This window comes from Barbatula barbatula (genome assembly GCF_947034865.1).
Source record: "Barbatula barbatula genome assembly, chromosome: 1".
In the NCBI taxonomy this organism is placed as follows: domain Eukaryota; kingdom Metazoa; phylum Chordata; class Actinopteri; order Cypriniformes; family Nemacheilidae; genus Barbatula; species Barbatula barbatula.
The window spans coordinates 13,259,495-13,331,583 of NC_136766.1; the positions used below are offsets into that span (position 1 = coordinate 13,259,495).

The window sequence follows — 72,089 nt, forward strand, 5'->3', positions numbered from 1 at the left end:
ACCCTTGTCAATTATCCTCTGTTTGTTTCCCCTATAAAACATCCTCGTGTTCATTGTCCTGTGCTCGTTCATTGTATACTGTACCCTATAGTTTGTACCTTGTGCGTATATGCTGTGTCTAGTTAATGCCAAATATCTTGTTCTTGTTCATTGTAGTTTGGTGAGTCAGTCTAGTCTTGTCCTTAGTGTTTTATTTTCCTAGGTTAGTTAGTCCGTGTCCTGTTTGTAATTATTAGTTATCTTGTCTTGTTTTACCCCCTTGTGGGTTTTTGTTTTTAGTTATTAATAAATCTTTGTTAACCCCATCATCCCCGTGTTTTGCTGCCTGCAATTGGGTTCTCCTTCCACAACTCCTAACACGAAGCTTTCTACAACCACATTTGGAGAAGCACTGAGGGCAGGTATGGCAGAAGAAAGAGTGAGAGAGCACTTCTTTTTAATAATGCGAGAGTCACCTGTAGAATTTTGCCAACGTAACATTTTTTTTTATTGGGCAAAAAATATATTATGACATTGCAAGGTTATCTACAACTTGTACAAGCCTCAGACCTTCATAACGTCATCCTTCGGTATTTATTTCCTCCCACACAGTGCTTAGGACTGAGGTTTAACATCTCTTTACCTCCCTGTTTTCCTTAAACTGTGCCCCCTCACTAAATTGTTGGGCAAACATCGAATGAGTTCTGTGTCAAACAGAATAATCATGTTGTCTACTAGGATTTCTTTAGTTTGTTGATTTCTGTTCCAAACTCTTTCAAAGTAAGAGAGCAATTCATCATTGTATTTTGCGATGGAGCACCACCCTTCTCCGCCAATCATGCAGGGGACCAAGGGGTTCAACTTGACAGAATCAGATCTGACTTTTTCAAATCACATTCTGGATGTGCCTTCCTGTCACTGTTTATTTTGTTCAAATTGATGACGAGCTGGAACAGCTTTTCCAGAAGTATACTCTGCCTCTCAATTGCATGACAAATAGTCCCGTGTGAGTGGCGAACGCCTTGTTGCTGGATTGCCAGGCATTTGCAGAAGAGACCCCCAACTCTGTTGCTTAAGTGCATCGTTGCTTCTGATGGTTGGTGGTACAAAAGCACCAGCGGCCCAGTAGATCATCAATTGCAGCTGAACTTTCAGTCTGATATTTATTGGCATTGAAATCTTTTCTAGGCACTTTTCAGACAACTTGCATATAATTATCATTTCCTTCAAAATTCGTGAATGCATAGTAAAAAAGTTTTTTTCTGTTTTAAGCTCAACCTTTGCACAGTTTGTAGTTCATGTTTAAAACATCATATTTGTTCAATTAGCAATGTGCTCCCCAAGTTGAGAAAGCCTACTGCTACTTCACAACAAAGATAATAGATCCCATCAGATGCATTTGTTGATCCCAGTGGTGGGAATAAAAAGAGCTAAAAAAAACTGAGGAATGGGACGGAATGATGCTGTGAAAGAACTCCCAGTGGATGTGATGCGTTGGTGCCTGGTAAGGGGAGAAATGTTTCTTTTAACAACAAATAAAAAATGTGGAACAAGGAAACTGTGAGATATCCGGTGACAGGTCGCAAAAAGCCCACTGTTTTGCTTCACAAAGGGGACTGGGAACTCTATGTCTGAACGGTGAGCATGTAGTCTTAGATCAGAGGACAGCACTCTCAGGCCCTTTCCACTCTGTTGCTTGCAAAAACTGAGAAAATGTTCTGGGTGGGGCTGAGAAATCTAGTGTCCATCAGCACATGGTCCTTCCCAGACATCAAGGGGAAGTATATATTGATATATACAACTTTGCCTTTAAGTTCTAGCATCTGTATAAATTCTTTTTGATCCAAAGATGAGTACATTTTCGTTCCATTGTCCTTATTAGTGTCACATTTATAAAAAGTTGTGATAACATGGCCTGATGATCTGGGCTTGCTACGCACTTACAAGGCTCTTCAATGTCATGAATGACATCAGCAAATTTAGCCTAATGTTTACAGAACAGAGTCTAATTTTCTTTTTCACCTCTGAATTGCCAAGTATTGTCTTTTTGTAGACATAATAGGATATTTGATAAAATGTTTCCCTTTACTCTGTCTGCATTCAGATAGCCTGCATGAAAAAACACCCATGAATTATGAATACACTCATACATATGTAAGTATGTGGAAAGGTTTTTGTCTCTTTCTCCGAATTCCTTGTTCTATGGGAATGACTTTGAATTCAGACTCTAAAATTGAAGGCTGGCTTAGAGCAATGATTGTGTGATTTGCTAGTCTGCCATCTCAGAGGTGTTTATTTTAATAATGTCATAAAAGGGAGATACTGTGGAGAGTGCTGGTTATATGACAGTGGGGGGTCACAGGATGTAATCCAGCACATTAAAGTATATACTTTAGTTTCGATGCAGAGCCAGCTGCTAGTTAAATTTTGGAGTTTGAGTTCTCTTTTGAGACTGTATTTGTAACAGTATAGGAGCTTGTTTAAAAGGCGATTTTTTTGCATGTTTGGACAATATTAAATTACTTTGACCCATTCAGCTCAACTTAAGAATGAGGCTGTACAGTTTTTCCTCGTCTATTCTTATATCTGTGTTGTGGGGAGCAGAGAGCAAGCAGCAAATTTAAGCGAGGGCCGAGACCACATAAGGTATTCCCTGCAGCTGCACGCCCAGCGTGCTGCACCTTCTTTGGCTTCAGAAGCAATTGAATAATTTAAGGCAATTAACGCTGGCAGGGGTTAGGGCCTGCGGCGTCCATCTTTTTCTGAATCTGCTGCTGTGTGGGTCACAGGGGAATCTTTGTTGCCTCTGCTCTTGCAGCTGGCAGTGAGTGAGAGAACACTTTGATATCGCATCACGCTGGCAGAATGCCCACAGTCAACATTGTCAACTCCGTCGCCCACAGGTCTCCAGTGCTTTTTTGGTTAATAGTGAGTCTTTTGGCCATTACAATGGTACTAAAAAACAAAAAGGACCACTAGAGGTCAACGGCTCTTCTAAAAGGCTACACAGTTCATCCGTCTTGCTTTTTTGGCTATTTCCTTTATGTGTTATGGAGACGTAAATTCCATCATGACTTTAATGCCGAGTTCCCCCTCATGACACATAATCTGTTTTTATTTCATAGGTGGCAGTGTGGGGCCATCGACAGAGTCATTTCTCTGGATGCCTCATGTTGGGATTAAATGAGGATGAGTTTCAACTCAGACAGTAAAGATAACAAAAGAGTGTCAAATGAATCGATGTTTGAAGCTGACAGTGAAAGAGTGACATATATTTAACAGCCTCCATTTTACATCTGGACCCTCTCTCAAGTTGACTTGGGTTTAGAACGATGGCAGCCCGAAAGGTCAAACCTTACCAGATTGTAAGGCAACACTAATCATCTCGGCTAGCCCATTTCCCACACTGACACCTCCTAATTTGTTACCAGCCGATTCAAAGTGCTGCCAGCCACAAGCAATGTTTGGCTTCTCTTCCCTGCTAAATAAGAATTAGGCAGGGCAGCGTAGAGAGTTTCAGAGGAGGGGTAGAAATGCTTAATCAACAGCGTTGTCTCTCTCGGTAAGGACAAGAGCTTACTTTATGTAAAATTTATATGGTCTGTCTAGTAAGTGTCCTCTGGATGTGACATGTTTGCTCACTGCTTGATACCCATCGGCAAGACTAGACCTCGCTGTCTGACATGGGGCTCTCCTGTCTCTTATTGTGTTTGGGCACACACCCAGAGACATGGCCACTTCTTAACCCCACTTCCTCTTAGATGTGGCAGATCTTTCATAAGCAATAGCAGCCCACAATTTCATCTTTCTTGAGAGACGGCCAGCGCTGACAATGTTTCTGAATAACTGCAATATGACAGTGATAAATATGAACAGGATATTAAACAGAGTCTGGACACATAGCAACAAAACAGACAAGGTGCGTTTAACAACGAATTGATACTAGACGGACTGCTTTCCCAGACACAGATTAAACCTAATCGAGAGCTAAATGGGTCATTTGATGGAGAATCCACATTGACAATATAATTTTATCTCAGGGACAAAGTTGAATCTGTTCGCATAAAACGAGAAGAGTGTGTTCTATTGACAATGACATAAGTAACAAAATCAACAGCACAATATCATGAGAAAATATGTAGTACTATACTAAACAAATAATACAATTGCTTTTTATTTTCGTTCTTTTCTCATTTTCATTTCTCAATGCTGTCTGCCGTGGACCATTCTCCAATTCAGTTTCCTCGTAATAGTAAGTAGCCCTTATACCAGGCCTGGCTAACAAGGTAGAGATAATATACTGTTTAGAAGACAGTTGAGATTTTTATAAAAAAATCTGTCCACTTAACAAGGCATGCTAGAGAAAAAAGAGAGAAGATAATTATTCTTTGATTTAGACCAGGCTGAGGCAGAAATATAGATAATCGGGCTTTGAGTGGCTGCTGAATGAGAGTCCTCATTGAAGAATCTCCAAGAATGTGGTACTTACAATTAGATGATTTTGGCTGGACCCCTAGGCGATGTCCAGATTTTTCATTCGAACCAATAAGACATGCTTCCTCTCCACCCAGACGGTTGGACTCATCTTTGCTAACTGCTGTCTGCAGACTTTTAACTGAACAAGGCCACGATTCGAATGCCCATGTGTTGACAAGAACTAATATAAGCACATTTGGGGTATAAACAGTTGAATATTTTATTTGTGCTGTTACACAATATGGAATACATACTATCTGACCCTGCCTGTTCTGTTTGCATCTGGCAAAATTACAAGTTTCTTTTAAACTTCAAATTTGAGTTTTCCATTAAGCTAAATGCTTTGTTACCTGCACATATACACTAACTGTCTGAAATGGTTGTTTGTGTTGATAAGGCCTGAGATCAATTGTTAATTTAGCTTAGCCATGTGTATTTCAAGTCACCTGGTGCTTTATCCAGACAGAATTAAACACAGAGGCCACAAACAAGGTCTTGAGACCTTGATAGATTGGACCCATTTGAGTGTCCCTGAAAGTAATTAAATTATCCAATTATTTTGTTTTGGTTCCCTTGGAGAGTTCAGGCAAAAATTCAGCTCAGAAAGTCACAGTATTTGTGACACATGTGGCTTATGCCATTTCAATCAAGGTCAATGCATAACACAAAGAGTAGTTTTTAAACGCCTCGGCACTAAATAAAAAGTGTAGATTATTGACATGGAATACAAACTCCTTCTCTGTGGTTGATTTTGTCAGTTGTTTGGTAGATTGTGCCCATTACTGCTTCTCCACCAGTATAAAGCCTCCAGAGAACACAAAGCACTTGTGATGCTCTATTAAGAAGATCACTTCTAAACAAATAACTGAAGTGCGCTGACATCTGTGGCCATTTTTGAACTAGACCTTTAAGCTCTGAGCGTTCATTATTATCCACCATTGACATTCTGGTAACTTGGTTACTTAAATGGACTGGTCCCATATGACTCATCCATATGGGTCCTGTGTACCTTAACCATCAGATGGGAATACAAATACCAATCATCATAAGTCAGATAAGGAGCACATTATTTAAAACTTTACGCCCACATGCACTTGATGCAATGAATACGTGCATACAATGAATAAAGATGTAGTTATGTTGGTTTTTACACGACATGAAGCAGATTAGAGACAATGCAAAATTATGTCATAAACCAAAAGTTATGTGTTCATTTTGAAGGCATAAAGACTTCTAACTTTGGGAAGCCTTCACATAAGTCATTTCTCAGACACACACAGTCGGGCCTATATCCATTGGCTATATCCACTTGTAGCCTGATGCACGCTGGTGAACAATTACATAGTCTTTTACTTTGATCCACTGTAACAAATCTAAATCACTATGGTGAATTTCAAATATGATTTGAGCCCTCTTGCTGTGCTGCATTTATTTTACCATCTGGTTCAGGTTGTGCCCCTAAAAACTTCCCTCTCAGCCACTCACTCTATTGGATAGTTTCACTCTACCATGGGAACTGAGAAAATGATGCTGGTGTTGACAAATACTGCGATATGCAGAGGTAGCATCAAATACAAGTGAGAATGCCAGAACAAAGCTGGAAACCTTTCAAATCTTTGTTTAGGCCACATCATAAGGGGAATATATTTGAATTTAAATCTTGAAATCCGCAAGCTTTCGAGTTGGGACGGAGGCATGAGTAGAGTGCAAATTGGGGTTAAGACTCTGCAGTCATCTGTCTTTTTAAGGTACAGAAAAAATGGTGAAAATATTTGATGTATTTGATGTAAGAGTGCAAATTACACCCATAGCATGACAATTTGCATATGCTTTATTGTGTGTGTATGTGCACTTAAGTATATACACATACACACAGTAGCTGTTGATTCCTTTTCCATGGGAGAGGACACAGCAGTAAGCAATCAGCTAACAGGGCCTCTAATGAGTTTTCACCTCTCAATCATTTGCCTGCTGAAATAACAATGGGATGAGAGGCGTTATGAACAGGAGATTAATACAGAGTGTAGTTTGCATAGCTGCCCTTTGCGCTTATTATGAGAAACGCAGAGCTGAGCTACCTTCTGCCTTTGTCCTTCCATTTTATTCATGCTGTTTTGATGACTTGGAGAATCAAATCTACTTAAATGTTACACTGTTTGTAACTATTGTAGAGGAGGGTTAAAGAGGACATAGTGAAAAGTAGCTTCTAGCCAGGAATTACATGAATGTCGAAGGGTGTACATTTGTCAATTTACCAGAAAACCAGACAGTCCCACAACAAACATTATGAATTTGTTTAGCTCAAATCATTTTGACATGTTTATCAGATATTGGATTATAACAGTTTAAGCAATCATTTATATTATGCTACATCTCTATTTATTTTGTTGCTTAAAAACAATTTTTTTCTGCTTACATTTACATATAGTCATTTAGCAGACGCTTTTATCCAAAGCGACTAACAAAGAGTTCGGGGAGCAATACGTGTCTGTCAAGTATTCGCCGAAGAGGTGTGTTTTAAGTAGTTTTTGAAGGTTGTGGGAGATGTGGTTGACCGGACCGCATTGGGAAGAATGTTCCACCAGGAAGGAGTTGTGAAGGAGAATGAGCGGGAAAGGGATTTAGTGCCCTTATGAGAAGGCATTACAAGGCACCGCTCGTTTGCTGAATGCTTCTTTTCTAAAAAATTTATTAAATAATTTCTCAAAATTTTACAGTTTCATAATTGACACCAAAGATGAGAGTCAATGTGAGAAACCAGTATGGCGTTTCAGTCTGGGGTGCCAGTTCCCTGTTTTCTCTTCAAATAATGCTACAATTTATGTCCAGGCTGTCTAGTGATTAGCCACGGTGGTCCACCCTTGTCACTAAGGAAATGCCCCATTCCGCTTCTTGGCATGCCACATGAGTGTCAGAACACGCCAACTGGCCATGGATGGGCTCCATCCCCTGCAATCTCAAACAGGGATTTTTGTTGTGCTGAAACCCTCCAAGGCATTTCTCTGGTTCTGGAAGCATAAAATAAACGTTTTAAATAAGTATTTTAGTGGCATATCTGGTATTTTGGTCTAAACTGATAATGTTTTACCAAAAGCTTGAATCACAGTCGTGAGAGGCCTATGGGTTTGATGATGCTTGGCAGTTGATGGCAAAGAGTTACACTAAATCTATTTGTTGGCAGCACTATGCAGCTGATGAATGTGGATTTAAAAGATCTTGTGTCTTTGTGCTGTGGTGGGTTGATTGATGGATGAGTTGGAATGAAGGGGCAATGGGTTGTGACAGCGTGGCTCGATTGAGTGTCCCCCACCAGGCAAGGGGAAACTTTAGTGAAAACATAAGGCGAGTGAGTGACAGGTATGGCCCTGGCACCAGACTGAGGTGACTTTGGGATGGTGCTTAAAAAGGAAGTGAAAATCTCATTCTTGTTTTAAAACAGTGACAGCTGTTGAGTATCAGCTCTCTAGCTTACATAAAAAAGCAAGACTGTTATTTAGTTTGGCTGTTTGGTAATTTAGTTTTACTGTACTTATTTACTTCTAATGTATTTCCTCAACATTAAATTATGCAATGCATGTAAATGACTCCTAGAGAGAGAAAAAAATTATGAAAAAAAATATCTGATAGCGAGTGCATCGATAATATAAAATAACAATAAAAATAGTAGATAGCTTAATGACAAGCGTTTATCTTATAGTTGTCTGTAAGATATTTCAGCCTTGTTGGCACTCTAATTCAAACATTAACACTTATGTAAAGTGCATTTCAAGGTAGGTAGGTGAGCAAACCTGTAGATCGTTGTCTTCTATCAATGTTACTGTAGGATCAGACAAACTTCTTTAAGAATATTCTTTTTTTTAAGTAGGGAAAAAGTAGGATTTAATTGAAAAAGGGGAGCCGTCAATTAAGTGTTGTATAATCTAATTTTTACTGAATGCTTGCCTGGGGCAAAGACCTAGTTTTCATCAAAGTATAATCAACATCACCTAGAGCATCCAGGAACTGGTTTATTGTTCATGTCATTTTAGGGTTATTCTCAAAAATGCTGTAAATTATAACAGCCCTAGTTTATTATGCAATAAATGAGGGCTACAATGTAACTATTGACAAAGGGTTGTATACTGGAGCATGGGTCCTGGTCAATACAATCATGTTAATTATAATATGGCATGCAAAAATTAAGAAAGAAATATAATGGTGGGCTGGTCTGAAGAATTGTGTCTAAAAGTGCATTGAATTCTCATAGCAATTTATAAACAGGATACATTTTAAGTAAAAAAAAATTGAAATGTAGAAATATTATTAATATATAACAATTATTGAAGCATGTGATCATTTTCCTTGTATGACCTCAGAAGTTTTTTTTAGGTTATAGTGATTGTTTCATTCAGATTAGTGGGCGACACGTGTTAATGGGGCAGGAGAGATGGGGGAAAACAGGTCTCTCTTTAACAGGATGATTGTGGGGGACTGCCTGGCCTGCAGTAGACGAAACCCCATTGGGCTTAATCCTTCTTACTGGATCTCACCAAAGCAGCCGGAGTCCTCCCTATGGTGAGGAAGATTCCCATTTTAGCCAAGCAGCCTGTTTCCATTAGCTGGTGCAGCACAGCCCCGTTCAATTATTTCAGCTATACCCGCCAATGGATCCCCTGCCCCAGTGTGGGCAAATCTACTCATTGCCTGGATTAACCAAGTTGACTGTCCAAAGCAAACCAAACATATTCAAATTTAGGGCAAGAAAAGAGGCAGAACGGGTTTAGCGTACTGTCGTTTGTAAATGTCAGGAAGTGCTTGTAATATGTTAAGAAATCAATCTTGTAATATGTTCCCTATGGCTTGTAGTGTTACATATGTGCGTGTGCAGCTATTGTAACATAATATTTTTTTATTTTGTTAATTAAACTTTGTGTGTCATTCATGAAACAACGGTTTCTATAAAGAGTTCTTCAGAAATGACACTGTGAAATCTTTCCTTATTAGCATGTACTGAGAATGAAACTGTCAGCCAGCTGCACCAGAAATTATCCAATTTCATCATGAAGACTTGTATCAGCAGAAAAAAGTAATAATTTGCCATAACGTGAAAGGCCTTCTTCATGATTTCCTCATTAAATTATTCATAGGGCCTTCATCTGCTTGTGTATTTTCCATTTAGAACGACATGGTTCATTATGAAGACGAAGTTCCTGGCATGTTTTGTGTACCTCTTCTTATTGGTCTTTGCTGGATCAAAATCACACGAAGGTTGTAGATCACAGGTGTGTGTCAGTGGGAAGCAAGCGAGTTATAAAAATAAGTGAAAGCGGTAGAGAAGGAAAAGAAGATGAAGAGTTCGAGCTAGAAATTGCGACATCTGTTTGTTTGCTTTGTAATTGCTTTCATTTTCACTTTTCACTCCCAGTCTATCCATGTCTAGTGTGACGTGATGTGATTTGACCTGGTAGAGAGCAGGTATCACAGAAAGCACAAAGGCGCCACCTCACCCACAGCCATATCGGTTGAAAATCTCTTAAAGAAAACAAAGAGAACTCTCTCTCTCTTCTGATGATCCCCTCCAACTGATAAGGTGTCAGATGTGCCACTACATTACAGTGACTTGGGTTGTTCTGTTTTTCTTTCATTTGAACCCCTGCTGCAATAGACCAAGTAATCAGCCTCTCCCCATGCTCTGTACGGAGACCCCCACCGGCCTTCTGATCCACCAGCAGATATCAGTGTCTCGTAATGGATTAAAATAGGGTTAGACAGAATGGATATTATATCCAAGAGTGCATGTGTCTGGCTGTTTCCTCTGTTTCCGCGGTCAACGTGTGATCAAAACAACATAGATGGAGTAATAATAGTCGTAATGTGTGCGGAATCCGAGCTGGCTTTTGTTTGTGTTTCACTAAACTGTCGAAATGCACATTGGCATGGGTGTATAAATCTGTTTACCCAATTGTGCTCCATTAAAACCATGAAATAGATATTGGTTTGTGTGAATGGACAAGGGAAAGTTATGGAAGACATGTTCATGTTGTAAAATATCTGGAGCAATATGCTTTTCAGCATACTCGATGATGGCATTAGAAAAGCAGATTTTATTTCAAAACAACGCTATTTCAAAACAGTGTTCCCACATATAGTCTCTGGTGTAAAGTTAATAGGACAGGCTTTGTAAAATGTGCCATGGAATTCTCCAGAGGGAGTTCCAACAATATCTCTTCAGATGTAAAATTGTAAGTCGATACATGCAATTGTGATTTAGAAAGAAAAATCTAAATGTGTTCCTTACGTGATGGCTAATTTGTGGGTCTGAGGAAACTGATTAAAAACTGACACGGATCTGATTGCTCTGCCATCCTGAGGTATCACTGCCAATGTGGTCCTCCTTCTATTTTCTCCCCTCAATTCACACCCCGCCCTCCTTTGCTACTTCTCTATATCTCTCACACACTTCTTTAAACCAGTCTTGGCTGAAACACCATGTGAGCAGTGAATCCATTACCCGAGCGACAGCTCAATTCAATTATTAGACAGGCTAATAATCTGACTGAATTGATTGTTCGCTTTATCCCCAGCCAAATGGCTGATGGAGAGCGGATCATGTTTGAGACTTTTGCCTTTAAGACTGGAATAGAACTCGGACTGAATATGACCGGGAGCGTCTGCTAATGAAGAACGCTATGCATTCAACAGTCCAAGAGTCAGAAACCTGAAATCTTAAATACGCCCAAGGAAATCAATTTGTTTAGCAAACATTCAGTGCTGTCTTACTTTATTAGACAAAGAGAGGAGGAAATCATTTTCATATTATAAACCTCTACATCCAAACCGAGCATTTTCCATTTCTCCTGATAGACTTCAAATTGGACTCAGAATAGCAATATTAGATCCGTTTTTTAATGATATCTATAGTTTGTGCGCTCACTAAAAAGGGACTTTCCTGCCAAAATCTCAAGCCACAAATGGAAACGGCTGGTTCAAACTGCAGTTTCAGTAGACCAATTTCAATCAACAAAGCACAATGGTAAAAGTAGACATTCCAATTAGCATGGCAGTAATAGACACCATAATTATAAACCTAACCTACAATTAAGCTCTGACATGATGACCAGAGCAATGGCCCTAAAACATAGTAAGCATTGTGTACTGCAGTTTGCAAAGTAAAGTGGGTTTCAACATTTTGCAAGTAGTTTTATTTTTACATCTTATGAGAAAATATATATCTGGAATAAAAATGTATGTATTTGTCTGTCAGTAAGTCAGCCAACCAGCGCAGTGCTTTTTTACAAGAAGATTCTAACAAAACAGAAAATAAAAGGAGATATTTAAAGAGCTACGATTGCAATCGGAGTCTTTTACTGGCTGCAACTCGATGCCTCAGTGATTTTTTTTGTCACGATTGTGTTGTTTAATCCACGACCGGGGTTTATTCCCTTGTGGGGGTTTAGCTTTCATCCGCCTGTTTTGATTGGAGGAGGATTTTAGAGGCCGGTTTAACAATTGCGTTGGCCGCTCGCTTCAGATGGGACCGCAGACAGGACAGATGAGAAACTGCTTCCATCTGGAAACATAGGGAGAAAAGGAGGTTTGACTCCACTCAGTCAGCGGCGGCGAGGCACATTCTGCTCGCGTTACATCGCACCGGTCATCATCATTCTGCCTGCTGGAGGAGGAGGAGGAGAGCGAACGTGCGCTTCACAGCAGCTGCACCTGACTGATCGTGGACATACCTCAGTTTTATTTCACCAGTCTTCATTTTAACACTTATCTTTCTGAAGAAGAGAGAGAATTCCAGCGGGTCTCTTTGTTGTTTTTATGATTTTTTTCGTTCGGTTCTTGGAGGGGACTTTGCCAAGAAGGAGCTGGAGTTGGTATGCACAGACTGGTCGCGTTGGATGTTGATTGTTGTTCAGACAGAAGTGACAGCGTTTGACCGCTGTTGGGACCGACCCTGGACACCCGGACGTTCAAAGGTAACGAGTGATGATGCTACTACGAATGTTGTAGTATTTTTAAAGAAAGGAACAAGTTACATGTGATGTTAGCATGCCAATAGCGGTCTGCAAAGAGTTGTCTTGAGAGGAATTGAGGGGACAGGTCTGGCGTTCTCATCTAAAGTCCTTATCTATTCATTCGCAGACGGCGCGTTTGCAGTGGATACACGCCTATTATAAACCATATACGCGTTAGTTGTTAGTAGATGTTAACTGTCGATATCATTTAATTGTATCTACAGTTTGCTTAACCTTGGTGCTTATCTCTCAGCGAGAAGCTCAACTTTTAGTTTTGAGCACTTCACGACTGTCAGCGCGACGATGCATAAGCGATCCGCTGAGCTTGACCACACGATAAGCATTGAAATCAAGTTTACTAAATGCCGGTAACTTAGCGGTAACCACGTATCAAACAATCGTAGAAAGAGCACGTATGGTATATTTTTATTTAACAACCATTTCTAACGCTAGGCTTAGCTTTTCTTATGAGAGATTCACGAGTAGGCTGATAAACTGTCGATATCGACACCAATGTACGTAAGCTAAGTTTACAAGCTGCATTATTACATTTATATAGGCACGCAATATATCATCGATTTCGTCTTGCGCGTCTGTTTATTTTTTACCACAAAAAGTCAAAGCGACGTGACCACCAGTAAAGACAATATGAAGATACACGTCGTCATTCTTTTCCGCATGATTCGGGCTTGTAGGAGGGAATGTAACATAAAAATGAGAATGAACGAGTAGTCGCTTGAGTGAGTGCAGAAAGCTCCGAGCGTTCACGGAGCCCGGGTTCGGTGGGGAATGAGGAGTCGTGCGGCGGCAGAGAGAGCAGCACTCCGGGCATAAAAACAGTCATATACCCCCTAGTGTGAGAATCACACCACGAATCATTACGCAGATCCTCTATGAACAATATCAGTTATTTTATCTGTGAGATGTAGGACACCGGGAAAGACTGTGAGGTATTTTAGCGAGAATTGGATTTTAAGGCCGTACATTCTTCATAGCGTCAGTTTTATACTTCTAAATGAGCTCTTTGTTGTATTTTACTCGAATTATTAGGTTAACAAATTTGCTATTAATCTGCGTGACAGAGCTTAACGCATAAATCGTAAACTGTAGTATATCACGTGTCTGTGACTTTTGAGGCAGTTAAATCCGACCATTAGGCCTACCTACTACAAAACCCGTGGAAACTATACAAATAATAAACACATTTTCTTTGTTCCAACCATTTAATACGTGTACATTTTAAGGCATATTTAAATGGTAAATTGGTAGTGATGATAATAAAATAGGAAGGACCCACTGCTTAGAGGCATTCAATAGAGGGTGCTGTTGTACTTTTCAGTCCTGTTCGTCCACCACAGTTTTGTCTCGGAGGGCCACTCAAAAAGATTGAGCGCCACCGTCTGTGTTGCCCATGCTCCCCAGGGATGCAGAATTCAATCTAGCAGAGGCTATGGCTAATGCTGTGGCACTTTGTCAGGATTAACATCTTTCTAGTCAGTGGCTCCTGTTACCTTTGGTGTCACATTACCACCTTGGAGTTGTGTGAAGGGAGGAAAAAAATGATGCCCCCGTATCCTGCACTCGCTGCATTGTGTTGGGTGCTGCACTGCCCCGGTCCCACATGACTGCAGGTCGATAGAGGAAGAGGCTCAGTCATTTTCAACAAATAAAGGCATTTGTTATTTTGACTGGTGCAGCTACTCAAAGAGCCATTTTTCTCCAGCAGCCACATCCAAACAAGGCAGACGAATCTCTGTGCTGGGTTTAATTTTCAATTAGAAATGAACGCTTAGGAATTGAATGGGAGTAAAGAACTTTTGATGGTTTTTCTTGCTGTGTTCTGCGAGGGAGCGTTTCATTTCAGGTATCATCAGTTTCAAGGTTTCTGTAAGGCGAAAGTGACGTTCAGACAAACAGTGCTTTTGCAAATAAATTGGCTTCGCTGAGGTAAGGAAATTAATCTGCACACCTAGTTAGATTCAGTCATGTTGAAGTGTGAAAAAAGTCTCTCCTTGTCTACTGAAAGGCTGTGTGCTCTTGTTGCGGTGGTTTCTAGTCAGACTCAAAATAATGATGATTATACCGGTGCTTGGACACGGCCAAGTATTTCATGCCAACTGTCTCTAGTGGAGGAATCTCATGCCATCTGTTAGTGACCTTGGAACACATAAATAACGTTTCCTGACTGGTGGCATGGTGCTATATGAGAACACTACACTTCTCGGTGGTTTACAGCTCTTTCCCCCGTGAAAAAAAAAGCTATTCGTTGACTTTTTCATATGGTTGCCGAGCAAGCTTATATGGAGGGCTGCATCTGTACCTGTTACAGAGAGTCTACAATTACAGCTTGTAATAAATATGCTGGATATAATGTTGTATGACTACTGAAGGATAATTTGGATGCGTTAGTTTAAAAAAAGCCCCTCAAAGAATTATTAATAGAGTATTTGACACAGTTGAGAGTTATGGCTTCATTTATACAAAGCAGACTTCATGCAGATGGTGGTTGGACTAATCACTGCGTGGGTGCGTGGAATACACCCATTCACCATTCTGTGCAGCAATTAGCAAAGCAAAAAATCACACACCCATTTTACATGGTAACATTTAGAGAAGGGGGTGATTTTCTTTTCTTCCTTTCATTCTGCTTTTGATTATTTTATATAATGCTTTATACAGCGGTGCAATGACAAACCATAACTCATAATAGCTCTTAGAAAGCTTTCCTTTCAGCTCAGTGGTTAGGACATGGCGCTAGAAACACCAAGGTCGTGGGTTCGATCTCACAGCTAGTTCAGCATCAGGGCCTAATGAACAACACATGGGAGGATCTTATTAATAATGCGATATGTTAGGATCAGTTGGTTTCTAACATCGTATTATAATTCGACTGTGGTGTTTTTGAGCGTTACATTCATTTTCATACCGTAGACCACTCCTCACTTTTTTATCAGCTTTGCTTACTGTCCAAAAATTTATACTTTCTGAAATTTCACCTAAAACTCTAGAAATGGCTGTTCACGCTTTTGTTACGTCTCGTTACGTCTAGATTACTGCAATTCTTTATATTGTGGTATATCTAAGTGTAAAATTGCGCGTCAAAATGGTTCAAAATGAGCTGGGCCAGAATTCTTTTAAAGTGCCGTTAACATGAACACGTCACTCCAGTTATTAAATCCTTATACTGGTTTGTTAGAGAATAGACTTTAAAAGTCTCATCTTTGTATATAAATCCCTACACAACATAGCCACTGTCAAACTCTCTGAACTTCTTCATCTCTACACCCCATCCAGAAGCCTACGATCCTGTGACCAGTCATTGTTGGTAGTCCCTCACGTTAGGCTTAAGCGTAGAGGTGAGCGTGCATTTGCAGGGCCTAGACTTTGGAATGCCCTGCCTCTAGAGATTAGAAAGGCTCCTTCTCTGCCAGTCCCTGCTAAAACTGTATTTGTTTTCCTTAGTGTTTTGACTTTTCATTTTTAAACGGGTTGTATACAATTTTTGACTACTCTAATATATGGCTATTTTGTATAAATTTTTGTCTGGTCTGTTTCTGTATATGTGGTATAACATTTACATTTACATTACATTTAGTCATTTAGCAGACGCTTTTATCCAAAGCGACTTACAGATGAGGAAACACTGGAAGCAATTATAACAACATAGGCAACAAAATACATAAGTGCATCAAAAACTAGTCCATTTAAGCCTAGCACAGTATACAAAGCTAAGAATAGTGAGGTTAGTACGTTTTTTTTTATAATCGTGCTCTTCTGTAAAGCACTTTGGTCAGGCTGGTGGCTGTTGTAAAAATAATAACATTTGAACTTGAACATCTGTCTTTTACCTCCAAACAATGAAACCAAATGTTGACAGTCAGAAACCGACGGTGCGAGTCTGAGGAAAACTTGTGAAGGAAATTATGAATGACAACACTGGAATGCAGTCTGGATTTGCTTCAGACAGGATAGCGTACTGAATTAAAAAAGGCCTCAATGTTAATATTCTTCATTTATTTTGGACGGCCTGAAGTGTCAGAGTGGGAGTAGATTTTTTCAAAAGACGGTTTGAAATACTTTTTCTGATGTCAAGGCCACTCTTTGATCCAGCACTGGATCATCATATTGCTTTTTAGTCTTTGAAGACCATGATGTAACTCACCTTTCTTTGACTATTTTAACCTGTATTCTTTTATGGATTGCTTTTCAATGCTAATATATAGTAAGTACAGTATGTATTTTAAAAACTATTCGACCCAGTGCATGTTTGGGGGTCTACATGCTATGCATGATATGCAATCATATTTGCACTGCCTTATTTTGCCATTGCTAGTTTTCTCACTATTTATCAAAATACTTTTTTAAATAAACAGTTTTGTTGAAATTCGCAGAATGTCCAGAGTCTGCTGTATTCTCCAGCATGTGACCTTTAGAAAGAAAGCACTGTTCATAAGTGATTGCTTAGGTTTAATAGAACTAATGGGCTTGACACTTCTCCCAGGCTTGTCTGGCCAAAAAACAGCAGATAGCATTATTCTGGACCCATTTCCACCCTGCGCAATTAGACATGAAACGTGTAACCTTTTCTTTTATTATGTATTCAATAAAAGGTGTGCCTTAGTCCCCAAGAATACCACTAAAGACTGCTAATGTCATAATGTATCATAATACAGGTGCCACAAAACAAATCAGTTTTTTCCTGCAATTGCAGATGAAGCAATATGAGATCCCTTCTCTGCATTTTCCATTACTACAACAAAAATTCATTCATGTGCTCTTCCTGGTTGCTCAATAAATACTTATTTTTTTAGACCTCACACCAGCCTTTTGGTAAATGTTGCTGTTGGTTTGTACCGGTTTGCGGTTCTTTTAAAGTGGAAGAGGGCTGGGTGGATGAACTGATCTGCAATGACACGCTCCATTACTCCTTCTTTGCATCTGCAATAAAGCTAATTGTTGGGTAACCCCTGTTTAAGCCCTGCACAATCACAATGCGCATCCCTCTTATATTAAATATGCCTGAAACAATGTTCCACCTAGACCAATCAGAAAGAGAACGGAGACAGAAATAGATCGGGGACGCACCCTCGTTTTCCTTCTGAAAGTGAACCAACATCATTTAATTTACAGATCACCCATAGCCAGCAATCAGAGCGTTAAGTGCACAGGGTTCATTATCTGGTGGCATATGGTGATGTATTTGCATAATACGCTAATACTTACACCAGCTCTCTTCCTTTTATCTGGCGCTGTGCAATTAAACTTTTCCCTGAGATGTATACTCATTGTTCTTTCATCTAATTAAGTCTTGGAAAGTAATGAAAGAACAGGAGGAACACACCTAGAATAACAATCCGATCGTTGTAATTTCACTCGACATGTGTTTTAATGTGTGGCATTATGCCGTTATGTCTTTAAATATTTATCTATTGCCTAAAATTACACGAATGAAAGGAAAGAGAAAGAAACAGAGAGTGCCAGGCATGACAACCGCGGCTAATGCCTGGTATTTGTCACTTTGGTCTGCAAACGCTTTGCTAGAACGTACGTTTTTTTAGCAACGTTCATTTGGCTTATTGTTTCCTACTTAATGGTAATGAATCTTGCTTCAGATTATGGATATGCAGAAACAAAATATTGAAAGGGAATCTCTTAAAGCTAGCTCAGTTCAATACGCGAGGCATGAAATCTGATTTGAAGTTTGCTGCAGACAGGGGGAGGTAAAGTACATTGGCGTTCTCAGTTGAGTGCATCTCTCATTGCTTGCTGTCCTTTTAGTGTGCTGTATTTCTTCAGTGCCGCCGCCTCACCTGTTCTCAATATTTAATGTGGTGGGGTGTCTTTTGGACTTGTAATGAAGCAGAGGTCAAGAGATTCCCTTCAGCTTCATTCCTCCAAACAGGCCCTGTAAATGTCAGACAGGCTGTGAGAAAAGATTCTGAACTTTCCCCTGTCTATCTCAGTCAGTCATCTCTTATTTCTCTTCATCACTCTTGCCCACACTCTCGCTCCCACTATCTCCGCCAACCTTAGTCAGAATCCATCCCATTCACTCCCAGCCCTGATCTCCACTCAGCCATAACCTGAGCTTTTTTCATGTTGTATTACCACCTCATCAGGCCTTTTTTCTGTCACTCATCCGCCCTCTACCACCCGTTTTTCTTATCTGATGAAAGACAGAGAAAATCCATCCCAACAAAATGAATTTGACATGTGTGATGTGTATAGTTATGGATGGGCGCACAGGATATTTCTTCTCAACAGAGCTTTGTGTTTGCTTGTTTTTTGTTCTTTTATTTTTTTGGCCCTCCACTGACACGGTCATTTTGTTTGGCGGTGTCGGGAGAAAGACATTACGATTACCTCCCAGATTTAGCGCTTCGGTTTTGTGTGGTCCTGGCCATATTCAGCGGCCTCGATAAAATATTCATCCTTTTAATCCCTAAGCTGACACAATGGTGTGTGAAGAATTAGGCTATATGTTCCATTCCACTGACCATCTGATGGGCACCCTTCTCTAAAGACCTGGCCACAGTGTTAGCTTTTGGCTGGTTCTCTCAGAGAAAACAAGGGATCCAAATCTTGCACCACTGGGGCTTTGTCAAAAGTGAATAACAAGCAGGATAATTACAACTCAGTTACCAAAAGAACAGGGGAAAGGCTGGAAATAACAGCCGTTTGATTTCTGAGCTCCCAAACTGAAAGAAAACTAGGTTTATCGAACACATAAGGTGAAAGGTTTAGGGCTAAAGGAATCGGTTAAACCGGTGGGCAATATATTTTTTTAGATTGGTTAAATGTTTCGTGCTTTTCTTATAAAGAATTTCAAAAACCAAAAAAGAGAATTAAAGCTTTTGTTACTAGATGCTTAACAAGTACATTGATAGCCTTACATTGTGCTTGGCAGTCATAGCCTTGTTCTCCAAGGTCTCATTTTAACCTTTGGCTGGAACTCTGCAGCAGACAAATTATAACACAAAAATAAGCTCAGGGACTCGTAATCAGTAGTTTGTTTACTTTAGCCAAGCGCAGGGCCACAGATCCAGTGTGTGATGTGGCCCTTTCTCTGCCAGAATACAAAGCCTTGAAAAGATATATAAATGATTTTATATGCTCTTTTATACCTCACAGGGAATTAAAATAGGACAAGATGCATGATTGATTACATGTATTTATCTAAATATAACAATCTGAAGACCTCATTTCCTAAGAGGGAAATTGCAAGTAAATCAATAAGGATGAATAATTATTAAAAAAAATAAAGAACGCAAAAGAAAATGTGTATGAACTGGATTGGAACATCTGGTGTTCTGTAATTTACAAACTCTTTTGACATGATATGCTAATCAAAATTTTAGGCTAAAATGAAGATAAGCTGAAAAGAGGAGAACAATCCCAGCACATGTTCTGCGGGCTTGGATTTCCTTCATATTGACTTTTTAAAAGAGAGCCATTCAGTCGGTCCATCTCTTGAAACGCAATTCACGTCATTTTCCTTTTTAACCCCGAGATCATCAAAAATAGCATGAAACGAGTGAATAATTTATTTAGCTCTCATTCTAGTGGCTCGGTTAACGGGAGGCGGTTTGGTCACAAAGGCATACATTTGTAAATGAGGCAGATAAACCTCTGGGTAGACAAGGAGCGTTTTGTTTGACACAGGAATTCTGTTGTTGGCTGTTTTGCTTGTCAAGTGCTCTGGGAAGGCAGGATGTGTACTGGGCCTACAATGGGCCTTTCAGCTAAGCATCTCAGATGCAGGGAGATGCTGTCCCGCCTCCTTTCACAGTGCCCTAATCTCTTTATCAGGCAGCTACAATGGTGAATTCAGTTTTCTGCCTTGCCGGCGAGAGCTCAAAGACTAGCGGACAGGCACTATCACGGCATCGCGAAAGACCAAAAAGTTTTCATAAGTTATCATACAGGTTATCTTTGTGATTGAAAAGAGACATTCATTGACAAAATGAGAAGATGTAGCCAAAAAACGGCGAAAGGAATGAATACTATTTTAAGTATTTTTATTCTGAAATAATAATTATACATTTTCTTATAGTACACATGTGTGTGTGTATATGTTTAAGATTTTTGTATATATTGTCAATTTATTCTTTAATTATTTTCTTTTTCTGTATATATAACTGTATAATAAATACAATAAATAGAAATATTGAAATATTATATATATAATTTACATTTATATCTTTACATATTACAATGATATTCATATAAAATAATATATAATATATACAAATAATTACAGAATAAACAGAAGGGTTCCCTCCATCTAGGCCCTTTTTTGTTTAGTGCTTGTCAATGTAAGTTTGCATCAGTGAACCCATTCACACTCCTGGAGCCAGCACCCTTAGGAATCTTCCAGCTTTGCAATGTTACCACCGTAGAGCAGACATTTTTATTCCACTTGCGGGGTTGTTTGTCTTTGATGCAACAGCTTTTCCATTGCTTACAGCCTTTCTGAATCATTCTTTACCTCGCATTAGAAAAATGCATTAAGGCATTTAGTTTTGGTCTCTGTGATGCCAAATTGCAGTTAATTTCACACCTCTGTAAATTCTGTTGTGTCAGGAAGGCTCTTTTTAGACCTCTTTCTGTCACGGGCTAGCTCGGTTGGAAATAGTTTGGGGCCTTGGAGACTTGTCCAGCCTGAGGTTTTAATTGTTATAATTTAAAGCAAGGGTGTCCACATCCTGTTGACCCTTGTTTGTTGGGGTTTGTAGCTTACAGTAAGGCAGAATTTGTTTCCAGCTGTCTGACATTGTGGGTGGCCCATGTGTGGACAGTCTTTTAAGGAAATCGGTCGCTTCCCTTTCTAATTAGGCTGTTAAACATTAGCACTACAACTGTTGCGGGAGAAGGGATGAAATGGCCTTTTCAATGAGAACGTAAAGGGCTGAACTCTGCTTGTCACTTTCACAAGGATACAAGGCTCAGTAAAGGCAAGCAAAGCATTCATTAACATGACAGTTAGCCTGATGTCGTAAAGCCAAACCAGCTGGTAATGGAGTAGCCCGGCCCCTGCTGAGCGACCAGGAGAGTGCATTGTACAGGGGCCCTAACCTAGAGACATCCCATACAAATAAGCCCACCACTCCCACGAAAAGCAAACAGTGTACCGTTCCTGAAACTGTCATGCAAATTGCTTTTTTTTTCTTTATGTGCTGGAAAGATTCTCATATGTACAGTCTCCACCTCGGTTTGCTGACAATTTGTCCCTTTTAACCCAGAGCAAAGCCAGTTTTCTTTGATGCATATTTACATGATTGTTAACCTGACAGCCGTCTGTGTTTGAATGGCTCTCCTTGGTAACAGAAGGAAACATAGCATATTGAAGTAGTATCGAAGCAATGACTGTGACCATGTTTGCTGCAAAGAAACTTAAAAAAATGCTTATAAATTGGATCACGTCTCCCTGACATGACTTTTTACATATATACCCCTAGAGTCATTTGACACCATTACTTAATTTCTTCATGCTGGATCTCAAGCCCAGACTGTGGGAAGAACAATTGCTGTTGAAACTTCTGAGCCAGAAATGTGCTTTGCTTTAAGCACAACACTCTGCAGTGTGTTATATTCGGGGACAGTTGAGGGTGAGCCAGTGCATTGTTTCTTAGAAGTGTCTTAAAGTAGAATTGAAGCATGTGCGTCACCACATGCACACAAATGGGGGATTTCATAAGCACTGCTCCGAGCGGCTTTCGAAGCAAAGGAAATGGGATATTTTGAGTGGCATGAAAGCTGACAATTCTATAACTTCTTAACTTGGAGGTGTTTCTCTGCCTCCTTGGGCTATCTGGGGTACAGCTTATTGTCGCTGGAAGTGATGAACGGATAGAGAGGGCAGTAGCTCTGGGTTGCGGATGTGTCGCGTTTTCTTTCTGCATGGCTTTTGTCTGATATGCATTCAAAACAGTGAAGATAGATTTAGAAGATTAGAAAAGAATGGGGTATAAATGGTTTTGGAAAAGAAATATATATACACAATATAGGGATTCAATATATATTTTTTAAAACTATAGTTTCTTTAAACAACGCATAAAATGTACCGTATTGCATTACCCTATTGATGCTACACTGGTACAGGATGGTAATCATTGCATAGACAAATTGTAAAACTATAGTTCAAGTTTTTTCTTTTTGTAAAATGTAAGTTTTCTTTGTCCATGCGCAGTGCTCAAAACATCCACATCGTGCCAGCGAGGACCGGCTGAGTATCCAAATGCAGGTGGGGAAGAAGGCAGGCAGATGCTATCATTTATCACAACCCTGAATGCAAGCAAAGCAAAACCTGGGGCTAAGAACAGAGGCAGAGGGGCGAAAAAGAGCGAGATTTTCATGCCTCTTGAGTCCACACTGACAAATATAGTCGCCCCAAGATTAAATCAAATTCACAATGAAGTCATCTGATACTTACACAAAGCTTGGCATTAACAATGTTAGTCATTCAGTTTTTCTACCTCCCGCCTAGCCTGAACAGAACACGGTATTGTATGGAGGGAGGGCGCCCAGTGGGTCATTGTGGGTCAGTGCAGGTGTCCCTAGAAATCCTGTCGGGTAGCTGCTCGCGCTGAGATGGTAAGACCCTCTCGGACCATGTTCCCCTCGGTCTCCGTCGTCAGTATGCAGCAAACACAGTCTCTCAGTCCCTCTGTTGGAGGTGGCTTTTCAATTACAGAGCGAGGCTGCGGGGGAAAGGCGCTTGACAAAAGCCATGACATAAACCATTTATAGTGCGGCTCCATCATGGCCCCAATGCCAAACCGGCCTGGACGGTTCATTTAAAAGAGAAATTAATCACACATGGTTTCAGGCACACAATAACAGATTATGACTGGCTAGTGGCACCTTACTGAATTCAGGGATAAAACTTTGAAAAGACACTTAAATCTGTGGAGAAATGCAAGGGGTCTGCCCAGCCCATGAACTGAACGTATAGGAGTTTTGTTCATTTCAAAGCAGCTGTTGTGTACAGATTTTTATAGTAAAGAGGAACGAAGAGAGAGAGAGGACTGCTGAAATGTGCATTATATATTGAGTTTACACATGGAGCGTTCAGTGTAATATATTCTCTCATTATCACTGACTTCTTACTGTCAGCATGGAAGATTACTGTGTCTATACTGACATATTGGCGAAGAATATGCAGGGCTCAGCTCGCTTTCATTAAACCATTGGAATAATTCATTTTCATGAATTATTCCATACTGTAGTATGCCTAATAATGGGGCAAATGATTGTAGAAAGAAAGACGTGGGCAGGCAATGTCAGGGAGAGTCATTAAGCGACCAGAGGAAAAAAAGAGAAGGCGAGATTCAGAAAGCAAGAAAAAAGAGAGAGAAATGCTGGGCAAAATGGCGAGGAATCCGCTGAAATCTTTGAGCGATGATCTTATTTCACAGTGGATCTAGCACACCACAACTAATCAACCTTGATGGAGATTATAAGTATAAAGAACCTTTATAATGCTGAAAATGACAGATTTAGTCATTAGCCACAGTATGCAGCACACATTGGTAGTTACAGCTGCCTCTCCCCCACGAGTGAGGGGTGTGAGCGGCCACTGCTTTGATGAATGAGGCTCAACCGTTGCCGATTAGCAGTGCGTCCATGAGTGGGCTTTACACAGAACCTTTAAATATCTCCTCAGCAGCATAGCCCACATACTTTTGCTGCACGTTTTATCACTGCTTTATTTAATTATCTTCTTTACTTTAAAACTAAAAATAGTTTGCAGAGGGATTACATTGCCGGGGAAGTCAGTGTGGACGAGTTTAATACACATTGAACCTTCGCCGATAACTTTAGCATTCCCAAATGCATGGCGTAGTCTATTTTAATTTGGCAAGCGGCAGCGGGCGTATATCTCAGCACCCTTACCTCACCTTTGGCTACTGCGCCGAGAGGTAATGGCTGTTTAAAAGGAGCTGGCGATTATAATGGAGGGTTTTTTTTATCCCCTCCGGAATGGCTGCAGACTCTGACTCACGTCACTTGATATTCATTGGAGGCTGTCACAGCGCATGCAGCTCAGGGCCTACTCTTATCAAGATAACCATTCAACGGCTCGCAGCTTTTGAGCGCTAGAAGAAACGGAGCAAATAAAAAAAATTACACGGTAAATAAATAAAAAATGAATTCTATAGGTCACTTTCCATTGACAATGGCCAGGGGAAGAAGAAAAATAGCATGTTCTTTTCATAAGAAAAGGGGTGACGCCATATCTCCGCGAGATGATGTTTGGTACCCATAATGCACTGAAAGCATGAAAGTTCAAGTGCTAATTAATCACAAGGTTTGTATTGACAGCTTAATTGTGATGTTGTGAGGTTCAGGAATTGAAACGGCTAGCTTTGGTCTTATCGCAATATTAATGCACATTTCAGCTTGAAGACAGATGTTTTTCCGATGTCCTTTACTTATCTATCAGACTATCTAAATATGGGTTTATCTCCCATGTATCACTGGGCTCGTTCAGTGGCCAGTTTTTTCTATTAATGATGTTTTTATCAGGATGCACCTTGGCCATGTAAAGAGCGCATCAATGATGTGCTGGCACAAAGCCCCATTTAATAGCAATTTACAATTTTCACAGCCTGTTCTTAAGCTTTCTTCGTTTTCTGTAAAGATTTCTGTAAATAGATTACTACAATCAAATATGCTGCTGCACAAATCCTATTAGAAAGCACCAGAGTGTAGAAAATCATTTGCAGTTTGATCTGAAGAACTATAGACAAATAATAAAAACCTAATGATTTACAAAATTAGGGTCAGATAGGTGGAACTGCAATAATTCCACGTGCGTTATTTGTTTTCGCGCACCAACAGAAACATTGCTTTTTTATCAAGTCGATACAAAAGCAAATGTGACACCAGTCCCGTAGAGGCCAAATGCATGTTGAAAGCGTATTGAATTTCCCTCAATTGCGGGTTTTCACACAGGTAATATGATGCACTATAGGAGCCTCTTCTGCAAAATAAAGGACAGTCAAGGATGAAAAGTGGAGTGATTTAATTTGGACTCGAGTCAGGTGACTGTCAGCGACGGGGGGTCAGTGACCTCTTTTGAAGGAAATAAAGGACAGTCGTTCAAAGGCACATTTCATAATCTGAAGAATACATATTCAAGAGCTTATCCATAAACATAACCCTCAAGAGAGGAGTGGTGCCAGGAATATCAGCATTCACAGGGTGAAGCGTTTTGCTGACCCCGTGGTCTCCTTAAGCTTCCGCGGCTCTCAACTTTTACATACATTACCAACACAATCACAGTTTTTTGACCTTACGTTGTTGCACTCAGATACACAAGTGCACACTCACAGACAGACATATAACCCGCATGCTTGTGCCAGGCTGGGTCTGTGTTGCCTTCTCACCGAAAAGAAAATGGCGGTTGCGACAATGTGGTTTTGACGCTGGTGGTGGTGATGCATCAGGGACAAACTCATTACTTTCACCCTGATTTGAGATTCCTCTTGGGAAGAAAAATGGCCAGGAAAAGAAATGAAAAGAAGAATAGATGACTAGCTGTGAAAAGGGGGTAGCCATTCATCAGCCACTCATTTCACCCCTCGGTTGTCTCCCACACAGGACACAGAAAACACGGCTGCCAGAATATGGATTGACTTGTACAATTTCTTTCTTATCAACAATTCATTGAATATGTATAGTAAGAGGTGAATAGAGGCAATTCTAGATTCAGATGAGAGGAGAAGGTGACTTCCCGGTCTGTATTTATCATTATTTGACGGTCGGAATACATTCTATTGTTCTTTTGAGTTTCCATGGCTCTTTAAATTATTAAGTGTCCTGAACTTTTCAAAATTGCAGGTACAAATTCCTACATAAATACAGTAGCTTTAAAATGTGTCTATTGTTGAGATTTTACAGATTGTATTCATATTATAATTAGAAAAAATAGCGATAGAATGGCAAAGTTCAGTTACTGTAGTCACTTCTCTTGTACTGTCTATTTCAATGAATGAATTAATAAAATTAAACATTTAATATAATTTAGTAGTATATGTACACAATTCACTATATTCATATAAAGAAAATCAATAATACATACATACATATATATATATATATATATATATATATATATATATATATATATATATATATATATATATATATATATATATATACTACTTTAAAGGGATAGTCATCCAAAAATGAAAACTCTCTAGTCGTTCCAAATTTGTATACATTTCTTTGTTTGGTTGAACAAAGAGAAAAATATTTGGATGAATGCTTGTAACCAAACAGTTATTGGACCCCATTGACTACCATAGTCGGAAAACTAACAATGTTAGCCAAAAGTGCCCCAGAACTGTTTGCTGTCCTATGTTCTTCTAAATATCTTTTGTTTTCAACAGAACAAATAATAAAGTAATTTTTCCTACTATGGTAGTCAATGCGGTCCAAGAAATGTTTGTTTCTAAGCATTCTTCCAAATATCTTTCCCTGTGTTCAACAGAACATAGACATGGAAACAGATGTGGAACTCTTTGGGGCTCTCGTTGTTGAATAAACGATAATAGAATTCAACATTTTTGGTGAAATATCCCTTTAATGTAGTATTTATATTTAAAAATTTGATAACGGATATTTGCTAAAAGAAATTAAGCAGTCTGTCGTTTTTTCGGTATTCTCCATCTCAGATGCAGGTTAAACCATTGTGATACTTTTGTGAACAGCCAATCAGATGCGTCTGTTGTTCTTGCGTCTGAAGAAGCTTTTGATTGCACCAGCTTATGCTTGTGGGGGATTGGGCGGAGGTTATTTGTTTTTGTGCTGCCTGTGTTGGGCGGCATGCATGTTTGCTCGTGGATGCTTATTCATTCGGTTAGTTCTCCCTTGTCTCTTTTGAAGTGTTGGAAATCAGGCCCAGAAAGTGTTGTTTGCGGCCAATATAGGAGTGCTCTCGACAAACCCTTTAAGGGTGCTTTTATTATGTTGTTTCGATCATATTTGGACTTTGGTATTCTGTTACTTTCCATCATACATCTTTAATATCCATTTTTGTATTTTCATCTAAGAGACATTTCTGGTCATTTATATTCAGAACAGTTATACTTCAAATGGTGGTAATTAGATAGCAATAATACATTATGAAGAAAAATGCGCAAAAAGAAGGAGCATTACATTCATTTCTGTTCACCGTGTCCCCATAATTCCTGGAAACATACAGCTTTGAGCATTTTAGTAATTTAGGTCTGTCTGACATTCCTGCAACAAATAACGGTAACGTCTGGCAGGAGGCTGTGTCATGTGTTTCAAAGATGAAAATTGTGGCATCGCCTCCCTGCAGCTGTGACCTGCATATTTACACCATAAACAGGCCTAATCTGTTCACCCGTGCCCCATGTTTGCCCAAACCCAATTTCATCATTTTTCCTCATTCGCTTAGGCCCTTTTCAGAAAGTCCCATAGTGTGTTTTGCATGCAACGGCTCTGTTGCAGATTAAATTCTATACGAGACAGAGCTGTCAGCCACATGCACACACTGTGTCATAGCTAAATATTGTTAGTTGCAGAGATACCTCTCTATGTATTTCATATGTCTGTTTGCTAGTTTTTACAGGTTGAACGTGAAGGATAGCTCAAGAATTTCTTTCGAGCAGAAGGCTGATCAGAGGTCCCACTTGCTTTTATTGCGAGGATAACTTGCTCTGCCAGGCTTCACGACTAGGCTGTTAATTACCCTTCTCATGCCTTAAGATTTGCAGTCCTGCAGTCTTGCAGTTGGGGAGCAGCAAAACTCAATGGGCTGTGATTGGATATACGTGCTTGCAGATTTTTACATGCATTTGTAAATCTAGACTAGGAATATTCAATTAAAGTTTCAAGACGTTCAGTCTTTAAATGGCTTTCCTAGAAAAGATCTACACCGCCGAAGGTCCCAAAATAACCTGGCAGACATTTAGACCTTGTAAAAAAACAAGAAATTTTATGCTACACAAAAAGCAGTTTTTATAGAATGATTTTTACCCAAATATTTACATCTTTTGGGATATTCACCTTTTCAATGGCTGATAAAAGTATTTTCTTTCAGCTTGTCACACTGAGTGACTTTTCAACTGTTTTACAGACAGAACAACTGCTTATAGAATAATATAAAGACATAAAAGTCATATTTCTTGATGATGGCTGATACGTCTGCTAATTCAAAATCCCTTTGTGTCCATCCTCTAGTACGTTCTACCAAGAGCCCATTTCTCATGCACTCTCATTACTGTAGTGAATCAACGGCCATCATTGATATTCCGGCGGTTCAGAGCTGTGACTGTGAGTCTGCCTCCCAGCTCCCAAAGTTGATTTGATGCTAGCGTAGCACTAAATGAAATTCAATATGTCACCAGAAGTCATTTGCAGGCCCAGAGCATATAGCATTTAATACTTTAACCTTTTTCCATCCTCAGCTGCTGTTCTAGCAGTGTAAGTATGAAGGGGTATAGCGAGTTTCCCTCCACGGTGCTTTCCCATTCCTAATTGGCTATGAGACCGAGCGTTTCTCCAGTTTGTCATAACTAGTTAGTGTGTGATATATTTGTCAGGAAGGTTTTCTGGGATGGTGCACATACTTAGCTGTGATAATAGTGATAGTTCAGCCTACAACTCTATGAAGTTTTTGATTTTTATAAAACAATAAAGGGAATGTTAAGTATGAAAGTACCAGAGAAAATTGTTAGAATCAATATTTGTACATGGACAGAAAAGACGAAATAATGGAACTCTGCCATACAATCCCAAATTGGACGTACTTGGCAACGTGGCCCACACAGCAGCTGTTTCCCTGGTCCTGTAAGATGCAACACTTATATACAACTTTCAACGTCATGCGGCTTGAAGGCACACTCGTCCATTTAACTAAATGATTTTTCCGCTTGGGTAGCTGGGATAGAATTGTACGATTTTTTCACAGCATGACCTCTGTGAATCGAACAGCCCCTGTGAAACCCTCACAAAAATAAGTTTGCCAAAAGGATTCACACAGACAGAGTCTGTGAAACTCATGGGAGAACTGCTGCCATTATTATGCATCTGACTGACATTTTCTGCGGCTCGCTCTTATTCTCACGTATATTGTCGTCCTTTTTGCGATAGACGAGAGTTTTAGAAATGGCATTTTGAGAGTGCCAAGATGACTTATCTCTGCATGCTGTGAAAATAAACTTCACTTCAATAATCAAACTCGAAGATTAATGGATCCCAGTGGTATTGGCCAACTTTAGACATGATATCACATGTTACAAAATGATGCAATCATACACAGAAGCGAGGAGATGCACGCCATTCGGTACAGTTCACAGCGAAAAGCATAGTTTATTTTGTATCAAACTCTTACACACTCAAGTGGACTGCACTAGAAAAACTTGCATTATAAAGATGCATTGCATTGTCAGATGTTTGATGTAAATATACCCCTCGGTTCAGTTTCCCTTGTACACCAAAGAAAAAGCAGTTGTTGATTTATTTATTGTGACAGAATGATTTGTGATACACCAAAATGCCATATGGTTTAAAAATGTGCACCTTCATTCCGATGTTGTGACAATGACTCCTGCGGGGTTGAGAGCGTTCCCCTCGCATTATTTTATTACATCAATATGTGACAGTTCTCATCGGATCTGAGAAATGCAAAGCAACGTGAAATAATGCGCCTTGACATGGCTTTTCAGGCAGCCGTGTGCTCTTATGTTAGAGCCGGGGCTAATCTTTTCAGCATAATTTTGATCATGGCTAGTGGCCTAGCTTTGCCATATATCATGATTGTGAGCAGCCTCTAATCCTGTGTTGTCTACAATGTTTGAAAAATTACGAAAGAAGAGCGATCCTCGAATTTGGCAAATGCCCTGGGAGTGGGATGGTAATGACAACATTTGCAGCAGTTAGCCCCCCCTGAGCTTTTACCCCTGACCCCGGCTCTTGACTGGTATAAATTAGTGTGTGTGACATTTATAGAGGACTCTCTCTCTCTTCATGTGTAGATGATTCTGTTGTCTTAAACCGTTTGACCAAGGGACCCGGCATTAGCTCGGCACACTCTAGGTATCGAAACGAAATACCAAGCCTTCTGGATTTTAGATGGAGATTATAAATTTAGTACTAGACGCGCGGGATGAAAGACAAGATTTATTGTCTTGTTGCTATGGTAGAAGATAGATCTTCTTCCTACTAGTTCTTAGTTTATCGCCATAAATAGATAAGTAGTCTCCCATTCATCCAAATCAGCAGCCCTGGAAGAATTTTACAGTATGTTTGATATTCTGTGGGTGTTTTTCAGACTCACTGGAACTATTGATCGTAAGCAAGAGTTTTGATTAAACTGAGATACAGAAATGACAAATCAATTGTGGCGCAGCAGTTCAAAGCAACTGCTGATATTTGTGGCACTTTGATCAAATTTGTACACTTGAAAAATACCAGTTAGCCTAAATATGCTCTACCAGAAGCCCTGACAGAACCGAGTCTAATACATAATTTAAGTTTAGGACAGTATGTGAAGCATTATTCTTTCCAATTGTGCACTTTCTGCTGTACAGTACCTTTATAGTTTTGATAATGCAAAACAAAAAGTCCAGTTTCTCTTTCCAAATGTGAAATCTCCCTGCAGTAGGATCTTAATTAATCTGGACTATAGCAAATAAATAAATAAAGAGGGCCGGCAAACGGAATAAAGAAAGTGGAACTCCCTTGTCAGGGGATTATGATGGTTCGTAAATCCCTGGGGAATCAAATTTAGAGATACAGAAAACAAATGTAAGCCCCAGAGGATTAACAATCTCATTTTCCCATTGCTAGAATAAAGAAAGGATTGCCCTTCTTCCTTCAGTACCTGTCAAATAACTATCTTCTTAATTTCCACCGCTGCACAGTAAGTGTGACCATGTGCACTGGGGCCTGGGCAACTGCGTTCAAAATCAACAGGGCAGGCCAGCCGCCTTTGTGCTGCTCTTGAAATGGCGGATTGTGTCAATGGACATCGAAAGCCCCATGAGGCGCATTCACATTTGTGTCGGATGTGTGTGTATGTGTGCAAAGGTCATAACGTATAGGTTAAAAAAGCAGTGGACGAGAAATTGAGGCAGTTACACTGTATTCAATGTTGGATGGGATAGGAAAAAAACATCTATAATGGAAGAGTTTTAAAAGGCGATATCTTGTACCTTACTTTCTTTTTAAAAAAGCTTTTAAATGACATATTTGCAACTGGTGTGTATTGCGGCTTTTCCACTGCATGGTACCGTCAGTTTAGTATTTATGGAACCTCAACCGAGGTGGTACTTAAAAAAGTATCAGGTACTTTACCCAGTGGAAAACCACTCAAATTGAGCTCTACCGGGATGTACCGTGCAGTACATGTAGTGGAAATGCGCCATATGTTTGACTATATGTAGTATGTGACACCTTTAAGCACTCTAATGTCCTACATTGTGAAAATCTATAGCTCTCAATATATTTACCTTATCCCAAAATGTCTTGACAAACACAATATTAAACTAATACTCTACAATTTGGCTCATTAAGCCAAAGATCTACAGAGTTAGATGTGTATTATTCACTAGCAAGCGGATCGAAAAATGCAGCACTTATTAATGACCCCTGCTCTAAAGCACAAGGTCCTGAAACGATAGATGGCTTGTAGGATTGTGGCCCTCTGTCTACACTTTCTTTTTGTTTACTCCCTGCCGGTCCACGGGTCTAAGGTTTGTGTTATTATATCAATCCCTTCTCCCATTTTGAATCATTTACACCTAATTGGTGGCTTGCGGCCATCTCAAAGGAGTCCTGCTGGTAGGCAGTTGTCACCAGATGTTTTAAGGAAGACAGAGCATCTTTGTTGAGTCAGCGGTGCATGGCAGGGGTGGATTGGGTTGGAGGATTGAGGACAGGCATCTTCCTGTTTTAACCACCTCTCAGGGTCTCTAAGCCGTACCAAGAGGGAAGCTTGGGCTTCAAATTGTTCATGTTGAGAGACAGATGCATTCTTTTTAATGCCCTCACAAATGTTCCAAAAGCAGCTTAATGTTTTTTCGGGGACAAAACTCAGACTCTGCAGTTTTTGCTATTGTTGTCGTTTTTTCTGATGTATCAGTTTAAAAGAAGAGATTACCTAAAATGGAATGTTCTGTTATTATTTACCCACTCTTGTGTCATTCCAGATCCATTTGCTATACATTTTCTGTGAAACAAAATATTTTTTTCATGCAACTGTCTTATTTGCTATATATGAAAATATTATTTGAAGCCATACCATTGATATAAAGAATCAGTGATTTATGCTTTCTTTTGTAATCTTGTTGAAATTATACACAGTGTTCAAGCTTTTTATTAATAGAAAATAGCTCTGTCAATACACTACAATCATTCATCATGATTTATTTCAAGGTTTTTAACACAGTAATGGATTTTTATATTTTTAAGGAGCTGCTGGGAAAGGCCATAAAAGCTCCTTAGATATTGTTCATAATTAAATTTGCTAGTAACTTTTGACTCTAACTTTCTTAAGAGATGCATGAGTTAATCATTCAGAATAGTTGAGTAGTAAAGTAGTAAAAACAAGATGTTCCAATCTGAAAAGTCAAAGTATATTTTTATATAACAAAATTGTCTATTTTACTTGGTTGTAACTGCAATATCTGCAAGTAGGACCTTAGCAGTGCTTGTACATTCTAATACAGCACATATTCACACTTTTATGTATGTTTTTAGCAGATTTTATTCATTAGATTTTTTTCTTTCATTTAAGTCCCTTGAATAATATCAGTTAAATAATTTAAATAAATACTTTTAAGTCACTTAAATTACTTTTTTTTGGTTCCCTCTGAAATGTTCTGAGGCTTCCTAGTAGGCTTCGCCCCCTCAGTTAAGAGCCTCTGGTTTAGTAGGAGGTTGGGGAAATGACAAATGCTTTTGTGTGTCAGTTTTGGTGTCAGGTTCAGTCCCAGCTCCCCATGCATCTCCTCTCTGTTGAGGGATTAGGGATATAGGCTCAATGCCACAGTCATCTGTTCAAATGTCTTCATCATTGATAAGAAGAAATTGGAAGCAGTGAAGTGCTCTCTGACATTCCATATTCTCTTCTTTTGATTTCCCTTTTTGCTGGCCTTGTTTACCCTGAACCCATTCTCTCTCACACACACACATTTCATTTTCTTCCTGCTCATCACCTTCATATGTTCTGTGTTGGTTTAACAACCATATGGACGGTTTCAGGTCTGCTGCCCGCACCCATGAGATCTGTTATGTAGCAATGAAATTGTGACTTTACATGTTGGATTGTATCTTTCTGCTCCTCACATATACTGTATATATAAAGAGTTTGGTTCCAAAATGAGATACCCCAGTTTATTGTGCATTCCAATATATATCAATCAAATTGCAGTTAGTTTGTTTAAGCCATAATGAAAAAATTTGGGAACCAAAGTCTTCATATATGCATTCAATTTAAATTAATGTATATAGCGCTTTTCACAATGTGCATTGTTCCAAAGCAGCTTTATTGGAGAAAATAAGAAAAACTGAAAAATAAAGAAAATATATAAACACAGCGCATGGTGTTTATAGAACAAGCAAGATCATTCCAATAAATAATATCTTATAAAAACAGTCTCCCGGTGAGCACGCCAACACGGGCCTGTTGCGAGGAACCCTAACTCCAATGATAAATAAAAGCTGCCAGGAGGGCCAGGTCTCTTCTGACTTGTCACAGCTGCATTCAGTGACTTTGATTAAACGCTACTGAGTCAATCTTTATGAAAAATAGGGAGAGCTTAGTAGTTGTGATTTAGGAAATTTCATTTGTTGAAACTGTTTAGATGTAATTTTGTGATCGATATCAGACCATAAAGGAATGTTGTAAGCAGGGAAAACAGTAATGGCCTAACGTATCTGTGTGCAGTTATAACTTCAAAGTGCTGTCATGTGATGTAAGTTTATTATCAAATACTAAGTATTGTAAATGTAGCATTAATTTGACAAGTAGTCCCAGTCCCTCTTTGCTCTTGGTTGGATATGGACTTGTCTGAGAAGGAGCTGGGATGGTCAGATGGTCCCTTTGCTCTTGGTTGGTGACGGAATTAAAATATATATATTCTTCCCAATACTGCTACAGCGCTATGTTGGTACATAGAATTCTCTTTTTATAGGTGGAGTAAAGATGATTCATAATGTAGGACTTTTAAAGATAAGGTGGCATTTCTGTTTATTCTGTCTATATTTATTGATTACTGTGTAAACAAAGAGAGTATGATCTGGGACATGATACTTTAAGACACGTCTGTTGTTTATTTATTTATTGACTTGATATATGAAGCGATGCACATTCCTTCATTTTCTCCGCAGTTCTGTGTCAAAGCAGCTAGCTTATCATTTTATGTCGTTCCTTTTCCGTTGTGCACGCTATTGAGATGGCTGTGAGGTTTAATTTCTCTGTTCACCAATTGAGTGAATTAACCTCTCCTCAGAGGTGAAGCTCGGTGAAAAGGTATTCAAAAATCGAGTGATGTTTATCAATGAGCTATTTGCTTTTCAATCATCTCTGCAAAAAGTCAAACAATAAAGCTGTCAGTCAAGCGACCTCAGCATTGAAGTAGCTTGCAGATGCTAGCGCCATAAAGAAAGGATTTAAAAAAATCGACACTGAAATTCAGATGGGAGTTTTATTGAAATATGCCTAGCGACTTAAATATTGGAGTTGGCAGGTCAGATAAGTTGCCTAGGCTCTGCGACTTGAAACGGTTCCCTAAATCCACCCTAACTTTGTCACAGTAGCATATAATAGCCTCATTTCTTTCTCGCTTCTGCGTCTCCATACATAGCTTTGGTGGGATTCAGGGATTCAAGACTTTTTGTCTTCTGTCCCCCCCCAACCTCAAGAATCCCAAGTATTTTATTTTCCCTTTGCCTCAAATCAATTCCAGACATGCGGTTTCCTGCTCCCCGGATCCTCCGGGACGCGGCTGTCTGAAAGCCCTGACTAGTCCTCCATTTTCCAGGAAATGAAAAGGTTTGGGAATGAGAGGCTTTGGCAGGGCCTCACCATTCACCTCTTTGTAATGGAGCTGTTTAAAGGAAAATACGTAAGCATATCTTCCACAGTGACAGAAATATTCTGCGGCCTTGTGCATCAGACAAAAGAGAAAACACAGGGCCTTTATTAGCCTTGTACACTTGAATAATGAATGAAGTGTCTTGTCTGTGATTGAAGCTCTGTGGAAATGCAGCTGTCTTTAGTCAGTGTTTTTTCAAGCCAGTCATTAGTTTTCTTGGATATACTGTTAAACTATGATGTGCGTTTTGGAATAGTGTAATAACTGAAGACATAATTAAAATATTATTGATGTGTAAAGAGGAGAAAAAGAAGAAAGAAACAATCCTCTTAAATAATAAGAAACCATGTTGAATGACATCTAAAGGCGTCAGCTGAGAGAATGCCGAAATCATCTTTGATTGCTGAATAGTTTAAAGTCAACCATGCACAAGCTATTTCTGTAGATGTAAACTGTTTAATAGTGAACATCGCCTCAAACTGATTATCTTTAGATTTTTTATACAATTTTCTTGATAATTGCTTGAAACTAATCATGTATCCATTTCATTTGCAAAATGCTAATTGTTCTTTCGGTATATTTAAACCATTCATTCAAATATTTAAAGTAACACATTTCTCTTACTCTTGTAACAACGTATTTATTTATTTTATTTATATGTTTTTTTGAGGTATGGCAGTGAAACACAGGCTGGCTGGGGGGATTTACAGATTGTTATTAATACTTCCATATTTGTGCTTGCATGAATAAACAGGAGGGTAATGTGTTAGCACAGATGAATAATGAGAGGAATTATCATTAACAGACATGTGCAAAAGCTGATCCTTGTGTTTAATAATTATGAGTAAAGCTTTAATGGGCTTTAGCAATTGGCTTGAGTGACTCAAAGACACAATCGAACACAGCCATCTGCATTTTTACGTACGACACTTAGTTTGTACCTAAAATAAGTCTTAAATGTACACTAACTTTATTTGCATTATTGCTGTGGTCTAATGAAGGCAGACATCAATTTGAGGCCAATTCACTTCCTACTAAAATCAAGTTATTCCGGAAATACAATGTATGCTTTGTATAATGCAGTGATCTCTTGTTCTTGCCTTTAGGCAGCTAACCTTCATTTCTTTCTAGGTAATATAAGTAGAATGCTGAGCCTTGTTTGCCCTAGTAAGGTGATACTTGGTTCTCTTCTCCAAGGGCACGTGCCACCATCCTGAGCAGCTGTAGAGACAGCGGCAGACTTTATTAAAAAAGCGCAAGAGCCTCCATCACCATCGGTCTGAGCAATGAGGACTGGAATGACTCTGGAATGGACGACTGTTAGATGCCTTATATATAAGAAACTAGTTTCCATTGACCTGACATTTCTGCTGTGCAGTGCTGGCTGGAATAGCCGCATGGACACTAACGTCAGCAAAGGCACAATCTTTTCCACCATGTGCCTTTACCTCATAACTCAGAGTCCCGAGCACAAATGTGAGCATATTCATAATCGAGACCTTTCAGGAAATACAGGAGAGAGCGGAATTTGTCACCTTTTTAGAATTCAAAACAGCTCTTTAGTTGTGCACCGCAGTGAGCCGGGCTGAGGGATTTTTGTTTGTGAAACACCTCCACCGATTAGTCTTTGTAATTGAACAGCAATTAAGAGTCGGGTTTCGCCCTGTGAGCACAATCGCTGACCAGGGGAAGTGCTGCTGGGTAATGAGAAACCAAAAAGCTCTTTTCATCGTGACAGCATCGGCACTGGCTTTGATGGCGGAACTTTGAAGTGAATAGATACACATCTCATTTCTCAGGTCCGTCAGGAGCGCATGTAATGTTTAGAGGTTATGACTTCCTGTTACATTGCACATTTTAAAAGCCTGCTAGCTTCCGTCCCTCAGACAGCAATTACCCATTCGAGAGAGAATTTCTAGTTTATTTGAGATGATTTATCATCAATTAAGACCTCATTTCTTGGCAGAATGTACAAGCGGTTATGACCTTCATCACTTTGTGATGGGGTTGACATTTTGTCTGGAGGAGACCACTACATACAACCACTGTAATGATTTAAATGACACTCTGCACAAGTTTACAGTTTGAGAAACTTGACCTGGTTTGCTTAAATAAGTGTTCATTATACAGCAGAAAGCATTTGAATCTTTGATTCTATGAGATTGGATCTATGTGCCCAAGGAGAACGTGAAGTTGCATGAAGAAATGAAATGAGAGACGAGCAAACTTCACATAAGTTCACATTGTCAAGGCCTCTGAAAATGCAAAGAAAGCAGTACTTACTTCCTATAAAACATCGGATGTACCAGTGTTTCTCACAGGGTTTTGAGAGACTTGTGGTGCTGATGACGTCATCACGCCATGTTTGCGTTTTAACTCTTTTACTCCCCGATCTGTCATATTAAAATACATTTTAATACAACTGAATGCCAAACTCACTTATTGTCTGTTCTGATGCCAGTTATGAAAGGATTATCAGTGTTTCCCATTCATTAATTAGACTATGGGAGGCCGACCATTAATATACCTACCCAAGTAAAGTCAATGTGTGGGAAACACTGCTAACCTTTCGTTAAGTCCTGATAAACTCGGTCAGCTGTCTTCTCTGTCAGTAACTCTTTGAGCCTGTTTACGTTCAAATGCAAGTTCAAGGAGTAACGCATATTAAAATACTGCCACCTTTTAATTTGTTCACTGCCATGTGAGAGAGAGAGGCGTTTAGCTTAGAGGAGCTGCACGCAACATGAGAGAGAGAGAGAGAGAGAGAGAGGAGCTGCGCTTCAAAGCGCTGCGTGGAAGTCTTCAATGAATTAAGCTGTTTTAAATACAAATAAATGTAATGTATGGGAAACACTGTGCACTATTCTGAAAATTGTAATTTATTGTAATTGAACGGTCAGTTTATCCAAAGTGTAGTCAACTAACTTAGATTCCAGATTTGCAGGTTCTGCATTATATGCATTATTGCTGTAGGTTGTTGATAGAAAAAGCTACATATGCTTAAGGTTACTTATGCGCTATTGAAATATATTTTTAAAGCGATAGTTCACACAAATGTAAACATTCTGTCATTGTTTATTCACCCTCATGACGTTCAGAACCTGTATATGTCTTTTTCTTCTGTGGAACCCAAAAGCAAATATTGTGTGAAATGCCTTGATCATTTTGAGTCCAGTTATTTTGTTATTTTGTGTCAATGGGTGCCAGTGTTGTTTAGTTAAGTTCTATTTTCCTTGCTGTTCTTCAGAAGAAAGAAAGTCATACAGGTTTGGAGAGTTAGTCAATTTACATATGCAAAATTCGCTTCCTTTCAGAATACTGACTAGAACTAGAAAATGCTCATATATACCTTTAAACATGATTTATAATGCCAATCTCAGTAGACTATCAAAAACCAGTGACATTATCTGGAGTTGAATAATAAAGTTCAGCTGCTTCAGCAGCACATTATTTATAATTATTATTTATTTAACATTCACAAAAAATTGAATTGAAACTGATGCATGTCTTGGTCATCAATAGTTCCCTTAGGCAGCCATACCCTTTGCTAAGTTTTCAACTATATGCTGTTAATGGTAAGATAACACCCCACACTATCTCTTGGTAACAGAAAGCCCCTGGAAATGAATATGGAAGTGTCTGTATGCTTACCGCAAAGGCCGTTTCAGATTGAATAAGCTTTATGTGTACATGTGTACATAGATACTAATACAATCTCGGAGACTCGGAGCAACATTGAGCGTAGCTGCGTTGAGGGAGCAAGCAGACAGTGGCATATATCAAATCAACACAGAGATGAATCATCTTTACTGCTTCACACCAGTTTTGCAGGTGTGCTTTTGCCTGGTCTTAAACCACAGCATTCTGCTGAGATTCGAATTAAAAATACAAGCGAGAGAGGAATAAAGAGAAAAATGGAGCGAAACAGAGTACAACTGACCACATCATTCTCACATTAGCGTTTGCTCTCAAGTCACTTTTCATTAGATAGTAAGTTTGTGGTTAGAGATCAAGAGGAGCAGAGTGTGCCTGCAGCTGAATTGCAGTCATTTTCTGTTTTCGTTTAGTGATAGGTACTAAAATTTAGAAACCAACAGGGTAAGTGGCTGTTAACTGAAAATACTCTGCAAAGAACAGAATAACTGTCTTTCACTCAGGTCTGGCTCTTTCAGACAAATAGCTTTACTTCTGTTTGATTTCAAGTGTCATTCTGTAATCCTCCTCTATCTCTCTAACTCTGCTCCTCTTACTAAATTCTTCTTTGTGTGGAAGTATATCATAGCACCTTAGATTCAATATGTAGGACCATGACAGCTCTTACAGAATTTAGGTTTATTTAAGTGTGTTTAAGTATTAGTAAAATATTAGTAGTAAACTGCACTTTCAGTGTAACACGAATAAAAATGATTATTGAAGAGGATCATATTCTTAATAAAAATAATGTTTTGTAAAGGCAGTTTGTTTTACTTAATCTATATAAGTTGATATAACACATTTGTATTGGTTTCAAGCACAATTTCAATGTTTAAAATTGACATAAATAGGCAACTGTTTGACATAACTTAGTCCTTTTGTGCTGGGGCAACATGAATCATTTGAATTGACTGACTGAACCTACACAGATTGAGTTCCCAGCATGCTTTGCTCTTATGATTGGATTACATTTGAGTACATTTTAAAAGTGTAAATGTGTTTTTGTGAAGGATGATAGATAAGGAGATGATGATTTGTGGCTAAAAATAAAAATCACAAAATATGGAGTGCAAGGTTACAGAAGGACTTCTGTACACAAGGAGCGATATGATATATTGTTATATCATATTTAGCATCATTGCATCAATCCATCCTTCCGTCCTGTTTACTTTTAAAGTGATTGGTCCAATCTCACAATTCTGTTTGGTGGATGTGTATTTCATTAAATTTTACATTTATTCATTTGGCCGACGCTTTTATCCAAGGCGACTTATACGTAGAGCATATACCGTAAACATTATGTCAACACATTAAACATATTCTGTAATGCTCTTGCAGAGTCCATAACTCTTTATTATAATTAAGGTCAAGGCATTTTATAGTGTAGAATTCAATATTTGGTTTTAGGGATGTGTTATATATTCCATTGAATATATTCAACTAGTAATTATAGGCTGTAAGGCAGCATGATCATTTGCGGTTCCAAAACACTGAGGCATTTCCCTCCATTGCCCTGCATTCACTTTTACAGTACACGCCAACAGTCTGCTCCTGATACACACTAATACTGCACTCCCAAAATACAATGTCTGCATTTCTTTCTTTCTATTGACTGTTTTAGAAATGACAGAGCGTTCATATATTCCCCCCTTTTAAATGAGCTCAAATTGCCCTCTGAATATGTTTTAGTGTAGACACACCTGAACACTAAACGTCTGGCTGATAAGAGTGCCTAATAAATAACACACTGTATCACTGTTACAGATGTTACAGATATTGCAGGGTTAGTGAATCACTTATCATGCTTGACTCTAGACTTCCTTTGTAATTCAAAAGACAAAAGATCCAGTCAGGACGAGAATAAATCAGTCGGGGGAGTGGAACATTTACTGGAATGTTTGCTTTTTTATTAAATCATCAAGTGGTTTAGTTTTGAAACAAAGCATGTAGACATGATGAATAAGAAAAACCCCGAAACTATTTTGTGAAAACATGCTGTGGGTTGTGGTTTTCTGGATCTTTGTCTTTGAGCCAAGAGTTTCAGTCTTACATTAAAACCCATGAACTTTATTAAAAGGTGAGCAGTTGATAATTTCAAATCATTTCTAGATGTCCGTTATTTGCTTTTCTGGTTAAAATTTGCATAGCATCTGAAATGGCACGGGTTCCTCGCATTATGTCAGCCGTGTTGATTAAACGCTCAAGTAAATAATCTGGATTGCTCCTGCTCTCAAGAAACGTTTGAGAGAGGCTGTAAAAACGGCCCAACTAACGGAGCATGCTGACATTTTGGTGGCTAGTCAATAATGACGGAAGGTATAATATGTCTTTTTTCCTAGCACTGCTGCCAATTTACAGCCAAGACTAAGAAATGCGTAAAGCAATGTAATGTAATCATTATAGGCCCTGACAGTACAGAGGTCTGCCTGAATTTGGGTGCTTGCTTTTCTACTTCTCCACTGAATGCACAATATTGGACAATTGGACAATATTTACAAGCTTTACTTTGCGGACATCGAATCGGTTCAGTTTAGTCCTCTCTCTCCTTTATCCGCCCCTCAACTGCCTTTCACACTCTCATAAACCCCTCCTTCTTACGTCTGTGAAGTGAGGATTTGACTCACTGTGATTAGGCTGGTGATGGTGCAGCGAGCGTGTATGTGTGTGGGCGCAACGGGCCACCGTGGCTGTTGTTGTCAAAGCTGAAGGTTGTTAGCGGCTCACTGGATGAGAAAATACCCGGCGGGCCCAACTCCCATACCACATCCACCTACACCCAGCCTGAGAGCGATGAGCGGCCATTACGGGATTTCACCCAACACCTCAAGTGGTTAATTATGGGATGTGTAACATGACAAGTGTTTACACTGGATAAAGGTCTGGAAAATGATCCATTTGACAGCTGTAAGAGCAGGGTTTGTTTGTGACATCGGTGTTGGGAATTTTCAGTTTGAGGGTATGAACCTTTTTTGTTTTCAATAGAAACGGACTATGTGTGTTCTTTGGACTCTGTTAATACATTTTCTTTTTTGGAATTGAACCGAAATTATCATATTTTTACATGAATAGCCGTGAGCCTTGTGGTTTATATTGTGCAACATGGAGAATGGCGGCAACAATGCCTTGCTTGTAGACCACTGGCTGGGTGATGCCTAATTGAATAAGTGCAAATGGGCTTACAACCTCTGATGCTTAATTAGTTCAGGGTACACTGTTACAAAATGAATTAATATATTTCAACACAGTCAATTTAACTTTGACAATTCCACTGTGGTCCAACACATTAAGCGCGTCGTACATATGAGCTCCCTGTGATTGTCACAATACCAGTTTCAGTAGTCTATACCAGTGGTTCTCAATCTTGGACATTTTATAATATAGAGATGTATCATAAATTTGATGCATAAGACCACCAACCATAAGAATTGATGTTCCAACATTGAATATCTGAATATGTTTTGGTTCAATTCAAATTCTAAATTTAAGATTATAAGTCTTTATTTGGGGAAGCGATGCACTCAACGATAAAGTGTACCAATAATAGCGAAATTGTACTTTTTTTCAGACCAGAGACAATGAATGAACAAATTAAATGAAAACAAAATCACCTTTTTGAATTTAGTAAAAACTGCTTCAAATAAACTGAAATAAGTAAAAGTCAGTAGTAAAGGACAAAGAATGAAATTAAGCGCAGTGAGTGGGTTTCTCCTGTCGATATTATTGATTAATGCACAGGTCCAACATTTTGACACATATCCAATTTTCTGTCCCACCTGTTTACATTCTCTTACGACAAACCAACTACGTTCCCATTAATACCCTGCCAAGACAAGAATGAAACAAGCATTTTAAAGCACGTGCCTCACAGTTATGCGGGAACCGTAGTGAGTCAATACTCACTACTAATGATAATTTAGAAAGGCTGCAATCGTTACTTTTTTATTTCTGTTTCCACTTAGTCATGCAGTACCCATGTCCTCTTATGTGACCGATGATCTGTTCCTTCTTTTCAGAATCAGCTCCTAAGAAAGAGAGAGACAAAAAGAGGCGAAATACAATTTTGTGATGAATCTCCGCATGGCCAGTCAAATCCGGTGAGGTCTGCAGTCCTTGTGCTCCTGTCCTCCCCCAACTCCTCAGCCCCTTTTGAAACCCAACCAGCCAGAAGACAGATTCCAAGTATTCTCTTTGGACCCTAAAACCCATAGGACGGGTGTAAACAGGAAGGCCCAGAGGAAGTGGAGAGCGCAGGCAGGATGTGGGAAGGACTGAGACTGCAGGTGATCTTTTTGTGTTTGGGAGCCGCACTATGGAGCGCTGCAGCGGCGGCGACGCACAGGGGCTCAGGACCGAGGGAGCGCGGCCATCGTCGGCATCTGTCTTTACATAGACACAGAGAGAGAGGCAAAGAGGGCCAGGTGCTTCACCGCTCCAAACGGGGCTGGGTCTGGAACCAATTCTTTGTCATTGAGGAGTACACAGGCCCCGATCCTGTTTTAGTAGGTCGGGTAAGTGGAAAATAAGCAACTTTTTGTTGTCCTGCTCCTCCTTCTGTATCTCCCCTCTCTTTTTGTACTCTTAAGGTTATGCTGTAAATGAAAGTCATTGGGGTTTTCATTACAGACAGAGTCCTTGCAATATCCTCCATTTGTTCCACAAAGCAATCAGTGGCCTACTTGATTAAAGGTTATAAATTGGATTTCCTTTTTAATAACGCTGCAGTCCCCTATGGTTCTTGCATAGGGGAAATGGACGATTTATGGGCCTGCCGAATAGTTACATGGCAAACCTGCAGCATGTTGGCTTTTTTATTCCCACTTGAATGGAACTGAAGGTTTAAACTTATTGAGTGGGGATATTCTGTGTCAGGAGTTTAATATCATTTTAACCAGCATAATCCACATTGCCTAACTCAAATCTGTGTATGTGAAACGTAAACAATCAAAAGCTGCTAAAATGAATATGCTTTGGTTTTAATATAAAATGACGTTTGCTTCAGTATACTCAGGACATGCTTAGTTAATCCACAAAGAAAACATCTCTCATCATTTATTTACCCTTTAAATTGTTCAAAACTGGTGTGATTCTTTCTTATGTTGAACACAAAAGAAGAAATTTTGATAAATCCATACAATCAAGTTCAATGAGGGCAAATGTTGTTTAGATATCTTCTAAAATATATGATCTTGTGTTGAGTCAAACAGGTTTTGAATGACATGAGGGTGAGCAGATCATAAAATAATTAACATTTTTGGGTGAACTTTTTTTTTTCAATGTGATGATATCATGGGTCACTAAATATCTGCTTTAGTCTCAGGGTTCTTTCTTTTCATTGTTGCTGAAAAATCCTTATTCACCCTCTCCCTGTCTGTCCTTCCAGCTCCATTCGGATGTGGATCAAGGGGATGGAAACATTAAATACATTCTTTCAGGGGAAGGTGCAGGCACTATTTTTGTCATTGACGACAAAACAGGCAACATTCATGCTACAAAGACTCTGGACAGAGAAGAACAGGCCCAATACACCCTGACCGCCCAGGCTGTGGCCCGAGATACCAACAAACCCCGGGAGCCTCCCTCCGAGTTCATTGTCAAGGTGCAGGACATCAATGACAATCCCCCAGAATTCCTCCACGGGCCATATTACGCTCGCGTGGCCGAGATGTCCAACGTCGGTAAGTCGGAACCTCAAAAAAAGCATATTTGTCAGCTTCTTTTCTTGCGCCATGAGCCCTTCCCTGACAGCTTGTTCCTCATGCATTATTCAAAACAGCTGAAATCTGACTCTCCGAAAGTGACTCGTACTCTTGTTGCAACTGTTGTTTTGCAGTCAGACTGCTGACTTGTCAAGGTGTGTGTGTTTGTGTTTACATTCGTTTGTGTGTTTGTGTTTACTGCTTTTTCAATGTGCAATACATCATCAGTAATGCTGTCCTGTCATGGGGTAACGATCTGTTACCCCAATACCCCCCTTATTCACAGTTTATGTAATACCACTGGGAACCCGGTAAGGCTGGTTTTGGCCAGGTCAATTCTAGATACTTTGAGACAAGTTGGTAAATTCAATCAGACTTCAGGGAAATTAGCCAGGCTAGAGCAAAACACACACACACATGCAAAGCCTGAAGCAACAACAGGCACCTTTGATATATTTTTTCATCTCAACGATTTTTAGAGCATCAGGGAATATTGGTGTAGCCTTTGAAATGGCATTCAAACTCAAGTTCATAACATGAGAAATGGCTAAATTGCACAATATTTATGATTCCTTGCTATGAATGTCAGTGGGAGGTGATTTTTCATACCTTTAGGAAGGATCCAAAAGTGTTGGATTCGGTATTATGGCTGATGAGTCAACATTGTTGCCTTCCTCCTCAGGTACTTCAGTCATAAAGGTCACGGCTACAGACGCAGACGACCCCACATACGGCAACAGCGCCAGGCTGGTCTACAGCATCCAACAAGGGCAGCCTTATTTTTCTGTGGAGCCACAAACAGGTACATTCGCCAGAAATTATATTTTTATTGCGAAGCCAATCGCGCATTCAGATATGCATCACGCGCAATGTCATGTTTGGCTTCAATTCAATTACCGCAGCGTGAGGATTGGGAACGAAAAGGGTAGTTTTTTCACGCTTCGAGAGAACTTTGCTGTTTCTGAGCTAAATTAACCCGTGGTCAGATTAGTCCTACAATTCCCCGGTGGCAGTCGAAACCCCTACAGCAGTCAGAAGGGATGGAGCAGATGCTGCTAATAAACTAAAGCTGGATATTTTGCTTGATCCCGTTCAGTGCTGACATTTCTAATTCACTGCAGGCTTATCTATGTGGTACTAACAAAGCCACCGTACAACCGTCCCACATGTATTCCGTGTGCATTATGGGAGAATTCATTTATACTAAGCGCTTTATGAGCCTTAACAAAGAGTGATCCTTTTCTGAATTCAGTGTTAAGTGTCAGTGAAACCAAGAATTTTTTGAGACGTCAAGTCTGTTTGGAAAGCTGCACTGAACCAACTTAGCAATGTCCTAAATAAAAGGAACAAGGTCAATACTGTATGAAAGCTGATTGAGCGCGCAATAAATTTGTGTTCATTTTGTAGGAATTATTCGAACAGCTCTTCCCAACATGGACAGGGAGGCAAGACAGGAATATGATGTCGTCATCCAGGCTAAGGATATGGGAGGACACATGGGTGGACTGTCAGGAACCACTCAGGTCAAAATCACCCTGACAGATGTCAACGACAACCCTCCTAAATTTGCTCAGGGTGAGAGAATTTATTCATTCTGTTATAAATGTTTCACTCGTTCTCTCTCTTTTTCTCTATCTCTCAACCATCCATCAATTTTTGTTTGCCTTTATCCCTGTCAGATGTTATTATAGTCACTATTGCCATGCCTTGGTCTACACATAACATTACACTGACCTCTCCACCAAGGGAGGAGAGTTTCCTTTTAGCCAGTATACAGCTCTTTCTTCTCCACACTTCAACCCTCCAGCCACACATTACCATTGACAAGCCCTCAGGGACCAAGATGGAATCTGCTAATATGTGCTACAGATGTTAACATGAAAATATCACAGCTTAATTATTCAAATGTCCCTAAACGTTCTACGCGAACATGATGACACCAAGTTTTCTTGAGCGTGAAAAGCTGGATAAAATATTTACGATGTTTGTGTGCAACCCGAAGAGCGCTGGGTGGCGTAAGCCGGCATTCGTGTGTTGCCCATGTGACATTAAACTGCACACTAAGCACATAGATTTTATCTGTCTTTTGTTGCAGAAATCGCCCCTATAAATCTCCTCAGAGCGTCTGCTTTTTTGTTCACTCTGAGCCTCAGGCTGGGTAGGAAAAGGCCTTCAAGCTTTTTTCCTTACTAAAGCAGAAAGCAGCCTTGTCCCAGTAGTCCAGCGCATACCCATCCCTGTGTTTTGGTGGTTGTAGAAGCCGTTATTCATGGACCAAAATAAACTGTACATTGCAAGGTTATTGCCCACAATGAGAAGCTTAGGCTTGCGGATCCCTTAAATCTACCTCACCGATGGTTTTGAGCCTAGTGCATGATGGAAAAGTTCAGGAAGAACTTAGAATGCAAGAAAACAGTCTGGCTCTGTGTATTGGTCAGAATCGGAGCTTCGGGTATTTCATGCACCGCTCGCTTAAAGAGATAGTCCACCCAAAAATACAAATTCTGCAACCATTGATTCACTCTCATGTTGTACGAAACCTGTATATGACTATTGTTTTTCTGTGGAACACAGAAGAAGATCGAATTGGTATCAAATACAATGAAAGTCAACAGGGACCAATATTGTTTGGTTACCAGCGTTCTTCAAAATATCTTCTTTAGTTTTCTTTAGAAAAAAGGAAAATTATATAGGTTTGTAATAACATGAGTGTAAGTAAATGATGAAGCAATTTTTATTTTTGTGTCAACTATTCCTTTAAAAGGCAGTCAGCTGTCTAGGTTCAATATGTATTCACTTATCAGAAACAGACTCTTACACCACAATCTTGCACGTGTTTACAAACGTAGCTCACAAAAGTCAAAATGAGAATGCTGCCTTCCTTTCTTTCTGTTCAGTCTGATTGAAATGCCCTGGCCTTTCTTCATGAGGACTTCCTCCCCATGTGGGAGATATTTTTGTAGGCGCAACTGAAGCGTTTGGCTCTCAGCAGACAGGGAGTGCAGCCATATGGTCCTTCTGCGAGCCTCAGGCAGGTGTCTGTTTTAGTCTTCATACACCCACCCACATCCACACGCAGACTCTCTAATCACAAAATACAAAATTCACACGTACACTCCCAGCTAAGAGCTCGCAGGTGCAAGGCACCTGAAGCTAATGCTGGTATCACGCAGCGAACTGGTTCCCGGGTGGGCAGTGTGATCATGAATTGTCTTGCCTGTGACTCAGAGATATTACACACTTTATTACATTCTGCCCCCGTTGCCCCACACCCTTTCCCGAGAGCTCACAGGACTCATTCTCCTCCTCCACAGGTGTGTACGCCATGGCAGTCTCTGAGGACAAGGTTCCCGGTGAGGAGGTGGGCCGGCTGAAGGCCAGAGATCCGGACCTGGCAGAGAACGGGCTGGTGGATTATCGCATATTAGAGGGCGACGGAATGAACTTCTTTGAGATCACCAAAGACTCTGAGACCCAGGAGGCTGTCATCAAACTGAAGAAGGTGAGGAAGACCACTGAGGACTGAAAGGGTGTTAGGGTGCAAAAGCGACAGCCAAAGAAGTACGTGCGATTGATGTATCTTGTTATGTTAGAGTGATTGCAAACGGAAGAAAGTGCACACAGAATGTGGGAAGGGGTGAGGTGTTCTTGTCAGATAGTGTTGATTTGAATTTTCTATCCAAACGTTTACCACGTCTCTCTCTTTCTGCCCCCGAGGATTTGCATGTCGCTTATTTGCTTTTGTATTTGGGTTCTTATTTGCATGGATGCACTTGTGTTGTGGTCTTACATGCAGGTGTATGGAGCATTCGGCTCTATAATTCCGATGACACTGCCATGCCTTCCTTATTATTTCTGAGAGGAGGATTGACTTTCATAGCTGGTTCTCTCTGTGTGAGGGTATCTCATCTGGGCCGTGCGGCGTGCTGAGCTGCAGTGCTCAGCTGAAGCTTGTGTTATTGCTCCCCTGCTCTGAGGCCCTGGATTATGTAGACAATTACGCAGCCACTCAGGTTCGACTGCCGCCCATCCGTTTCTCCACCGCCTGTGGTCGAGAAAAATCCTCACATTGCCCAGAGCAACCAGCTTCAGCCTGAGAGCCAAACAGACCCTGACTGCAGCCGTAACACTGCTACCTGCTGGTGATTTTCCACAGCTCAATTTCATAAGGCTGAAAGGCAAACTGAGCATTTAGATGAAATGATAATGTATGCAAGTATAACGGATCATCACGTTTTTTGTTTGCTTGAACTGCGAGATGTGGTGAGGAATCACCGCTGTAGATTTTAGTTATGTCATTTGTGCTAAGGAGATGCTTGCGGTGCACCAGAAGTGTGGAATCGTCAGCATCGTCTGGTTTTTAAACGTTGTGGCCACAGCAGAGAATGGTAAGGAGGGGAAGAAGCGAGCAGAAGGGGGAGAGAACAGACAATACGGCATGCCAACAACAATTAGCTTGACGCAACGCTGTTTCACTCAATAACACAATGCCTCAGTGATACACCTCTTGGGAAATCATCACCTTTTGCTCTTCAAAGCATGTTGAAAATTAAAGTCGAAATTACTGACGGAATTGCCAGGGTTTTAATCAAGTATTCTGTTTCAACTGCAGGCTTGCGACGCAGGCTGAATATTAAGAGGAGACGTAGCATTATTGTGAATATTACGTTCTTGTGATTAGGTTCGGTCGGGAGTTATTAGGTGCCAAAGTAAAGGATTGTGAGGGGGGCAGTGGAAGAATAGGAGGGACCTGTGTTGTCAGAATAAACAGAGGATAGTTTTCAACCTGTTGGAGGAAAGAACTGGGTCATACTTGTTTCCAGCGTTGGCAGCTTCATTAAAGAGATTCAAAGAAAAGAAAATAGAACGGGGAGGGAAGGGAATGAGGAAGCAAGAAAAACAGCTTTGAACCAATCAACGCAGAGCTAGCCAGCATGTGTATGTGTGAGCGTGTGTTTGAGTCGATATGTCCCCTTTGAGTACAATTCTCACTTGGTAATTTGTGACTGAGCAGTATGACGGGTGAGATAGGCTAATCAGAAAACAGGTCGGACGTGTGAAAAGCTGCCCATGTAGGAGGAAAGAGGCAAACCAGACCAGCGCTTTAGCACAGATGCTTTTATAATAGCGGCTTAATTTGCTTCCATGTTAATTGCGTTTGTGTTTAACGTATATAAATTGTTAAAGACACTGGGAACTGAACAAATATATGTCTGCGAGAAGCATTATATTATTTTTATTTCTTTTACAAGCTTCTTTTTGGAATTTTGTCTCCTTCTCAAATGTATTACAACAGTGCCATCTAGTTTCATCAGATTTTTGAAGTTTTTCTTTTCTTTTTTTAGACACAGGATTGAATATTGGTTTATCCGACCACTATGTCTTTATTCATTGTTCAAAATCATTATTTCTTAGGCATGGATGACTATTAAATAACGATATTTTTACACAACATCAATGACACATTTTTCAAAGTCCCATTTTCATGTGTTCCTAATGATCTATTGATAATCTCTTCATGATTATTTTGTGTCTCTGACCCAGTGTTTCCCACAGAATTTAGTGAAACTATAGGGGCTAAACATATTTTCCACTTGGGGGATCATATTTTAAAGGTAAATGCTGATATCTGGTGCATTTTAAAAGGAAAACTAAGTGACTCAAGTGAGTGCAATTGTTGAACTCCCCCGCATGGCAGTATCACTTTATTATCCTGACCAGAGCATGCATACGTTATTATAATGTGGCGACTGTTTATGGTAAAGAAAAGCACAGCACAACAAAGTAATGTTACGTTGGGGTGGGTGATTTGGAAAGGTGCTCATTTTAGCCTGCTAGCACTGAAATTATAATCCCACCCTCTATGCGATTCGCTGTCCAAAGCCACGCATCCTCGAAACACATGAACGTATTAAGTAAATCCATGCAATGAATATTGTTAATCAAACTGTATTCTGTGCCTGAGCAAACAACTATATATAACTATATACAGTATATAAATATACAACTGAAAATATTCACTGCACAACATTAGTTAGATTGTATTTACCTCAAACTATGTTGTATTCAGTATGGCTCTGTGACGTCTCAAATCCTGGCCAGTACGCGTGTCTGCATTTCAACCGCAAAAGCTGAAACAGTAGCAAGCATGCTTTTGTACGTATTTTTAATGTTAATTCATTAAGTAATTCATAGGCGGGATTATGCTACTTATGAATGAGCGTGCATGCGCATCCTGTTTATAAATGATTGGAATTCATTAACATACACACATGTTACTACGAAATCTGTCTATATCTGTCAATAAACTATGGCGGGTTGCCATAGTCTCGTCAATGAATGGGAAACACTGCTCTGACACTTGCGCTGGTAATTAACCTTCTGTCCTGCAATAATGTACAATCAATTGACATTGGTCATTTTCATATTTCAACATGTGTGGCAATATCTTACTTGTATTGATAGCATCCATCAAAAATCCATTAACTGAAGTGAGTTCTGGCTTTTTGTTTTCAGCCTGTAGACTTTGAAACCAAACGATCGTATACACTGAAGGTTGAGGCCTCCAACCCACACGTGGATTCCCGTTTCATTGCCTGGGGTCCATACAAAGATACCACCATTGTGAAAATAGCGGTAGAAGATGCAGACGAGCCCCCAACATTCATGGCTCCCAGCTACAACTTTGAGGTGGAGGAAAACGCCCCAGCAGGCACTTTGGTTGGACGTGTGCACGCCAAAGACACCGACATGATGAACAACCCAGTCAGGTAGAGCCTCAAAATTAAAAAAATGCTTTGGCTGTTATGTTTGAGGATAGTAAAACTGTACAAACTGTATATAATGTCTATATGGTTTACTTCAGTCATGTCAATAAACTTTCTTGTGTTCTTGTGTCAATGTTCATTTGAATTTGACTCTTTTCTTCCCAGATACATGATCCCACGTTATACAGACTTGGAAGAGTTCTTCACTATTAATCCAGAGGACGGCATAATTAGGACCACAAGAACTTTAGATCGGGAAGCACAAGCTTGGCACAACATCTCCGTCAGCGCTACAGAGATCGGTAGGTCACTTCCCTGTTTTTTGGGGCTTTCAAATAACAGGGTAGCCTTGCGTTTTTCACATTTTTTCCCTGACCAAACTCCCCAGCTCTCCCTCCACCCTGCTCTTATGTGGTTGTAGTGTCGCCAGGCCTCCGGCATGATTTCACAAGAGACAGCCACAGATTACCTCTTCAAACTCCAAATGATAGCCTCAGTTCGGCGAACACTGTGTAATTGGCCTTAAAATGTTAGATATTTATTTCTGTGAGTCTCTGATTTCCTCCATGTGCAGTTAGTGTTTATGTGTGTTGGGATTAAATATCTGGTACTTTTTCATTTTGCTCTTTGATAATTTTCAGCATCTGAAATTCATGTCTAGAGCTCTACATCTTCTTTTGTTACGTGGAACCCACTTACGTTTCAAAGCGTAATATCTAGCATTCATAAGAGCAGAACATTTCAGGAGACTGTGAAACACCCTGTGGAACTTTCTTTTTGTCTTGTCTGAAGTCTCGTTCTTAGACGGGCCGATTAAATTTAATCACAGCAAATCCAACACTGTATGCAAACTTGAATTAATTTGTGTCTCTATTTGATTTGGTTTGTCGTTGCAGGTGGCCATCACCAAGATGCAAAAGTACGAGTCAATATCAAAGTCAAAGATGTGAACGACAACGCCCCAGAATTTGCCAGTCAAAGCGAAGTCTTTGTGTGTGAGAACGTCAACCCTGGCAAAGTAGGTCATTGTGTTTGCATTCGTCCATATATTTTCAATTAAAAAACTGTTTCAGTTACCTATTAAATGTAAGTCTCCAAACTGTTACAGGAAGCAGAAATTTACTCATTCCTAATGAGGTCACAACTTTATCACAATGTCTAAATTAAATCTATGCCATGCTCGCTTTCCTTTTGTTGTAAAGTTAGAAGTTTGAGTGAGTGATGGGAAAGAAAAAGAGAACGAGACAGGATGAGAGAGATAAAAGAGTCATACATTTATATAAAGGCATGCCCTGGTGGTTTTAACCAATTTAACATGATCTGATATGAACTGTCTTCTCCACAGCTCATCGAGACAGTTAGTGCTGTGGATAAGGATGAAATGACCCACCGCCAGCACTTTCACTTCAGCCTGGCCCCCGAGGTCGCCAACAACCACAATTTCTCCCTCAAGGACAACAGAGGTGTGTTACACACTAATACCCCATTACACAATCATTTCCACCGCACAACTTCCTCTTTCAAGCCAAGTAAACTGCCTTAGGAAATATGCCAATTGAAAACACAAAATATTTTAGCTAATTCCAAGCCAGCCATGAGTTTATTTATGCGTAGGAGTGAGTGTCTACAGAGTGGCCCAACCAACCTCGTGTTGGTAATTAGGTCGTGATGAGGTGGGCAAACTCAAGTCAACTTCCTCTCTTATTAATTATGGAGGCGTCTCTCTCTCTCGTTTGAGCTTTGCCATCTGTGGATTCCAAACGTGGGAGAAACCCAGCTGGTAGACAGCAGTGTTTTATCTGTTTCTCAGGCATCATGCTCGGTGCGCCCTGGAAACCTTCAACACCATGCTTTACTCCAGAAGGTCACGTGTGTGAGTCTTACTGGGTACACACAGGTCAGAGGAGCATGTTGAGGAGCCCATCCTGATGTAGACTAGTTTTAGCTCAATGGACCTCAGTTAAGGTTGACAGCACGATACTGTGCTAGAAGTACTTTGTTTAATAGTTTGTAAAGTTGTGTGTTGAAGTTACATTGAAAATGTTTTTTCACACATTGGAAAAGGATATGTGACATAGGAGCTTAAAATAGCGCAGCATATTAAACAGGCTGTATGTTACATGTGTGTGAATAAATAAAGATGGCATATAACACTGATTAAGGTCTACCACTGTATGAGGAGTGCCATCATGATCGGGTAGGGCTTAGTTTGAGGGCGATTAGTTTTTTTTATATAAGCGCACTACTTGATGGCTAATTTCTATATTTAAAATGTGTTATCTGAGCAAAAGAGTATATGTTATCGTCGGTTTCATTGGACGCACACCCTGGCCCCAAGTTAACTTCCAGTCTGAGCTTGGTTATAATATAACAATTTACTTTATATTTAATTTAATATGTGTATTAATTTTATGAAATTACATTAAAACGACTCAACAGTTATTGATTCTTTGTGGAGGTCTCCCGGAAGTTAAGTTTGGGCTACATAACGCTGAAACCGTCTATAGTAATTGATATACTCAATGTATCAATAAGATTTCCACGTAGTCCAGCACCCAACCTGCATTTGCATATTTCTCTTTGACCAACAATAGGTTGGAAATGCGATAATGGAGTCCGTCGCTGTTGCCAGTATAATTATTGTTTGATTGATGATTAAATACCTTGTTCCTTAATAGAACACTGCTCTCAAAAGTTTCCCCTGTGAAAACTTTCTTCTAAAAGCAGATTTTTCTACAGACTCCCAAATGATCTGTTGTAGTGTAGAGGTGCAGTCAGTAATTTCATGCTAATTAAAAAAATGACTGAAGACTTTTATATCAGTGAGCCAAAATGATCTGCTTTTGTTTTGCATGGAGCATCTCAGGGGACGTTGAGATCATATGACCAGCCATGTCACGTCATTAACAATGATACTGACATCAATAATAATAATAACAATAACGTTTACTTTGAATAGTCCTTTAGTTACTGCTAAAGATGATTTGAGAGCCAAAATACATGCATTTCCAAATAAAAGGCAATATAAGAACAAAAACAATATACTGCAGACACATCACACAACTGTGAAGTAGCAGCTGATAATAAACAAACGTATCAATTTAGAGCATATGCAGTATATGAGTAAAATGTGCATTCACTGCATAGTTAAAATCACATATTTCTATAGGCAATAGATTGAGAGACCCCATGTGGACAGAGAAGCAGAGGACAGGAAAGAGAGAGAGAAATGACTCTCTGTTTCCCATTTGGTCTTCCGTAATGAGAAATGAGATGAGCACTTTTTAGCAGGCCATTTCAAAAGCCAACAATATTAGGCAGACAGATTGGGCTACTCAGATTGACTGGATCCAGAGCTTTTCAAATGGATAGTTTTCAACAGCTTTGCCCACCCATTTATCTATCAAGCTCCATTAAAATGAGTCTCTGCAGAGAGGCCGCTCTTATAAATTAGTCCTAATAAAGGCCTGCTGACTACGTACTTGCTTGAACTTTTACTATTTGTATGAACTCACTTATTCGGAGTGTAGAGTTTTCTATGTGTGTAGCAGTAGTGATAAAAGTGACAAACTTTGATGCCCGATTCAAATTATGTTTTATTAATCATCATCCCTAAGGCAAAAGAAAATGCAACCTGCTATGGGTTTCTGCTGGAAAACAGAGCTGATGGGTGGTAATGAGATAAAGAATAATAGAGCAATCAATGTATCATATGTATTCTATTCACCAATGCTTGAATATTTGAATGTGACAGTAAAACGAGCCAAGGGCAACTCTGGTCAAACCAGCTGTGATTATAGAATACAGTCAAGCCAACTAAAATGAAAAAGTGGTCCACACATTTAAAGAAAAAGAAACCTGCAGGTATAGCAGAGAGGCACCACTTTTTGTTGTTTTGTACTTTGTGTAACACAGCTTAAAGTTATGAAAATTACATAAGCATTAAAAACAAACAGTGAGGTACAACGTATGGCCAAGGGTGTCAGTGCCAAAAAAGTATTATTCCATCCCTCAATGTAAGGTTTGTGCCCTAAATAAACAGTAGTGTATTGGTGATACCCTAAATCATTTTTAATTTATTCAAATGCCCAATTACAATTATTTACTTTCAGTCCATAATGGAAAAACACGTTTTAATGGTTAAATGTTATGTTTGATTCATTTATGACCTCCGAGAGATATGTGCCGGCTTAAATATAGGTATAACAACATGATTAAAGACTATTTAGTTGTTTTAGTTTTAGTTTTAAAACAAGTTTTGACAGATTCCTAAAATGTTTTCTCTTTACTATGACAAGTCGGTCTAATAAACTTCTTAAGCACTGTACATAGACCTAAACAAAAAAAGGCAAAATCCCAAATGCCTTCATGCCATTTCTAAATGCATGTCTTTTTTTCCATCAAAAACCTCACTAAAGCAACAAGGACTCAGTGGCACTCTCTTCGGTTCAAATGTGGCAAATTGATACTTAACAACTGCTGTGGTAATCTACCCGACGGCATATGATATCGAATTTTAATGTATAACGGCAGATTGATCAAGCCTGTCTGCGCCGTCATCCTATACGAGCGCTGATCATTAGAGGCCTTCCCTGACTAAGCCGCCGAAGGGTTGAAGAAGGTGGTATCAGAGGGAGAGAAAATTACTAAACCCCGAACCCCTAAATGAACTCACTCCATCTAACGGCTTCAGCGTGACCTTGCTCCGAGTCAGGGAAGTGCTCTGGCACTGATCCATCCCTCCCAGTTGCAAATAAAACCAATAGCGTTCCCTCCGCTCTAACTTTGATTACACTTCCAAAAGCTGATAAATGTTCACGATATTAAACATGAATTTAATATCGGAGGATTCACACCTCATTGCCTCTTACCGGTGGCTGTGACTCATTCGTATGGCACCTAAACTCCAAGGAGAGCAGAACTTTATAGCGATTCTGTTTAGCACATTTACGATTCAGTTTTTACTAAACTCTCGTAATCTCATCTTCATTTGGGTAAACGTGTTTTCCATGTCCCTCTGTTGTTCCGCAGACAGCACTGCAAGTATATTTGTAATCCGGAAGGGATTCAGCAGAATGACCCAGGATGTGTATCACCTTCCTATTGAGATCAATGACAACGGCGTGCCACCAATGAGCAGCACCAATACGTTGATCGTCCGCGTGTGCAGCTGCGACAGCAAAGACACCATACTGTCTTGCAACGTGGAGCCTTTCATCCTGTCGGCAGGGCTCAGCACCGGAGCCTTGATCGCCATCTTGGCCTGTATAGTTATTTTACTGGGTAAGCATAATTATGCATTTTAAAACATTTTACATTATTAGAAATAGTTTTTATCCTTGCATTTCCAATAATATTTGTGCAGCCATGTGTTCATAAGAGCGGTCTAGCTCGGTTGGTTTAAGCACTCTTATAGGGACATAATGCACATCAATATTTGCATTTCAAGTCCACAACACACTGAAGTTGAAGTATTTCATAGAACCGATGTTTTACAGAGAGGCTAAGATGCACACCATCATTTATTCACATTGCTCAGCCCAGAACCTGATCACATCTTCACAACTGGGATTTTAAATGTATTCAACGGCCTATTTTAGACCTGTAATGCTGCACATGATCATTCTCCAAAATATATTAGCTGTCTCACGTTATGCTGACTTACTAAAGAGCGGCATTATTACATTGTATGTAGCAGGGACTATTTGTCATTGTATCTCCAGTAACTATAATAAGAGAACTGGTGGGAGATGCTATTCTCGCACACCATTAGTTTTTGCTTGACGTTTGTTTGCTTCTCCGCAGCCATCGTGGTGCTGTTTGTGGCCCTACGCCGCCAGAAGAAGGAGCCTTTGATCGTGTTTGAGGAGGAAGACATTCGAGAAAACATCATCACCTATGACGACGAGGGAGGCGGAGAAGAGGACACTGAAGCGTTTGACATCGCCACCTTACAGAACCCAGACGGTGCCAACGGCTTCCTGCCGCGTAAGGACATCAAGCCCGAGCTGCAGTATGCCATGCGTCCCGGTATGAGGCCCATCGGTCATAGCGTGGATGTAGACGATTTCATCAAAACACGGATTACCGACGCAGACAATGACCCCACGGCGCCCCCGTACGACTCCATTCAGATCTACGGTTACGAAGGCAGGGGCTCTGTTGCCGGCTCTCTCAGTTCATTGGAGTCGGTGACAACAGATTCCGACCTGGACTATGATTACCTCCAAAGCTGGGGGCCACGCTTCAAGAAACTCGCCGATCTTTACGGCACCAAAGACTCGGCCGACGACAACTCTTAACGTTCGCTCAAATAAGTGTTATTTCACCTCCCTCCACGCTAGCCTCCTCCACTAACTGTGTGTTCTTCGTGAAGTTTACTATAAGTATTCCATGAGTTTATCGATTTATAGTAAACTTTAGGTTGTTAGTTTTGCGTATACTTGCAGTATACCAGACGCTTAAGGGTCAAAGCAATGTGTTGTGGGGGAGCCAGAAGGATAGGAATAATAAAAAGTTCACAAAAAGAAAAACAGACACTCTGCGGGATGTGTTGGCGTGTCCGAAATCAAGAAATACGTGATGGTGTTGTTTATGAACAGTATGTTTCACTTTTAATGTTTATAGGTTCCTACAGGTTTGAGGGTATGGAGGTGGATCACAGGCAGACATGGATTTGTTGATACTGTGAAAGAAGAAAAAACAGTTGCCTTATTAAGAAATCTGGAAAGAACGTCAGCAAATTAAGACTCGTAACTTCTGTAGCACCTCCATGTTGTCTTTGGAGAAATTGTCCAAACAGATCCTCTTGTTTTTTTTTCTTCATTTTTTTAATACGTAGAAGCATATGGATCCAGCAAAATAGACGCAGTGTATTTCTGGCACCTAGAAAAAAAACTACAACCCAGTTCCATCTATGAACAATCACGAAGACCTGTGAGCTCAAAAATCGCCTTAACTAATGGACACTCTTGCTACACAGTGCATTTTTTGTAACTTGAAAGCTATATCCTAAAGCGAGCTAAAGTCCTTATAACGTATGTACAGTACAATGTGCGAAATATGTCTCTTGAGGATCAATCTTACTCCTATGAGTTTATGTAAATCTTTCTCTTTTTTCATTATGATGATATCATTATTTTCATTTTTCGTCCATTTCTTACTTTCTTTAATGGCTTATTTTATTCTCCTTTGCGAGAAAATAGCGATCTGTTCTGTCACAGTGAGAAATGGATAATTTTTATGTCAATTTTATGGTAACTATTTGTACAATTTTAAAAGTTCTTATTTTAGTATACATACAAATATCAGTATTTCAACATGTAAGGAAAATATTACAGCATCACACTTATATTTTATGAACATTGTACTGTTGCTTTATTATGTGCTTCGATCCAAGAAGCAAAAAAACTTTGAAATAAATGCTCTTTTTCTAAAAAGATAGATGGGGTTAATGTGTGAACACTCATATATCATCTGTTTTCACAATTTTCATGGTTTTCATATGGTTCGCTGTAGCACAAGTAACGACCGAAACACAAAGGTTGAATGAGGACGCGGCTTCTCATAGCTGCACGTCCCATGAATCGCATTCACACTCGTAGAGACGTGCAGAGCTTTTCATTGCTTTTAGTGCTTTCCAGCGGTGGGTCTCGCTATTGTCTACCAGCGAAGTCCTGCATTCTTTCCTCTCCCAGGGTAGCCACATATTGAAAGGTCAATGTGCACTTTGTTAAAAAAGAAAGTGTAATGGTTACATAAAAAACAACTTCAGCGCACCTGAATTAGACTTGACACCAATTTCCCAAAAGGGCCTTGGAAGAGGAATGCTGCAGGCCCTTCCCTGCCGTGCAGGAAGACTGCAGCCATGTATAAGGTAGAGAGGCATGCTCGGTGGAGCTATAGCCCTTAGCTATTCTTCACGGTAACCTGCTGAGGCTGCTCTCAACAAGCAGCTAAAAATACAGGTTTTGTTATTTATTCCACCTATGTTATTGTCAAAGAGGATATATCGGCAGACCAGGAAAGATGGTCACGTAGGACGTATGCCATGTTCCTGTTGTTTCTTGTTGGATGTGCTGTATTAAAGAGCTGGATCACGCGTGAGGTATTTCTGCATTTGGGATGTAACTGCTTGTTATTTGCTTATAGCATACAGTTTTATCCAAAGCAACTTACAACAGTGAGAAAAGACATCAAGTAATTCATTTTATTTAGTCATAATCATGCAATCCTGAAAACTATTGCTGTCTAACTACAAAGTAACGATTTGTTTTTAGAATGGATCAAAAAAAAAGTTTGATCTAGGTTGAATCTTGCCGTTTTGCTGATACAGTTTAGAAAGCACAACATTCTTGTGCCTTCTATTCAAAATGTCACATTTACACCTTGAGAGGTTTTTACATTTTCAGGGTTACAGATCAGCTGTCGAGCTTCATGTGAATATGTCAACTGTTTCTTTCAAAATGACAACGTGAGGGCACAAGCCCTACTTTCTGGCTAAGATGCTCTCTCAACCATTAACCTGGCTTCTCAGGTGATTTTCCAGCCACCCTCTGGGCCCCTCGGGCCCTTTTAATCTTGCTAACTGGGCATGGGTGATTCCAATAACCTCTGCCTCTCTTCAATGTCTTGGGAGAACATGGGGAGGGGCGGCCGGCAGCTCTGACTCGTATCTCAGGGATCCATAAAAGGAGTGTCAGATTCTTCCCTGGAAACTATGAATCAATAGTTCCTTCCTGACACTGACGCTGCAAGCATTAAGTGTGGTTTGGTGCACTAAGATGCACCTGAGATAGAGAATGGGGATTGTGGAGGCTGATTCAGAGACGAGGCAAAAGGATGGAGAGGGAAGCGAGAACAAAACGAAACACCCAAAGGACCAAAGAATCAAAGTTCACAGTATGTTCGGTTACTTTGTAGATGTCGGAAATAAAAACATGATGAGGGAAAACAACAATGCATACTTCTCCGAATAAATTTTCATGTCAATGCTGATTCTAAGATTAAACTTATTTTGGAAAAGGGTCACGTTGCCTCAGAGAAGCTGTGTATCTGCACTGCATAGCCTGAGGAGGCGATAAAAAAGTGTACGTGGGAGTTTGGCTCTGAAGCAGATCATACCTTCTGATTTTTACCTTTATTGCAAATATTGTTTATTGAATATAAAAGCAAATTGTAATATAAGAATGATAATAATAAGAATGACGACGCGTATAATAATAATATATATGAATTATTATTATTATGATCATTCTTGTTATTATTATTATTGGTTGTCCATATTGTTGCATAAATAGTTTCAATAATTACTATTAAGGATAACAACCAGAGAAATATATAACCTGACGTTTTCAAGCAAATTATATACTGTAGACTGATAGAGTTCTTTCTAATGTACTTTGCTTTTTGTCTGAATAAATCCTGCTTAATGTGTTTTTTATACATTCAGTGGCGTAAGCCATCACTCTCTTTGTGTTATCATTCACCACTAAGCCCTCAATTAAGAATTGTAACTGTTCTGACTGATCTTGTCTTGTTTGCTTTATAGGATTGCTTTCAACAGGAAACGCAAGCAGATTTACTGTTGTTTGATTGTTACAAGCTCTCTGTTAAGCTTGTAAGCCCCTGAAACTGACAGACTATTAAAGCAGAGTCACCTCAGATGTATGTGAGGAGACAGAGAATAGAAGCGGATGGATAGAGACCATCTATCTTTTGACCTTGGGTAGAAATAAGACCGAAAGACTTTTGGAATCGTCAATGGTAATCAGATGCTTCTGATGATGTTGCTCATTAGTTGCAACTGTAAGAGTTGTGAGTCAAAAACAAAAGTATAAAATACTTTTCAAAGTTGTACTATGATTTCTAGTTCATAGGAAACTAGCAATAGCTTAAGTTCTGTTGTTCACAGTCGGATCCTTGCTAGGTTTCAGGGCTGTGTGGCTTTTCTGTTTTTTTGTCTCTAACACACAGGGATACAGGGATAAATTCCTCTGTGCTTGAGGAATATCACACAGTTTTTGTTGTTTACAAAACATACACCTGGAACAGTCAGATGGGGCCACCATCATTTTGCCTGGTCGGTGAAGATACAAGCTCATAGCTGATTTTTTAACACGTCTGACGTCTCATGAGTTCATACAGCAATAAATAGTTGATTCATTTTAAACCTGTTGCATTCGGAGGAAAACATGTAATTTCTTGTGATATCTCTATTATATTTTTCTACATTGCACTAATTACCATCATTTAAAAAACGATTTCAAATTATTTAAAAACAGAAATGATGGAAATACAAGCTGTTCATGTAATATACAGTTGGGTTGTTGACAAATATACTGTGCATGTGTCCTATAGTGTGACATGGCACATATTTAGAAATGTTATTTACATATACAGTATATATATATATATATATATTTTTTTTTTTTTAGAAAGTGTTAATTATATATTATTTTATATTATTATTAACATTTCAAATTGATAGCATAAAAAATAATTATGTTAATTGTTTTTATTTTGCTAAAATGTCACACCATTATATTTGTCAACTACCCATATATTGTAATATAAAATCCCAAAGAACATGAACATGCTCATTACTGTCTGTATCTACTGTAAGAATAATGGTATTCTTAATGGTATTACATGTACACTGCTGTTCTGCATTAATATTGAGTTTTTTAAATGATTTATATTTTGTAACCAATTTTCCTCATACCTGTTTAAAAGAGACATATTTCCTTTGCTCCAGTTCTACAGAGTGAAATGTTCTGACAATCTTTGTGTTTCCATGTCAGAACAGGTAGTGCTTCATGTGACAGCAGCCATTGTGACACGGGAGTTTGCATATTTAGGACACCGTATGCCGGATTGGGGAAAAGCTTTTGAGAATTATTTCTGGACTCACAGAGGACCAGTGGTGTGAAAACAATTAAGATTTTTTTTGCGGCTTTAATTAACATTTTAGTTAATATAATTGTCTCCCAGGTCTTAATCGCTAGAGGTATGGCTAATTAAAACATATATCCTTCAAACTCTTAATAAGTAGGCATACCATGCATACTGATGTAATCTGACATGTCTTTCTTCAGTGGTCTACAGTGTTTTTCTGTGTTTTAAGATTAAAGGATCCTTACTAACTCTATTGATAAGACATGGTCTAAAGAACGATATCAGGGGCTAAAAATGTTTATTGAAAAGACAATTTGATAAGTGATGAAAGAGAATCTCAATTGTATCTAATTATGCTAATTATTAACCTAATTCCAGTTTGGGCATTTCAAATGTGTTCTTGTAAATTAGGTCAGTTGAATCGTTCTCAAAATTGAAATAATTTATAACTGGACATGTTCACCAAATCATAAAACTCATTTATAAATGATCATGCTTAAAATCTTTACACAAGCTTATCCACCTTTCTTTCTCCAACCATCACTTTTAAATTTTACATGCAAATATAATTGTTTTGTGCATTATTTAACTTAAAAGCCTTAAATTAAATAATTACGAATGATTGATTTCATGGTCACACTTTACTTTAAGGTACAATTCTCGTTATGAACAAACCATTAACTACGACTTTTGCCTCAATAACTTCAAATGTTTTGCTTATTAATTGTTAGTAAAGTCATTGTTAGGTTTTGGCATTGGGTTGTATTAGGGATGTAGAATATGGTCATCCAGAATATGTGCTTCATAAGTACTAATAAACAGCCAATATGCTAATAAATGCATGCTAATTAGCAACTAGTTAATAGTGAGAATTTTTACCGACTTCTTTTCATTTATAATTGTAAAGAATTAAATGTACCACTAAAATGAATGTGGGATAAATCGTTTGTCCAATTTGTTAGGCAAAAATATTTTCTACATTGGTTATTATTAAAAAAGTTAGCATTTCGATGTGTATTTTAAATAAATGCTTTACGTAAATATCTTATCAGTTTATCATTTTGCAGATGCTTTTCTTTAAAGTAATTTATAACATCTCTCTCTATTTCCCTCGCAATGCATTTTAGTTGATAAAATTAGTATTATAAATAATTACAAATGATCATAAAATATTATAAAGAATATGCATCTATATGAATCATAGAGAATATGTGACTTTTACAGAGGAAGCATTCAAACACAGGTCAGTAATAAATGTCTTCATCAACTCCCTTTGTTGCCGAAGCCACATGAGGTTAGGAGAGAATGAGTATGAAAATGAGCCACAGAGAGCCAGTGAATGGCTCCTGCGAGTCGCCATGGGGACATGCAGTATTGACGGTAGACAAAAGAGACCAGGAAAGATCAAGCCAACAGCCAATGTTTCTGCCATTTACTAAAGTACTCCAGAAGACCAGCCAGACATGGTATTTTTATATCCACAATGACACGAAATCACACCCCAAGGACACTACGAGGGTAAGGCCTGGTATAGTACCACTTTAATTCCCTCTTACAGATGCCGAAATTACTACTTGCACTTTAATAATCATCCCGTGGCGAGATGCGTGTATGTGTTTGTGTGTAATACTTCTATGCGATGTAAGAGACAGTCTAAGAGCTCTGATTATTCTACTTTACAACAAATAAAATGTGTGGTCAGATGCCAGTTCTTCATTCAAATGGTTTACAGTGTTCTTTGGCGTTGTAGGTTAAAATCGTATGTTCATTGAGCACAAACATTGATTTAATTTTTTTCCGTGAGACCATGAGATGGATTCGCAAGTAGATTTAGTTTCCTTATTGATGTATTGAATGTTTTGTATGTTTTCGGTCTCCATTATGGCTTTAACCATATACATACTGCAATAAAAGCCTCATATTGCTTTCAGTTTGAAGTCTGCATGTAGGCTTATGTATGACCGCTGGTCTCAGCGTGTTGAGGTTTGGGTCTGAGAAGTGCATCAGAAAGCCAAAGTGAGGACAAACTGTGTTTGTGCCAGACTGTAGTGGCAAAGAAACAAGTCATTACTAACCTGGCTTCACAATAGACTCCCTGGAAACCAACTACTGATCCACCTCAGACGTTTATCCAGGACAAGCTTACATGTGTAAATGGATTATACTGCTGACCAAATCTCTTTATGTGATGATTGCAACCTTTGTCTTCTCAGTAAATCTCGCTAACACAGTTTTAGAAAGTCAGGATGTTTTACTTAGGTTCTTAAAAAATAAATATGTGAGGATAGTTCACCCAAAAATGACATTTTTTTTACAATTTACTCACCCTTGTCATTCAAAACCTGTATGACTTTCTTCTGCAGAACACAAAAGAAGTTATTTTAAAGAAAATCGGTGCCCCAACAACATTGGCCCCCTTGATTTCAATTGTATGGACACAAAAAGAGACATTTCTCAAAATATCTTCTTTTGTGTTCTACAGAGAAAATAGTCAAATACATTTTGAATGTCATGAGGGTGAAAAAATTTGATTATTTCCTTCCAATATCACTTATATTACAGATTCTACAAAACATATACAGTACATGTGTAAAACAGAACTAATGACTTTTCTATTCAGATCCATCGGTGTAATTACATGGATTTGGAATTGGATTTTGTGAGGCAGCAAAGAGATGCTTGAAAGCCACATCAAACACTGCATGCTTTTGAGGAATCTCTGCAAAGATCTGGAGTTTGTCTATTTAAAAGTGCTGACCTTCTCGTCAATCCCACAATTCCCATTTTAATCAAATATGTTTGACATGTAAATGCACGATTAGACAGCGGTCCTCATCAGCATATGAGCCAATGGCCACAATTTCTTTGTTGTTTGATGACTTGTAACCTAAAGCAGCTGTGTATCTTAAAGCCAAGATGAAGAAACATTTTATCTGGGATTTGGGATACGGTGTCCTTTGTGCTGCGTTTCTTTCTGTCAAATGTTTCCTTTGTTCCACTCTATCCAATCATTGTGCTAAGCCTACCCTTATAGATAAGACTAAACCCTTCCGATTCAGAGGGGTGAGACTTTGGAGATGTGACGATCACTGGGGACATGGCTGTACGGCTTTGTGGAATTCTCTATATCCCCTACTGTTTGCCCACATCAAGCACTGATGTAAGGAACACATAACTCAAAATCTAAGAGATCTTTAGGGCATTAGCTCTGTTTGTTACAGGTACATCACATTTGGAAAGCGTGCTTTAGAGAAAGGAGTTAAGGGGAGCCATAGTGCTTGACTCTTTTTGGCCAGGGCTTCTTTGTTCCTTCACTCAGAAATGTATCAGAAAAGCTAATTGTGATGTTGTAAATGTGGGCCGATCAGATGGTGAGCTCTTAATACTGTCACAATTCATATAAACTCTTCGTATTATTTCACTTCATTTTGTCAAAAGAAAAATGATACAAAATTCAATTACTCCTATCATACTCTTTTATTCTCCATATGATTGCGTCTTAAACCTATAGCACCCGGGGAGAATATGGCATTTTCTAAGTGAGTTTTGCAAACACCTCCAGACTGCAGTCTTATATGGATGATGTTGAAGGCATGATGGAGATTAAACAATTTCTCCGCTAAAGAGCTGGAGGGTGAGTGTCATTGTCATTCCTCTTCCCGCAGCATTTAATGACTACTACATCGATAATGAGGATATTTTATGGACTTTTCTCTCCACAGCTCATCTCCTACATGAGAATTAGCGCAGATTATACATTACAAACAATCCCGGTGGTGACGGATGAACCCTATAAGTGTTCACCATATATAACTGGCTGTCCAGTGATAAAAATCCTTATGAGAGAAAATGTAATCTGTTTATGACCAAATAATTTATCAGCTCTGTCCCGACAAGAGCAATCTTTGCATTAAGGGAAAAAAAACAATGCAGTGCAGAAATCAGGACGTAAAAATCATAGCAAGATTGCTCTGATTAATGGAGAGGTGAGTGCGATGAAAAATAGAGAACCTATCAAGACAAAATAGAGAGAAATGATCTTAAATATGTCATCGTTCTGATGATCTGACAGTTTACTCTAGTATACAATTCATATTCATATCATCTGAAGACAGCTGATCTTTAGCATCTCCCCATAGCATCTCCCCACGCTGTAAAACCAGAAATTTCATAAGTACTACCACTTAGTGTCTTCACGTTTACAATAGCCATTTAAAGACTTTTCACAGTTTAAAGGAAATTCTGATAAATCTGAACATGTGAGTTTACAAATCCATATGTCTAAATCCATACCACCCCAGGGTTAAATAAAATGGAACAATCATCTGTAGTAGCCTATATTGTAATACCTTTAAACGTGTGTGTAAAAATATAATGTATTAAAAAGGTTTATGTATAAAGGAAATTTGAAATAAAAAAGTAGTTTTATTCTCTATTGTCTGTATCCCCTTTCATGTTGAGACAACATAAACAGAAATGGCTCCAATTTTACCATTGCTATTTGTAATACATACTGTACTTCTACTACTACTAAAAATAATAATAGTGATTTTGCACATTTAGGCATTTAGCAGATGCTTCCAACTAAAACGACTTACAAGAGTGAGGAAAACAATAAAGTGATTCATCATTTTCCAGTGCTCAAGGCACTTAACAAAGCCTAAGAAAGATAATAACAAACACAACATATTAAAGACACAAAATTGGGGCCTGGATCAACGGCATAGTACAGAACGATGTTTGGATCGGCATGGTGTGCAATTTACCAGTCCAAAGAGAAAAAAGTTAATATTCTGTCATCATTTACTCACATTCGTGTAATTTCAAACATTTCAAAATTACATTCTTTCTTCCGCAGAACACAAAAGAAGATTTTTTGAAGAATGTTGTTAACTGGCACCCATAGACTTGGTTGAACCTGGTTTCACGCCAAAGAATGGAATAGACATGCTGGTGCACTCGAAAATGTCAGTGTCAGTGTCACGCTTTGGCTCCTGTTAGGCGTGAACATGACACGCTCAGTTATTTGCACTTGTAAAACTGAAATGATATATAAATATAGATTTTTTGTTGATAATATACAAACTGCTAGGTTTAGGTGTAGGGTGGGGTCGTGTAACATGCTAAAATGTGTATAACATGTGCACACAAACTAATAATAAACGTACACAAAATACCACGTACACCAGGACACGTCATGAATGATAAAAACATGAGAAAATCGTCCCGTTCTGCTAACGTTACTCCACCTTCATGCATGCGTGTCATGTTCACTCCTGGAGGTGACAAAGCGTGACACTGACACACATTTTCGGGTGGACCAGCTTGTCTCTTACATTCTGGGTGATGCTGGGTTGATTGGTTTAGTGTCTCTAAAGTAGAAGTGAATGGGTTTCGATGCTATTTGGTTACAAACTCTCTTGAAAATATATTTTGTGTTCCGGAAGGTCATATATATTTGAAATGACAAACAATGACAGATTTTTCAAAAATAGTGAACTTCAGTTGTCGCGATTCTCTCTCTCAACGGCTCTGACCCGTGAAACATAAAGAGAATTTAAGATGCTAACAGCGCTGATGGCAGATTATAAGGTTGCAGATGTCAAACCTTTATTAGGATTGATTCCAAGAACGTCCGTTTTATTAATCCTGGTATTTCGAAATGTTGAGAAAAAGCAGCATAAATTTAAATCTCAAAGCGTTTCATAACATTCATATTGATTTCTTGACATGTTTAGGTTTACAGTATATATACGCTTCGGTTTTCCATTTAAAAAGAAGACATTTAACAATCAGCAAAAAGACTAGAAGTTAATAAAGCTAATAAAGACGAAAAAAGCTGTCTTTAAACCTGCATTCCTAATTCTCATTATTCTTCATTGCTCAGGTTTACAGACAAAAATGCATCACAGAGTTATAGACCGAATGGTCATGCCTCAAAAGTTCAATTAAGGCAAAACATTCCACTCAAGCTCTATGTGATAGGATTACCAGATGCATTTCAAAAGAATGACAAATTCCATTAGTTTCTCTCATAAAACTCCCATCAAAAATCTCCATCATCCTTTCACCTCTGATAGGAGGAATTAAAAAATGACAATAAAAATGTGATTCATTCAAAAGGATTTCAAAATATGTTTTTCATTGACATTGCTTTGCTGAACTGAGACTATAAACAAGTTCTTCCGAGAAGTCATTAAGATGTTTGCTGCAGAAATGTGAATATTCTATTAGCCGGAACAGATGTGATCGCAATATTATTGCATTCATTGTACTTCTAAACTATAAACAAGATGTGTGCAAACAGTCAAAACAAAAACGACTGAGGTAACCAAGAAAACACTCGTTTTCGAACTAAAACGTAAAGCCGAATATGAGTTTTTTTGCTGTGGATAGCTCATTTATTTTTCACCAAGTGCCTAAAAAAGGATTTGATGCCACTAACCTGGAAAACCGCCTGGCACATCCGGCGTGCCAAGCTACCTATCCATCTATGTTGCACATTTGATCAGTTTAATTTGATTATTTTGGCAATAATCAAAATTATTCCATCTGGTTTTGAATTGCAACAGAGGAAGAGGAGCTGATGTGACACACCCTCAATCACAGAGTGTGAGCCCGCAGCCTGCCTCTGGAGCCGTTCAGGTACACATCCCATCATTCTTCCCATAAACTCAGCTGATGTAATTAGCACCATGGCACCCCGCTGAGCCTAGTGATGACCAAATTAGTGCAACACAAACAAGAGGCAGAAGGTTAACTGCCGCGTGATGCAAACTTGATTTGATGGGAAGTTCGTTCGCAGCTCTGAAGTTATGAGAGGACTCTCGCTCGACATCGCTGTCTGATTCCAGAAACAAGACACTTTCTACCCCCACACAACCGTCTTAGCTGTTTCATCATTTGCAAATGACACATTATTATTCTGTCTCCCCACTGCCTGGTTCCTTCTCCTCATTAGGGATTTGATTAAATTTTTTTCTTCACATCACTTTGAGCTCCTTGACTTAAATGACAAGTGCAAAGGATGTTGAGGCTTGAACTTTTTAAACAAATCTGCTGTGTGCATGCCCGTAATGATCAGTATGTCAAAGGGGGTATGAAAAGTTCATTGCAGAATATTTCACAAAAACATCAAAATTTGAATGATTTGATTGCACTTTCAGTGTTTTTGTTCAATAAGATCAAGTCATTTTCTTTAAGTGGTTTTGAAATGCACACTGATTTACAACAAAGCGGTGTGAATGAAAAAAAGAAAGAACAACAACACAAGAGTCTGTATCGCTTCAATTCATTTCTTATTATCCAAGTAACTGCTAGGTATTTAATGCATTTAATCATTATTTTACACACTCAGCCCTCTGGGTTTATTGTGCTTGTTTTGAATTTACACCAAGCTACACTCGATACATTACTTAAGGAAATATCATGCTGTATTATAACCGAAAGTGATCTCATTCAAGCCACACGTCCAGTTTTGAGAGCAACGGACAGCTCTCACAGAACGAATAATCACGATCAAGCAATCATTAAAGTATTGGAGGTATTATTTGCTGTGCGATTCTGTTGCCAAAGTGCACATGGCACGGACTGGTTCATATGAAATGTAGTACTATAATAAAGACAATAAAGAAAAAATACAGACCAAACAAAAAGTCTTACAGTTGCTATGGACCTCTGACAGCACACAAAGAATGTAGTGATACAGCTGTAAGGCAGCGGGCTGAGAGAAACAAGACAGATGAGGGGGGACAAAGATTGCATCTTGCAGCCATGAACAACTGGATGAAACCGAGGCATTTTAAAATGACACTTTGTGTTCTTTTTGTTGGCACAAGGGCAAGGTTAAGGGCTTCTTTATTTTCTTTATTTGTAACAGTGAAAAACGTCTTAGTCCTCACAATGACATACTGCATTTTGCTCTTGCACATTTACTGAAACTATTTCAAGGGGATCTTTTCAAACATATCTACAAGAAAAGGTTTTTCAATCCATGAATGCTTATTGTTTTTTTTACTTAAAGTTTTATTTTATGAATGTTTAATGATGCATTTCAGCCGTGCAATTCAGTCCAAAAAATATGCAGCTCTTCTTAACATCAGCTACATGTTGACAGGTTTACCTTTTGCTAAAATAAAAGGCTAAAAGCAAAATTGTTGCTATATCAAGTAGTTTTGTTACTTTTACCTAAAACAATATAACCAAAATAGGAGAAAAACAAAAAACTATTATCTTATAACTATATTGTTTTTCAGTTTTTACATTATTCGATTTTTGGTTTGGTTCATGCAATGTACATATCAATGCACAAGCCTAAATTCATGTTCAAATTTTGACACACATATATCCATGTTCTAGTCAAAGTCACCCATGAAAAGTAACAGACCTGGTGCTGCAGCCCTTGAAATGACCTATGATGAGATATCATTCCTAGCCTTTCTGATGAATTGCCATCCCTGTCCTATCACTGAATACCCCAAGTCTTTCAGAAGCAGCAGGTTAATCCAGTGACATCCAAAGCCCCAGCGATTAATCAGCGACAGTCAATCCATTATTATACTTGTTTACTCTGATGAAGAAAAACCAACTGAAGGTGCCCACAATGAGCTTAGATGGAATTACATCCACAAACCAAAAACAAGATTTACAAATGATATACAGTGGGGACCATAATACAGTGCGTGCATCTAATATTTAGAGAGATAACGTTTGATCAGAAAGGGTTATGCGAGAGTAAATATCAGGACAGATCAGTAAATTGCCCAGTACTTTAAAATCCCCAAATGCTAAGTAAACACTTTCTTCGGGCTGTAATATAATCCGGCTCACATTAGGTCTAGCTACGTACTGTATAATGATTATGAGATAGTTGTAAATTACGGTTCGGTTGAGCGGCGTCTGTTGTTCATTTCTCTTGGTTCTAAATAGTGCAGTCCATAGTCTCTGCCCTTTTCACTCTGACTAATAACATCTTGTAGAGAAGGAAGCATGAGTTAATGGCTGATTATGGCTAGTAATACAGTATATTTATTAGCGTTATAGGACAAAGGCCATCCATCATAGATAAGGTATAAGAGAGTGATTGATTTGGGGAAACTCAGATTATCCAGACAATGAATCAGACACTGTACTGTAGAAACAGAGTGAATGATAAAATGATTAAAATGCTAACTCCTTTTTTTCAACTTCTGTTGGATCGGATGCTTCTTAATTCACTTCACACTTATGATAATCCTTGTCGGCCAACTCTGGAAGATTTGACATATAAGACATTATGTTTTCTCATCCAATAAGGTGCATAGCTTGGGGCTCACATTGATGCTCTGCTGTCTTTCAACTTCATCAACATCCTTTAAAACTTTGAAGCTTCACAATTGTTTATTATACATACATTAAAGAAATCTAAATTTTGAAAATAAAAGCATTGAATGACCTGTACAAGATAAAAGTGTATCAAATGGTTGATTGAATTACCTTCAACAGGTTCCACATACTGTATATTCCTAT

General features: G+C 39.1%; 1 protein-coding gene across 1 annotated transcript; it reads left to right on the forward strand.

The window, feature by feature from the left end:
• The first annotated feature begins 11,975 nt into the window (after positions 1 to 11,975).
• On the forward strand, positions 11,976 to 59,120 carry cdh11 (cadherin 11, type 2, OB-cadherin (osteoblast)). The gene is made up of 12 exons (XM_079457187.1): positions 11,976 to 12,416; positions 43,237 to 43,731; positions 44,604 to 44,898; positions 45,602 to 45,721; positions 46,327 to 46,494; positions 48,234 to 48,421; positions 51,436 to 51,689; positions 51,852 to 51,988; positions 52,583 to 52,704; positions 53,032 to 53,149; positions 56,718 to 56,969; positions 57,492 to 59,120. The coding sequence occupies exons 2-12, from the start codon at positions 43,480 to 43,482 to the stop codon at positions 57,986 to 57,988; spliced, it is 2,403 nt and encodes an 800-aa protein (XP_079313313.1). The 5' UTR covers positions 11,976 to 12,416; positions 43,237 to 43,479; the 3' UTR covers positions 57,989 to 59,120.
• The last annotated feature ends 12,969 nt before the right edge of the window (positions 59,121 to 72,089 follow it).

What these genes read in the sequence shown, in the direction of transcription:
- cdh11 (XM_079457187.1), top strand. Translation starts at nt 43,480, where the DNA reads ATGTGGGAAGGACTGAGACTGCAGGTGATCTTTTTGTGTTTGGGAGCC. An exon ending in ATCCTGTTTTAGTAGGTCGG is followed by an intron (nt 43,732 to 44,603) that starts GTAAGTGGAAAA and finishes CTGTCCTTCCAG; the next exon opens with CTCCATTCGGATGTGGATCA. An exon ending in AGAACGTCAACCCTGGCAAA is followed by an intron (nt 52,705 to 53,031) that starts GTAGGTCATTGT and finishes TCTTCTCCACAG; the next exon opens with CTCATCGAGACAGTTAGTGC.